This window comes from Lolium perenne, chromosome 5 (assembly GCF_019359855.2).
Source record: "Lolium perenne isolate Kyuss_39 chromosome 5, Kyuss_2.0, whole genome shotgun sequence".
Lineage (NCBI taxonomy): Eukaryota > Viridiplantae > Streptophyta > Magnoliopsida > Poales > Poaceae > Lolium > Lolium perenne.
The window spans coordinates 88,535,087-88,606,994 of record NC_067248.2 but is presented as its reverse complement, the minus strand read 5'-3'; the positions used below and the strand labels follow the sequence as shown (position 1 = coordinate 88,606,994).

Below are 71,908 nucleotides of genomic sequence, written 5' to 3'. Positions count from 1 at the left end.
TAGAGACATATTCAAACTAGCTAGACAAATCATGTATCTACCCCCTAATTAAAACCCCTAAACTCTGTCTTATGACGAAGTCAAGCATGAAGATAAGTGGTTTTAGGTTTCAAACATGGAAATTTCAAAAACCTCCCAAAATTCAGCTTCATTTTAGAGCGACTAAGAAGGATCGATGCTTTTACCTTTTCATTTCCATGTTTTAAACTTATTTAAATCTTGGTCAAACCTAGGATTTGACCAAGATTCAAATGGGCATAAAAATTCAGACAAAAAATCTAAAGAATGAAAAACCAAAGCACATAGCCTTCTTAATTATGTCATATAGTAAACACTCAAGTTGATAAATAAGGTCTAGACATATTCAAACCAGAAAAATCATGTGTATATCTACCCCTAACCCTAAACTCTGTATTATGAAGTCAATCTCTAGGATTTGACCAAGATTCAAATGGGCATAAAATAAAAAAAACATAAAAATGAAAAACCAAAGCGCACATAGTCTTCTTATATGTCATATAGTAAGCATTAAAGTTGATAAACAAGGTCTGGACATATTCAAACTAGCTAGACAAATCATGTATCTACCCCCAACCCCTAAACTCTGTCTTATGACGAAGTCAAGCATGAAGATAAGTGGTTTTGGGTTTCAAACATGGAAATTTCAAAAACCTCCCAAAAACTTCATTTTAGGGTGACTAAGAAGGATACAGGCTTCCATTTTCATTTCCATGTTCTATACTTTTTTAAATATTGGTCAAACCTAGGATTTGACCAAGATTCAAATGTGCATCAAAATTCCAAAAAAAATCAGAAAAATGAAAAACCAAAGCACATAGTTTTCTTATGTCACATACATATATATAGTAAGCATTCAAAAGTTCATAAACAAGGTCTAGACATATTCAAACCAGACAAATCATGTACCCCCTAACCCTAAACTTTGTCTTAATTATATATGAAGTCAAGCATGAAGCAGAGAAGTGTGGTTTTGGGTTTCAAACATGGAAATTTCAAAAACCTCCCAAAAAGCTTCATTTTAATTAGACTGGCTGGTTAATTAAGAAGGATCCATGATTAATTACCTTTTCATTGTCATGTTTTAAACTTGTTTAAATCTTGGTCGAACCTAGGATTTGACCAAGATTCAAATGGGCATAAAAATTGAGAAAAAATGAAATAATGAAAGACCAAAGCACATAGCCTTCTTATGTCATATAGTAAGCATTCAAGTTGATAAACATGGTCTAGACATATTCAAACAAGACAAATCATGTATCTACCCCCTATCGACCCTAAACTTCGTCTTATGAAGTCAAGCATGAAGAGAAGTGGTTTTGGGTTTCAAAAAAGATCCAGACTTAATTACCTTATCATTTTCACATGTTAAACTTGTTTAAATCTTGCTCAACAAACCTAGGATTTTACCAAGATTCTCAAATGGGCATAAAAATCAAAAAATGAAATACCAATGCACATAGTCCTCTTATGTCATATAGCTAGTAAGCATTCAAGTTGATAAACAAGGTCTAGACATATTCAAACAAGACAAATCATGTATCTACCCCCTATCGACCCTAAACTTCGTCTTATGAAGTCAAGCATGAAGAGAAGTGGTTTTGGGTTTCAAAAACATGGAAATTTCAAAAACCTCCCAAAATTCAGCTTCATTTTAGAGCGACTAAGAAGGATCGATGCTTACCTTTTCATTTCCATGTTTTAAACTTGTTTAAATCTTGGTCAAATCTAGGATTTGACCAAGATTCAAATGGGCATAAAATAAAAAAACCGAAAAATGAAAAACCAAAGCGCACATAGTCTTCTTATATGTCATATAGTAAGCATTAAAGTTGATAATCAAGGTCTAGACATATTCAAACTAGCTAGACAAATCATGTATCTACCCCTAAAACCCCTAAACTCTGTCTTATGACGAAGTCAAGCATGAAGATAAGTGGTTTTAGGTTTCAAACATGCATGGGGTGACTAATTAAGAAGGATACATGCTTCCCTTTTCATTTTCATGTTCTATATATACTTGTTTAAATCTTGGTCAAACCTAGCTAGGATTTGACCAAGATTCAAATGTGCATCAAAATTCCAAAAAATATCAGAAAAATGAAAAACCAAAGCACATAGTTTTCTTATGTCATATAGTAGCATTAAAGTTGATAAACAAGGTCTAGACATATTCAAACAAGAAAAATCATGTATCTCTACTCCCTAACCCTAAACTTTGTCTTATGTAGTCAAGCATGAAGAGAAGTGGTTTTGGGTTTCAAATATGGAAATTTCAAAACCTACCAAAAGCTTCATTTTAGAGTGACTAAGAATGATCAATGCTTACCTTTTCATTTTCATATTTTAAACTTGTTAAAATCATTGTCAAACCAGGATTTGACCAAGATTTAAATGGGCATAAAATTTAAAAAATCAGAAAAATGAAAAACAAAAGCACATAGTCTTCTTATGTCACATATATATATAGTAAGAGCATTCAAAAGTTGACAAACAAGGTCTATACATATTCAAATAAGACAAATCATGTATCTACCCCTAACCCTAAACTCTGTCTTATGAAGTCAAGCATGAAGAGAAGTGGTTTTTGGTTTCAAACATGGAAATTTCAAAAACCTCCCAAAAGCTTCATTTTAGAGTGACTAAGAAGGATCCAGGCTTACCTTTTCATTTTCATGTTTTAAACTTGTTTAAATCTTGGTCAAACCTAGGATTTGACCAATATTAAAATGGGCATAAAATAAAAATGAAAAACCAAAGCACATAGTCTTCTTATGTCATATAGTAAGCATTCAAGTTCATAAACAAGGTCTAGACATATTCAAACCAGACAAATCATGTATCTACCCCCTATCGACCCTAAACTTCGTCTTATGAAGTCAAGCATGAAGAGAAGTGGTTTTGGGTTTCAAACATGGAAATTTCAAAAAACCAAAAGCTTCATTTTAGAGCGAGTAAGAAGGATCGATGCTTATCTTTTCATTTTCATGTTTTAAACTTATTTAAATCTTGGTCAAACCTAGGATTTGACCAAGATTCAAATGGGCATAAAAATTCAGACAAAAATCTAATTAAAGAATGAAAAACCAAAGCACGTACATAGCCTTCTTAATTATGTCATATAGTAAACATTCAAGTTGATAAACAAGGTCTAGACATATTCAAACCAGAAAAATCGTGTATCTACCCCTAACCCTAATTAAACTTTGTCTTATGAAGTCAAGCTTGAAGAAAAGTGGTTTTGAGTTTCAAGCATGCATGGAAATTTCGAGAACCTCCCAAAATAAAGCTTCATTTTAGAGTGACTACGAAGGATCCATGCTTACACCTTTTCATTTTCAAGTTTTAAACTTGTTTAAAACCTCGTCAAACCTGGGATTTGACCAAGATTCAAATGGGCATAAAATTCAAAAAAATAGATAAATGAAAAACCATAGCACATAGTCTTCTTATGTCATATAGTAAGCATTCAAGTGGATAAACAAGCTCTAGACATACTGAAACCAGACAAATCATGTATCTACCCCTATCCCTAAACTATGTCTTATGAAGTCTAGCATGAAAAGAAGTGGTTTTGGGTTTCAAACATGGAAATTTCAAAAAACCTCCCAAAAGCTTCATTTTGGATTGACTAAGGAGGATCCAGGCTTACTTTTTCATTTTCATATTTTAAACTTGTTTAAATCTAGGTCAAACCTAGGATTTGACCAAGATTCAAATGGACATAAAAAATCAACAGCTTTACAACAAAGACACAAAATAAACATGAAATTACATCTAAATCCCTAACTTTTACATGGAGGACCCCAGTGAAAGCAAGAAATGCGATCGGGTCTTGAATCTTGATGCGTCTTCTCTTGACAAAGAAGATTGCTGGGAGTTTGCGTACGTACATCACGTCACTTGTGCTCACTGAAGTGTGGGACATGACGCATGCATGGGCAACACACGTAAGTGACATGGATTCAAGGGTAGGGAAGCCAAGAGAAAAAACGAGAATTTGGACAAAAATAACCCAATCTTGCTAGTATGTCGAAAGTTTGTTTTTCCCAATCTTTTCGACTTTGGGTTATTTCTGTCTATTTTGCCGAAAAAACGAGGACAGAGACTGGAAACGGTGATGCATCTAGCTTCAGAGTACGCCACATTAAGACTTCATGAGCAACACTAGTCTGACGTAAGTACAAAGCAGTATACAGACAAGACAGGGACTAGACATTGCTACCCACGTCCCTCTCGCGCCCCTTCAAAGAAATCATACTCCGTACTAGAATCTCGAAACGTAGGAATTAGTCTGACACGATTTCTGATTGTTTAATTCATAGGATTGCAATTTTCAGAATTCATTGACAATACATTTTTATACAAAAACAAAAAATCCTTCATTGTGTAACCGTATGTTACTACTAGTATTTCTTTTGGTTTTCACACGCAATCAAATGTTATTGGATCCAAATACCGTTGTTTCTCAATCCTATATATTTGGAGATGATCATCACTCTCTAATCATACAATTTTCATATTCCCGCACTTTGAAAATCTTGCGAATAATCAAAGCAGCCAAAATCTATGGTGTGTATTGTATATGTTTATGCCATGCTTAGTTTCATCGAATATTGTTTGGTTGCATCGCGGGAAACCGCGTGAATTTAGATTAATTGTTGCATGTTTGTTTGTGGTGTGACCAATCGCTTTTGCAACGAAACAACCCCCCCACCATGTACGCATTGTTTGGGTCGCATGCATGATGTGTACATAATGTTAAAATAGAAATAATGTAGGAATTGAATATGATTGCATGTTGAATTAATCCTATATGAGAGAAATCACACAAATTTGAATTGCATGTTCTTTGGTTGTAGTGCTACACAAAAAACACGTGAATTAGTATGAATTATCATGTATTCAAGAATCAAAGGAGCCACTGAGATTTGAATCCCACAAAATTTCTATGAATTTTCTTCGAACCAAACAAGCCCAACAAGATTCCAAAGGAATATAATACAACGAATCAAACAACTTCCGTTGTTGGAATATTTCCTTAGGACATCAATCCAATAGAAACTATATGATCCAGTTTCAGCGACAATCTGGTCGGTGTAGGCTCGAGGAGGCCAATTGTATATATATGTTTGGACCCGGTTGGTTGAGTGATCATGCTCGTGACATCCAGCCTGAAAGGTAAAATTCGGGCAAGGCCAGCGTGACGCCACAATACTTTTGAAATATTCAAAAGCGCGTAATATTTGTGAAATTTTAATAATAGCTACTACTTATGTGAATTTTTTTCGTTCATACGCTTATTGGGGGGTAGGCTAACCCTAATGGCCTCCTCAAGATCCCTACCTCTACCAAGGTTTCCCGAGTTCATCCACCTCGATGGGTTCCTTGCCACTTTCGACCATGTTGTGGGCATCATTTCGGGTTCCCGTACCACGGCCAGTCCTTTTCAGGAGTCCCGAACCCGATGCCATAATATTTGTTTGAAAAAAATTCAAGACCGCACAATATTTGTTGAAATAAATGAATAAGCATTTTTAAATAGCTAAATAAAAGAAGTATGAATTTTGAAAAATTTATTTTTTCTAAAACATTAATTGGAGCATTGACATGTTGAACCCACTTGTCGATTTTGCTATCAACATGACTAACTAGCTGATTAGATAACCAAGTGGTGAAATTTGCAACATATTAGACCACCACATGGTGGAAACTGCAAAAAAAATGTCCAAGTGGTGGTTTGTGCAACATATAGAGCAGTACAGTATATGGTAGTACAAGATGAAGAGGCCTCCAAGATGAATGTGCACTGCCGTGGGCCCGTGGTAATATATCATGATGATGGCAAAGGATCTTTTCTCTGCTGAAACTGTCCAGAGCTGATTTGATGAGACAAAATACAGCTCCACGGCGTGCAAGGACAGTATACAGTACATTAGCTTCTTCTCGGGTCACACGCCTTCACGACAGGTGCAGTAGTGCAGCAGAGACCAGAGAGAGAAGGCACGCCCGTAGTACTCGTATTATTGATTTCAATTCAAATTGTTTTTTTTTGCCTGCTTCTCCGTCTTCTTCATCTCCATCTTCTCTGGCGACCCCGCCTACACCAGCAGCCCCTGCACCACCGCCGCCATGCCTTTTTCGGATCATCTCGAGCCACCTGTTTGATGGTACTAGTAGGAGTTGTTGACTTTTATCCATATCGCTCTACCAGCTGCCGCACTTGTCCTCCAATACCTCATACCCAAACGCCAGACGTCCCACTACCACACCCCCACACCCACTTGACCGCATCCTTCCAATGGCGAGATCGATCAATGAGAGTGGCAGTTCTTGGGTGTTTCGATGGCCCCTTGAAGAAATCGCATCCCGATGCGATGTCATCACCGCCGCGAGCCTCGTCGGTTCATGCAAGTTTTATCATGATTCAGCAACACAAAGTGTAGCTCTGCCTGCATCTCAGCCGTTTGGCATGCCCTGTGTTCTTCATACTCACCAAACTGAGGTACCGCCCGCGCACAATCCCTTCTACCGCGTCCACAAGTTCAAGCAGGAGGGTGCGCAGAAGGACAAGCAGCATGATGCAAAAGATCGCAAGGGTACCTTGTGCCAACTGACGCCGCTGGACAGGATCTCTTCCGATGCCGTGATTCCAGATGGTGGTACGGGCATGTGGGCAGGCGCGAATGGAGATTGGATCGCCCTTCTTGGCTTCCCCTGGAATTGGGAGCTTGTCAATGTGTACACTGGTCGCCGGATTCCTCTACCACCAATAAGTGAGTTTAAATCCACCCCGGATAAACTTGTGTTCGAGTCTAATGATCAACATCTTCAACTGCTGAAGATAGCTATTTGCCGAGTTCCAACAGCTGCTTCAAATTATACTAGTTTCTCTGTTCTTGCCATCTTCAACGCGGCAATTGCATTCCTTCACCGTGCTTCTAGCAGATGGACAAGCTTCTTGACAACCAGTTCTTAGCGTACGGCTACTCCGATGCAATCATCCACAAGGGTATTGTATTTGCTTGTAACTCAGAAAGCGAAGTTTATGCATGGAATCAACTTTCTTGGGGTAATTTTTCTCATCTCATATGATGTGTTTTCGCTATTACCTCGCTAGTTTCAGATTTAGCTTTAGCCTTTTTCTTTTTGTTGTGCAGTTTTCGTGTCATGCCTGTACCTTTTCCCCTCTATATTCAATCAAAATCAGCAGCGATATGCCTTTGAGTCAAAATAAAGTACTCCCTCCGATCCAAATCAAATTGACTCAGCTTTGTCTAGCCAGTGCATCTAGCTAGACAAACTTGAGTCAATTAATTTGTGCATATCTAGCTAGACACATCCAGTTGAGTCAATTAATTTGGATCGGAGGCAGTATTTTAGCTACATCATTATTCATGTATGTAATGAACTAATCAAGTTTTGTTGAACCGACTTCAAGCTGTGCTTTCCTTTGCAAGGTCCTTTGTTGATCAGCACGGCACCTATTCCGCCAGAACTTGATGAACAAGGTCGGTACAATCTTGGCTCTGGTGGTTAGCACGATCTCCGATGGTTCTAGACTTTTTCTCGGTCCATACCGGGCGTTATCGACGGGCGGGATTATACTCGGACTGGTTCGGATTTTACTGCCGCCGCTACCTCGAGGGTCGTCATGGTCGCACTATTCGCGGGTATGGTAAGGGTTTACTTGGCTGCGAGGTGTACGGCATGGACACCGATCAGTTGATGCCACCGAGGCCATGGAGGAGGATTATTTCCCTTGGATCATATTCTCTCTTCCTTGGAGTGAACTATCCGATTATCATTCCAAGAGAAGACGGGGCAGAACATGACCGTCCAAATATGGCGAGAAGCAACTCGTTTACACATCGCACCATGCGTAGGCCTTGCATATCCTCCTTCTCCGTAAATTTGCCGCTTCGGTTTGAATTCTCGAAGACTGCATCGTTGGTTTCCAAACCAACATTAGATGGACATGGCGGCAGGTTCCGTTGTGGCTCATCCCAAGCTTCGCCAACGCCTCGCAATGGAACCTGCCTTCGCGTCACGTGTCCGTAAAGAAGGGCTGATGTACTTTATGTAATACTCGTGTTGTAATGCAAGATTTGTATCTCGTTGAACTATTTCATTTGCATGTTTATCTCTACCTAGGCTACTCCCTTTCCGTAGTTGTGTTGTACTATCTCGTTGAACTATTTCCTTTGCATGTTATCTCTACCTAGGCTACTCCTCCGTAGTTGTTAAATTGATGTAATGCTCCTACAATGCACGCTACACCGGGCGTGTGGCCCGTAATGTTATCAAACACCTTTTGTACTCGTTCTAGTAAGCATTTCACACTATAGCTCACATAATTAAAGTACTCCTACAACGTATTAGTTGAAAGATATCTCTCATAAGTAAGTACCCCTCTTTGAGCTTATGCGAAACATAAATGACTATTTTAGAAATATATACTCTCGACACAAGATTATATTAAAAACAATGGTACATAGTTCTATTAGAAAAAGAAAGTGTGAATAGTAGAATGATGGAGAAGTGTTTTTTGAGGTCCGTGCATAGCTAGTGTTCATGGTGCAAAAGCACTTAGACTAGTCACAATGGGAAGTATACTAGTCTATGATACAACACCTTCAATGCATAGTATCATGAATTAGTATCATGCAATGTTGCGAAAAACCAATTATTCATTTCTTTCCAAATAGACTAGCTTTGCGAGGATGACAAAACATTTCTTTATTGCCCTCTCGTATGAATCTCCTCCATACATCACCTCTCATACCGATTGAAAGCCATTCCAAATCGTTGGTTCAAGACCATGAATACCAAGCCAATTTTGTTAGCTAGTTGGACCACCCTCGGATTGAGAACCAACGGTTGAAAGAAAGGTGGGCGCCAACTCATATTTTTTCTCGAGAGTCCGACACTTGATGTTGATTGCAAAGTTCACAAAGGCCAAAATTTTGACATCCTCTTTGTGCAAGTCTTGCCACCATCCAAACTCGGTTTTGAAGTACCAACCAAGAAAAAAAGCTTGCACTTTGGAGGACCCCATGGACCATGAAAATTTTGAAAAACTTCCAAGAATCATGCATATTTCGATTTATATTTTGGTGAAGTTTCATTCGATTTGAATCATAGGTTTGTGAGCAAATATATATTTAGTTTAAACTAGTGCACGAGTACGTAAGAATCTATTTAATCACAAGCTAGTCATCCGAATGGGATGAAATATTCAAAGTTTTAAAAAAAAGTAATCTACATATTCTTGGATTTTTTTCAAAATTTTCTGAATAGTTTTTCCTTTTTAGCTTCGAAATAAGAGATAGTTTGGAACGTTGGATCTCAAATGGATGGTAGATGGTGGGACACAAATCACAATGTATCTTGGAAGCATCAAGTCACTGAAGCTCTGTCCGGTTTCCAAACCAAGCTAGGAAAGGCATTGAAAATGAAGTTCTGCTCTAAAACATTTCTCATTCCATTTTGGTGCTCGCGCGGTTGCATGCTGCCCACGTGTTAAGGTACGTGTCTCTGGCATGTAGAGAACTACGAGTATTGGCGAAAAATATATCGAAATGGAAACTGTAAAAAAAGCCCTCTCTGGTCAACCCGATGTGACGAGACATCACCGCACCAAACGTCGTCGCAAATTTATAGATGGGTGGCGTGCTAGTCTACCAACAGTCAAATCGGCGCCCGATCGCAGCAGCCTAGAGTACTACCTAGTTTTTGCCCCTTGCATGTCTATCATCTTCTTCTTCACCCCGTTACAAAAAACTCTTCTTCACCCTCCCAGAATCACGCGCACGCGCAGGATCTCGATCCCCACCACGCCGCATCACTAGTACTACTCCGTATACCTTTCTCTCCTTACCCCGGCCGGCCGCGCGCCGCATCGTTCCTTCCATAGCGCTCGCCCTCTCCTCCGAAACCCCAAGCGCAGCTTGCATCCGCCATCCACCTAAATCCATCTTCACGTGATGGATTATTCTAGGCTTTGCCGGGCGGCGGGGACGGCCACTTGGAGGCTCTCACCGGCGACAACATCAACCTCATCGCTGCGCATCCGGACGTTACCTACACCGTCCGACTTGCTGCATGTTCCAGGGAGCTCTACGACATGATCGGCAAGGATGAAGGTAAGATGCACCATTGGGATGAACCCCGCTCGCCGATGCCTCCGCCTGCTTATTGGTTCGATGAACACTGGGACGTGGCGAGAACATCTCGTCTGCATGATACCGTGTACGACCTGGTGCCCCTCGACCATCCTCGCCGTTCTGTCGCCCTGCCGTTCATGCACGACAGAAAATGGCTTGGCGCGAACGGTGACTGGATCGCCGCCGCCGCTCATCATGAGTGGTGCCTCGTGAACGTCTACACCGAGCGACATATCCCCCTTCCATCCCTACGATTCGAAGATCGATCATAGTAGTTTTTCATATCAACTCGCATACTCTTTTAACCGGGGTCCAAAGAATTGATTTGTTGAAGATTGTAATCCGCCAAGTGCCCACAAAAGGTGGGAGGTACGCAGATTACAAGCTCATCGCCTTGTTCGACAAAACGATTTTCTACCTTGAAGGGGGTGGCGGCGGAGAATGCTGGAGGCCCTTACACCCGCACTGATTATCCAAATTCTTGTGATGCCATTGAACTCCGTGGCCACGTTTTTTGCGGTGGACGAAACCGACGGCTCCACGTACTTTCCGGGACACCGCAAATGGTATTTTTTCAGTCCTTATGTTGCATTGCATGATACAATCGCCTTAACCAATGAAGTTATTCATGAACTAGCTTGTTTATATTTTACCTTTATTATATGACTTAATGATCACACCCCCTTTTGCTGTATATGAATGAACCGTTGCTTGCAATGAATTAGTAGTACTAATTAGTCACCAACAAACATAGTATGCTCGGTATGTGATTGCATTCCTGAATTAGTAACTCTACGCCATCGAGAATATGGGTGTAATTAACCAGTATCTCAAAAGATAACGTGGCACTATGAAGGCACCCTTTTTGATAACCTTTTACACCCATTGTTTCATATATAACTAATTGATTTTGCTCTCCAAAAGGAGGACGGAGACCTCGCCATCTCGCATCAGAGAGATGCATAAGGACTTTCATAAGTATATGACTTAACGATCACATCCTTTATCTGAATATGAATGAACCGTTGCTTGCAATGAATTAGTACTAGTCAGTCATCAGCAAACATAGTATACTCCGTATGTGAATGCATTACTGAATTAGTAACTCTATGCAACTGCAGAATATGGATGTAATTAACAAGTATCTCAAATGTTAACGTAGAAACAGAAAAATAGAAGAAAATCGTTTGTAATTACATGCGTAGCTTATATTTTCTAGAGATCGGGGAAAAAGCCTTGATTGGATGTACCTACATGCAGATCAAACAGTTCTTTGTTTATATCGGTGAACAATCTGCAGAATGGTATAATTAATTTTGTTTTTGATACATTTTTTCTCCCATTTTCTTGAATAGATTTCAGTTTCCCACAATTATCTTTCATTAGTGATTGTGACGTCCCCTCATTCAAAATAACTCAGGTTATCTTTTTCCTAATTCAGTGATATTTAAGTTTGAGTAAGTTTACGATTAATATCTACAACCTCATATATATATAAGATTTAGCACTGCAGCCTAACAAAGTTAGCTGCCTCTAGTCCCCTGTATAGTTCTTTCTTTTTGCTTTCTCAGTTTTTCGTAGCCTTGCTACAACCCTGTATGCTCTAATATATAATGATGCACGACTAGGCATGTGTTCGAGAAAAGAAAATCTAAATATCTTTTGTAATATATGAACCTATATTGATGTTTTAGATGTTGGTAGTATAATTTTCGATAAACTTGAACAGACTTAAATCAGTTTAACTTAGCACAACCATATAGCGTACCTTTTTTAGAACGCGAAAATGAGGTAAACAAATACCATGTGTACCCTTTACTATCAATAGTAGAGAAGAGATTATGAACCTTCAACTCTAAAATGCAAATTCTTCTACTGAATGGATAGCTGCATCTAATACCTATTTTGCAAATGTTACCAGACTTGGGGTTAGCTATAAAGAGCATTTCTTTCTTGTCAAGCTTCATGCACTACCAACACAACCAAAAGTCCGAACTGATCGCAAGGGCGGCAATCCACTTATACAATTCAACACCCCCCGTCACATGTGATGGGAGACAAGTCAACATGTGGAAAGACTCAGAGGTATAGCTCAAGAGGCATATAAGTGGACTCCGAGGGGGCAACAACAATTTTAGGATAAATTGCGAAAGCCAGGACTCGAACTCGAGACCCTGGCTCTGACACCATGTCAAGCTTCATGGACTAGCCAACGCAACCAAAAGTCCGAACTGATGGAAAGGTCTAGGCAATCCACTTATACAGTTAAACATTTCTTACCCTTCGGGTGGTCACAGGGAAGCTCTCTAATAGATCACTTAAGACAAAGGGAATTAACTACAGCACAGGACTTAAACTTAAGATGATATATATTTGTCAAAATTTGAATGTATCTATATGCTTTCACTGTCTAGATACATCTGAATTTGGACAAATCTCAGACACTTTCGGTGGGACAGAGGTAGTATATAATCGTGTATACACTAACTAGTGTCTAGTTTTGGCGAAGTTTAGACTAGTTTCGTGGGATGGATGCGTATAACCGATATATTGGACACTTGATTTGAACACATGAATGACCAATGTCCTTAGCTTACATAGTCGTATTTATACCGTGAGCATGAACGATGAACAATGTCGCTGTTTGAATATGGTTGCCAGTAACACCCTATTCGTCTCCATTTCTAATATTGCGTAAAACCCGATGCTCCCGTTTGTAATCCCGCCACCGGTGGTGGATGATCAGCAAGACGCATGGTTCCTCGCTCCATCCGCCGATGGCAAGCGATTGATGATCATCCTTACAGAAACAAGATTGGGATTGCCAATGCTGAAGTACCTCCCGACATTCCCTATGCCGCTAATGGGCTTCGGCTACGGCGATATCCTCTGTTGCCACCTACGTCTTTGAGCTGGATCCCTTATCTACCGCACGTGTGGACTTTCTTTGGAGGCAGGTTAACACCTCGGCGACCACTCTCTGTTCCTCGGACTCAATTACCCAATCATTGCCAACCCGAAGAAGCGTGAATCCAAAGCTCCCGATGGCACATTGGTTCCATTCATGAGGAAAACTGCGTCTACACAAAGCATACCGGAATATTCGTTAGAATCAAGACACTTCAATTTTGCGCGGCACCCTCCTGCCAGATGAAGGAGAGACTGTGGGAGTGATCAGGCTTCCCTATGATGGTTGGGATAGTGTCCGACAAGGGGCTATGTGGTTTAAGGCTGCTTTAAACATTGCCCGTTCGGTGTTACCTTTAAAAACAGTGACACTTTTTTATTATGCTTGAAGTGTTGAGAAGTAGTACACTTGTTTTTAGTATGTACTAGTTTGAATCGCTTTATTTGAACACCGCCCGCTTTTGTATTTCGTGTTGCCTTCATATTATAACCCATGCATGGCTGTTTTAGGATTGACTTTATTTCAGCACTATAATTTTTTCGATAAAGGATGCTTTATTACTTTTGGAAAGCAATTACATCCAGCCTCTGCATAACCAGGATGCACACAAACTGTTCAAAGAGTCTCAGAACCAACAATGTAAAGAAAAAAACTAGGCGAAATACATATCGGAACGATGAATCATAAATCGCCTATGGTGTGGGTGGTGCTGCAATCCGTAGACTATGCTGCCACCCATGTAGGGAAAAAGTATCCCTCGCCGTTCAAAGCACTATAATTACAATGTGTGTACGTCCTTTATAATATAGCCACCTCTTGTTGATCATAGTCATGAGAGGACCATTCCTATTTTTTTCGCCGCTAAAGGGTAAAGTACATCCACTGGCACGGGGGTGTGTTGGGTTCCACCCCATCCCCAAACCGAACATGCATCAACTACGAGCAAGGAAGTAGATGTGCGACCTAGGTGACTGTGCGGACCCCACATGTGAACCAAAGAAAAAAACATGTCAATACGGAATCGATGTACATACGACAACTCCTATATGATATGCGTATGTACGATTGAGCATCCGGAGGTGTGCTGCCACCTGCTTCCTCACACGAAGGGTTGGATCTTGTGTTTCGCATACGATCGGACTGAAATTGTCGTGTGCATAGCAAGGTTCATGTCAATAAGGCTGAGTTTGGCATCTAAGTCTAGGCAACAAATACTTTTGGGTTCCAACGGCCATCTACAAGGTATTTGCTATAGGCCTACTTGCTCCTACTGTCGAAGCCCAATAACTACAAATGGGCCTTTCGCTCATGCAATGTTGGCCCTTTTCTAAAGAACCACAGATCCTATGATTGGCAAAAAACAAAAACACGGAGATTCTACATAAAAGTTGTTTGTATTTATTTTGAATTATTGGGTTGCAATTTTTGAAACTGCTCATGGCCAATATGAAAATCCTTGATCGCTCCATACCCACATAGATCACGGTATTTTCAAAAATTCATAAAGTGGATTTGAAATTTAAAACATATCCTAATAATTCCATGATTTATTCTATTAACTTGCAAGATCTTGGAGCGAAAGAGCTTGTATTAGTCTGCGAAAATAATACTGATAAACCTGTCGTTAACAAGAAATGAAGGTTTATCGTTCAGAGAGGATGCCATGTGGGACCCATGAGACAGTAGCGTCCTCAACGTTTCAAAGAAAAAGGCAAGTAGCCCGAAAATAGGGGTAAAAAATAAATCCTACAAAGGAAACATTTATAGTTCATAGAGGCCGACATGTGGGACCGATCACCACCGCATCCTCATCATTTCGAAGTCGGCAGGGATCGAAGAAAAAGGCAAATAGCCAGAAATTAGGGGTAAAAATAAATCCAAAAAGGAAACTTTTATTCTTAATAGAGGATGACATGTGGGACCGACTGCCACAGCGTCCTCATCGTTTCAAAGGCCGCAGGATCAAAAGAAAAAGGCAAATAGCCGTAAATTAGGGTAAAAATAAATCCAACAAAGGAAAGGTTTATTGTTCATAGAGGCTGACATGTGGGACCCATGAGCCATGGCGACCTCAATTTCAAAGGCGGCATATGATCGAAAAAGAAAAAGGCAAGTTAGCAAAAATCGGTGGGTAAAAAAATCTAAGAAATGAAACTTTATTGTACGGTCCAGGTGTGTAAAAAAAAGGCAAATAGCCAGAAATTAGGGGTAAAAAATAAATCCAACAAAGGAAAGGTTTGTTGTCCATAGAGGCTGACATGTGGGACCCATGAGCCGGCGACCTCAATTTCAAAGGCGGCATATGATCGAAAAGAAAAAGGCAAGTTAGCAAAAATCGGGGGTAAAAAAATCTAAGAAAAGAAACTTTATTGTACATAGAGGATGACATGCGGGTCCCATGAGCCAGCACCTTACTCAACGTTTCGAGGCGGCATGAGATCAAAAGAAAAAGGAAACCGACCAAATATCAGGAGCAAAAAATAATCCAAGAAAAGTAACTTTTATTGTACATAGAGGATGACATATGGGTCCCACTTATACAAGCTCTTTCGCTCCAAGATCTTGCAAGTTGATTGTACATAGAGGATGATATGCGGGCCCCATGTGTCAATGACTTAATCAATGTTTCCAAGGCGCCAGGGGATCAAAAGAAAAAAGGAAATAGCCACAAATAAGCCGGTTACAACCATCCAAGAAAAGAAACTTTTATAGTATAGAGGATGACATGTGGGTCCCATGAGCCAGCTGCTTCCTCAACGTTTCAGAGGCTGCATGAGATCGAAAGAAAAAGGCAAGTGACCAAAAATAAGAGGGAAAAAAAATCCAAGAAAAGAGACTTGATTGTACATAGAGGATGACATGCGGGTCCCATCAGTCAGCAGCTTACTCAACGTTTCCAAGGCGGCAGGGGATCAAAAGAAAATGGAAATAGCTAAAGATCAGAGGGTGTACTTATCGTAGTAAAGACCCGTTTATTGTAGATCGAGGATGACATGCGGGTCCCATGAGCCAATAGTTCCGCAACATTTTCAAAGGCGGCATGAGATCGAAAGAAAAAGGCAAGTGACCAAAAATCAGAGGGTGAAAAATAATCGAAGAAAAGAAACTTTTATTGTACATAGAGGATGACATCTTTGTCCCATTTTGCAGCAGAGGTCCCAACTTTTCAAATGCGGCTTGAGATCAAAAGAAAAAGAAAGTAGCCAGAAATTAGGGGATAAAAAAAACTCGAAGAAAAGAAAGTTGATTGTACATAGAGGATGACATGCGGGACCCACGAGTTAGCAGCTTACTCAACGTTTCCAAGCCGGCAGGGGATCAAAAGAAAAAGGAAATAGCCAAAAATCAGAGAGTGAAAAAAAACCCTAGAAAATAAACTTTTGTAGTACATAGAGGATGACATGCGGGTCCCATGAGCCAGCAGGTTCCTCAACGTTTCAAACGTGGCATGGGATCGAAGGAAAAAGGCAAGTGACCAAATATCAGGAGCCAAAAATAATCCAAGAAAAGAAACTTGATTGTACATAGAGGATGACGTGCGGGTCCCATTTTGCAGCAGCGGTCCCAACGTTTCAATTGCGGCTTGAGATCAAAAGAAAAAGAAAGTAGCCAGAAATTAGGGGGTCAAAAAAAAAAACTCCAAGAAAGGAAAGCTTTATCGTTCATACATGCTGACATGTGGGACCTATGAGCCAGCAGCTTACTCAACGTTTCAAAGGCGGCAGGGGATCAAAAGAAAAAGGAAATAGCCAAAAATCAGAGGGTGAAAAAAAATCCAAGAAATCAAACTTTTATTGTACATAGAGGATGACATGCGGGTCCCATGAGCCAGCAGATTCCTCAACGTTTCAAACGTGGCATGAGATCGAAAGAAAAAGGCAAGTGACCAAATATCAGGAGCCAAAAATAATCCAAGAAAAGAAACTTTATTGTACATAGAGGATGACATGCGGGTCCCATTTTGCAGCAGCGGTCTGAACGTTTCCAAAAGGCGGCACAGGACCAAAAGAAAAATGAAGTAGCCAGAAATCAGGGGGTGAAAAAAATCCAAGAAAAGAAAGATTTCAATTGGGCTGCATCTAGACATCTGGGCCTTCGAACTATCCTTCTGGGCCTTTTGACACGTACAATTTCAGCCCACTCCAGAACATGATAGTTCGGATTTTTCTCAAAAAAAAAAAACAGGAAAGTCCTATGCTTCGCCAAAACAAAAAACAAGGAGATTCAAGATATATGTTGTAAAAATAAAGATTTAATTTATCCGTTTGCAATAGCTCAGAGCGCAATACACTGTTTATTGTCTGCAAAATAATCAAGATATCACATGTTTCTTGTACGGGGAGGCTGACATCGTGGACCCATGATGCTTAAGCTTCGTTTTAAAGGCGGCAGGGGATGGAAAGAAAAAATAAACCAAAAATCTGTTGGTAAAAAATCCAAGAAAAGAAACATTTTCGTTCTGAGAGGATGACATGCGGGACCCATGAGGCAGCAGCGTCCTCAGCGCTTATTGTTCATAGAGGCTGACATGTGGGACCCGTGAGCCAGCAGCGTCCTCAACGTTTTAAAGGCGGCAGGATATCGAAAGAAAAAATAATCCAAAAATCATTTGGTAAACAATATCCAAGAAAAGAAACATTTACCGTTCTGAGAGGATGACATGCGGGACCCATGAGGCAGCAGCATCCTCAACGATTCCAAGGCGGCAGGGGATCAAAGAAAAAAGAAGGAAATATCCAGAAATTAATTAGGGGTTCAAAAAATCCATCAAAGGAAACTTTTATTGTTCATAGAGGATGACTTGTGGGACCGACACCAACATGACGTCCTCATCGTTTCAAAGGGGCAGGAGATCCAAAGAAAAAGGCAAATAGCCAGAAATTAGGGGTCAAAAATAACTCCAAGAAAGGAAACTTTTATTGTTCGTAGAGGATGACATGCGGGACCCATGAGCCACAGCCTTACTCAACGTTTCAAAGGCGGCATGAGATCGAAAGAAAAAGGCAAGTGACAAAATATCGGGAACAAAAGATAATCCAAGAAAAGAAACTTTATTGTACATAGAGGATGACATGTGGGTCCCATTTTGCAAGCGGTCTCAATGTTTGTAATGCGGCTTGAGATCAAAAGAAAAAGAAAGTAGCTAGTAATTAGGGGGTGAAAAAAATCCAAGAAAGGAAAGTTGATGGACATAGAGGATGACATGCGGGTCCCTTGAGCCAACAGCTTACTCAACGTTTCAAAGGGGGCAGGGGATCAAAAGAAAAAGGCAAGCCAAAAATCAGAGGGTGAAAAAAAATCCAACAAAGGAAACTTTTATAGCACATAGAGGATGACATGCGGGTACCAAGACCCAGCAGTTTCCTCAACGTTTCAAACGTGGCATGAGATCGAAAGAAAAAGGCAAGTGCCCAAATATGAGGAGCCAAAATAATTCAAGAAAAGAAAGTTTTATAGTACATAGAGGATGACATGCGGGTCCCATTTAGCAAAGCGGTATCGGCGTTTGAGAGGTGGCGGGGGATCAAAAGAAAAAAAGAAATTGCCAAAAATCGATGGTGAAAAAAAACCAAGAAAAAGAACTTTTATAGAACATAGAGGATGACATGCGGGTCCCATGATGCAGCAGCTTGCTCAACGTTTCAAACGAGGCATGGGATCCAAAGAAAAAGGCAAGTGAAAAAATATCGAGCCAAAAATAATTCAAGAAAAGAAAGTTTTATAGTACATAGAGGATGACATGCGGGTCCCATTTAGCAAAGAAATGTGTCAGCGTTTGAGAGGTGGCAGGGGATCAAAAGAAAAAAAGAAATTGCCAAAAATCAGATGGTGAAAAAAAACCTAGAAAAAGAACTTTTATAGTACATAGAGGATGACATGCGGGTCCCATGAGCCTGCAGGTTCCTCAACGTTTCAAACGTGGCATGAGATCGAAAGAAAAAGGCAAGTGAAAAAATATCAGGAGCCAAAAATAATTTAAGAAAAGAAAGTTTTATAGTACATAGAGGATGACATGCGGGTCCCATTTAGCAGCAGCGGTATCACTGTTTGAGAGGCAGCAGGGGATCGAAAGAAAAAGGCAAGTGACGAAATATGAGGAGCCAAAAAAAATCCAAGAAAAGAAAGTTTTATAGTACATAGAGGATGACATGCGGGTCCCATTTAGCAGCAGCGGTATCACTGTTTGAGAGGCGGCAGGGGATCGAAAGAAAAAGGTAAGTGACCAAATATGAGGTGCCAAAAATAATTCAAGAAAAGAAAGTTTATAGTACATAGAGGATGACATGCGGGTCCCAGTTAGCAGCAGCGGTATCACCGTTTGAGAGGCGGCAGGGGATCGAAAGAAAAAGGCAAGTGACCAAATTTGAGGTGCCAAAAATAATCCAGGAAAAGAAAGTTTTATAGTACATAGAGGATGACATGCGGGTCCCATTTAGCAGCAGCGGTATCACCGTTTGAGAGGCGGCAGGGGATCGAAAGAAAAAGGCAAGTGAAAAAATATGAGGAGCCAAAAATAATTCAGGAAAAGAAAGTTTTATAGTACATAGAGGATGACATGCGGGTCCCAGTTAGCAGCAGCGGTATCACCGTTTGAGAGGCGGCAGGGGATCGAAAGAAAAAGGCAAGTGACCAAATTTGAGGTGCCAAAAATAATCCATGAAAAGAAAGTTTTATAGTACATAGAGGATGACATGCGGGTCCCAGTTAGCAGCAGCGGTATCACCGTTTGAGAGGCGGCAGGGGATCGAAAGAAAAAGGCAAGTGACCAAATTTGAGGTGCCAAAAATAATCCATGAAAAGAAAGTTTTATAGTACATAGAGGATGACATGCGGGTCCCAGTTAGCAGCAGCGGTATCACCGTTTGAGAGGCGGCAGGGGATCGAAAGAAAAAGGCAAGTGACCAAATTTGAGGTGCCAAAAAAAACTCCAAGAAAAGAAAGTTGATTGCACATAGAGGATGACATGCGGGTCCCATTTAGCAGCAGCGGTCTCAACGTTTCCAAGGCGGCAAGGGATCAAAAGAAAAAGGAAGTAGCCGTAAATCGGGGGTCAAAAAATCCAAGAATAGAAAGAATTTTGGTTCATAGAGGATGACATGCGGGACCCATGATCCTGCATCGTAAACGGCTCGTTGAACGAGATGGCGCGATGTAGAAAAAAAACAATGCCAGAGAGGCTGCCATCTGGGCCCTACATCCCTCGGCGGTGCGGATTTGCGTTGACTCGGCCGGCGAACCCGAGATTTCGAGATGCACCACGTCCCGGGCCACCATACGCCACGTTTTGGCCGCTTTCGTCGGGCTAGGTGGCCTCAAAAACGAGAAAAAAAAAAGTTTTGACATGCACCACGGAGGGACCAAAATCGTCGGCCATGGTACACCAGCAACCACGGCGCGACTTCAACTTCGTCGGCCATGGCAACTTTTCTTGTAGTGATTGGGTGCAGTCTTTTCAGCACGGGAAGTATTAGCTTTGGAGGCGCCAGAGTCGATAGCTTCATCCCTTTTCCTTTTGCCCTTTGGAGAAGCAGCAGGGAGAGATGAGCGTGTCGACGAAGAAACCTCTGTTTTATTCTCTTTTTCAAGTGAACTCGCGGATTTCTGGGAACCCCCGACTCCACTTTCAGGGCGAGAAGTACCCTGGTTGTCGTCGGTGACAACAGCCCGTTCTTCGACTTCCCCACCCTCGGGAAGGGGAGGAAGAGAAGATAGAACAAGGTGACCCTATGGAATATAAAGAATCGACAAAACAGTTATATGTCGTCATCAATAAAATAATCGACAGAAAAATCTGGCAAGACAAAATAGTAGTCGCAAAAATTAATTACCTCAGGAAGAGGATTGGCGCTACAAAACGGCGTAACCTTGCAAGAAGATGGAAAGGTGTCCTTCTTGCTAAGCTTGGAGATTCTTCGGATTAGCTTCTCCAAATCTTTTGCAGAAAGATCTGTGGAGAGCCTCCCGACGTCTTCATCACCAGCATACATCCAAAAGGGATTTTTTCGATCTTGCAGAGGCTGCATTCTAATCCTAAGGAAGTAGGCTGTGATTTGGATACCCGATAGCTCCTTGCCACGGGTATTCTGAAGTTCACGTATGCGAGTCATCAGCGCCTCTGTCGCCAATTTCTCTTCTTCGGAAGCTTCAGCATCCCAGGAGCGGCGGCGAAGAATTTTGGCCTTTCCGTCAAAAGGGGCGATGTTGTACTCCATTGAATCAGAGCTTTCCTCGTGCACATACAGCCACCTCTTGCGCCAGCCTTGGACAGAATCAGGAAATTTGACATCGAAATAATCGACGTCAGATCGAACACAGATGATGACGCCGCCAATATTATAGGCGACGCCGTGGGAGCCATTACGGCGGAGGCAGAAGATGCGTTTCCACAGAGCCCAGTTAGGTTGGACTTCGAGAAAGCATCCGCACAATGTGATAAAGATCGACACGTGCAAGATAGAATTGGGCGTCAGCTGGTGAAGCTAAAGCCCATAAACAAAAAGAAGACCGCGTAGAAACTCATGGATAGGGGGGGAAATACCGCGGATGAGATGGTCAACGAAACTAACCCGGTACTCCATTGGAGGCTTTGGGTAGCTCTCCTCGTGGGGGAAGCGCAGTGAATCCTTTTTCTTGGTGAACCCCAACCTCTTCAGCAGGTTCATATCCTGGTTGGAGATCTTGGATCTCTCCCACTCCAGATCCTCGGTGGCCATTGGGGATTGTTGGAGTGCTGAGCTGAGTGTGTCGCGAGGAGGATGATGTCCACTTGAATGGAGTAGAACAGCACGAGCTCGGAGGAGCGCACGAAGCAATGGGCGCAATGGGGAATTTTTTGGCAGAAGCGCAGATGGGCGGCGTAAGCGAAAGTGACAGAGGAAGAAGAAGACGGAATTAAATAGAGGTGCGGCGAATCGACGCAACCGTTAGATAGAAAAATTGTGGCGCAGATGGATTACACGTGGACAAGGGGTAAAAATGGATTTTCACTGAGAAAAGAAACGACAGAGGGTACAGTGCGTGCGCCAGAAAAAGTGGAGGACGTGTGTCCCCCACTTGCACGACGTGTCAGTCAGATGAGGAATTTGGACCCACAAGGCAGTGAGAGGAGCGGTTTTCGCATGTTTCCAATACAGAAATCGTGGCTATCATCAGCAATGACGTCATTATGGTAAGAGAAAAACTCGACTAAAAAGCCGGGCGAGAATATTTCGAGAGCCTTTGATCAAATACAAGTTTTTGCCCAAACGCTCGGGGGCTACTTTGGAAAAATAGAAAACTTCGAATATGACAAGATAGAAATGGCGAGAGCCTATGACCAAATGCAAGCATTTGTTCATAGCCTCAGGGGCTACTCCCATCGGGAGCGCTCGTCGCGCACCCGATAGATATAAAAATATATCGAGAAGGATTACAAATATAGCGGCAGAGGATATTAATTTGTGGAGCCTACACCCAAGCACAAGTTCTTGGCTGTAGCCTCGGGGGCTACTCCCATCGGGAACGCTGTTCACGTGCCCGACGAATTTTGATCAAAATAAAGAAGCAGAAGTGAGTATATTCCGAGTTACACAGATAACTCTACATATACTCCCATCGGGAAGATAAAATAAGTCATCAAATATGACTCGATAAAATGTGCTATTCCAACAGCCGAAAAGCACTCGACAATATATTCTCAGAGCGCTAAAAGTCGCGAATAAATCTCTGAATGCCGCAAAACTTTGCGAAGGTAAGACCCCAGATCCGTTCTGAGCGGCTGATACGTCTCCAACGTATCGATAATTTCTTATGTTCCATGCTACATTATTGATGATATCTACATGTTTTATGCACATTATATGTCGTATTTACGCATTTTCTGGAACTAACCTATTAACAAGATGCCGAAGAGCCGATTCTTGTTTTCTCATTGTTTTTGGTTTCAGAAATCCTAGTAAGGAAATATTCTCGGAATTGGACGAAATCAACGCCCAGGGTCCTATTTTTGCACGAAGCTTCCAGAAGACCGAAAGGATAACGAAGTGGGGCGACGAGGCGCCGCCACGCCAGGGCCGCGCGGCCAGGGCTGGGCCTGCGCCGCCCTGGTGTGTGGGGCCCTCGTGCCGCCCCTTGACCTACCCTTTCGCCTACTTAAAGCCTCCGTCGCGAAACCCCCAGTACCGAGAGCCACGATATGGAAAACCTTCCAGAGACGCCCCCGCCGCGAATCCCATCTCCGGGGATTCAGGAGATCGCCTCCGGCACCCTGCCGGAGAGGGGATTCATCTCCCGGAGGACTCTTCATCGCCATGATCGCCTCCGGAGTGATGAGTGAGTAGTTCACCCCTGGACTATGGGTCCATAGCAGTAGCTAGATGGTCGTCTTCTCTTAATTGTGCTTCATTGAAGGATCTTGTGAGCTGCCTAACATGATCAAGATCATCTATCTGTAATACTATATGTTGTGTTTGTCGGGATCCGATGAATAGAGAATACTATGTTATGGTGATTATCAATCTATTACTTATGTGTTGTTTATGATCTTGCATGCTCTCCGTTATTAGTAGAGGCTCTGGCCAAGTTTTTACTCTTAACTCCAAGAGGGAGTATTTATGCTCGATAGTGGGTTCATGCCTTCATTGATACAGGGACGGATGAGAAAGTTCTAAGGTTGTGTTGTGCTGTTGCCACTAGGGATAAAACATTGATTCTATGTCTAAGGATGTAGTTGTCGATTACATTACGCACCATACTTAATGCAATTGTCTGTTGCTTTGCAACTTAATACTGAAAGGGTTCGGATGATAACCTGAAGGTGGACTTTTTAGGCATAGATGCAGTTGGATGGCGGTCTATGTACTTTGTCGTAATGCCCAATTAAATCTCACTATATTTATCATATCATGTATATGCATTGTTATGCCCTTTTCTATTTGTCAATTGCCCGACTGTAATTTGTTCACCCAACATGCTTTTATCTTATGGGAGAGACACCACTAGTGAACTGTGGACCCCGGTCCTATTCTTTACATCGCATACAATCTACTGCAATACTTGTTTTACTGTTTTCTTGCAAACAATCATCTTCCACACAATACGGTTAATCCTTTGTTACTGACAAGCGGTGAGATTGACAACCTCACTTGTTTCGTTGGGGCAAAGTACTTTGGTTGTGTTGTGCGGGTTCCACGTTGGCGCCGGAATCCCTGGTGTTGCGCTCGCATCACATTTCGCCACCATCAACCTTCAACGTGCTTCTTGGCTCCTCCTGGTTCGATAAACCTTGGTTTCTTTACGAGGAAAACTTGCTGCTGTGCGCATCATACCTTCCTCTTGGGGTTCCCAACGAACGTGTGAGTTACACGCCATCAAGCTCTTTTTCTGGCGCCGTTGTCGGGGAGATCAAGACACGCTGCAAGGGGAGTCTCCACTTCTCAATCTCTTTACTTTGTTTTTGTCTTGCTTTATTTTATTTACTACTTTGTTTGCTGCACCTAAACAAAACACACAAAAAAATTAGTCACTTGTCTTTGCTTAGTTTACTTTTTTACTATTAAAATGAGTAATCCTGAACTTGAAGTTCGTTCTTTTAAGCAACAAGGGGGAGAAAGTTTTAAAGATGCTTGGTACAGAATTAGTAATGCTCATCATAGGTGCATTAAGAAACACTCCACCACCATCCTTCTTAGGAACTTTTATGTTGGTTTATCTAGTTGGAATAGGTATGTTCTTGATACTCTTTCGGGAGGTAATTTCCTAGGTACTCCCGCTTTAGAAGCTAGTTGCATCATTGAGAGTCTTGTCGGAATACCACCTGTTAATGAAGTTAAAATTGAAATCTCTCTTGAGGATGTTATGAAAAAATTGGAAACCATAGAGAAAATTTTTCCAAGTATTGAAACTAAATAGGAAATGTTATTGGATAAAACTGATGAACTTGATAAATCCCTAGGAGGAATTGATGAAAGAATTAGTGTCCTAGGAACTTGTGTTGTCCATGATAATCAAACCAATAGAATTGATGAACTTGAAAAAGCTATGGGAACCTTGGGTTCAACCTTTTCTTCTCTCAAGTATAATGAGAAAGCTTATGTGGGTAAAGAGCAAAAATTCATGTATGCCTCTAAAGTGCCTAAACAAAAGAATTACTATAGGCCTAAAGTTGCTAAAACCCCTAGCACCACCATAGAAAATTTAGATAATGGAGCACCTAAAGTACCCTCTGCAACAAGTTGTGTTTGCATGAAAAATAATAATGTTGATGTTTCTACTCTTGATGTTACTTGATTTGCACTTTCTGCGCCTAGCTGAAAGGCGTTAAAGAAAAGCGCTTATGGGAGACAACCCATGTTTTTACTACAGTAATTTGTTTTATATTTGAGTCTTGGAAGTTGTTTACTACTGTAGCAACATCTCCTTATCATGTTTTTGTGCCAAGTAAAGTTTCTATGTTAAAGTTGATGTTATATTTGGGATCGCTGCGCAGAAACAGCATTGCTGTCTGTCACGAATTCTGGCACAAGTCTCTGTAGAAAATTCGAAAAAATCTGCCAATTTACGAGCGTGATCCCCAGATATGTACGCAACTTTCATTAGTTTTGAGTTTTTCCATTTGAGCAAGTCTGGTGCCATTTTAAAATTCGTCTTTACGAACTATTCTGTTTTGACAGATTCTGCCTTTTATTTTGCATTGCCTCTTTTGCTATGTTGGATGAATTTCTTTGATCCATTAATGTCCAGTAGCTTTATGCAATGTCCAGAAGTGTAAAGAATGATTGTGCCACCTCTGAACATGTAAACTTTTATTGTGCACTAACCCTCTAATGAGTTTGCTTGAAGTTTGGTGTGAAGGAAGTTTTCAAGGGTCAAGAGAGGAGTATGATATACTATGATCAAGAGGAGTGAAAGCTCTAAGCTTGGGGATGCCCCCGTGGTTCACCCCTGCATATTCTAAGAAGACTCAAGCGTCTAAGCTTGGGGATGCCCAAGGCATCCCCTTCTTCATCGACAACATCATCAGGTTCCTCCCCTGAAACTATATTTTTATTCAGTCACATCTTATGTTCTTTACTTGGAGCGTCGGTTTGTTTTTGTTTTTGTTTTGTTTGAATAAAGTTGGATCCTAGCATTCTTTGTGTGGGAGAGAGACACGCTCCGCTGTTGCATATGGACAAATATGTCCTTAGGCTTTTACTCATAATATTCATGGCGAAGTTTCTTCTTCGTTAAATTGTTATATGGTTGGAATTGGGAAATGCTACATGTAGTAATTCTAAAATGTCTTGGATAATGTGATACTTGGCAATTGTTGTGCTCATGTTTAAGCTCTTGCATCATATACTTTGCACCCATTAATGAAGAAATACATAGAGCTTGCTAAAATTTGGTTTGCATATTTGGTCTCTCTGAGGTCTAGATAATATCTAGTATTGAGTTTTGAACAACAAGGAAGACGGTGTAGAGTCTTATAATGTTTACAATATGTCTTTTATGTGAGTTTTGCTGCACCGGTTCATCCTTGAGTTTGCTTCAAATAACCTTGCTAGCCTAAACCTTGTATCGAGAGGGAATACTTCTCATGCATCCAAAATCCTTGAGCCAACCACTATGCCATTTGTGTCCACCATACCTACCTACTACATGGTATTTCTCCGCCATTCCAAAGTAAATTGCTTGAGTGCTTCCTTTTAAAATTCCATCATTCATCTTTGCAATATATAGCTCATGGGACAAAATAGCCTTAAAAACTATTGTAGTATTGAATATGTACTTATGCACTTTATCTCTTATTAAGTTGCTTGTTGTGCAATAACCATGCTTCTGGGGACGCCATCAACTATTCTTTGTTGAATATCATGTGAGTTGCTATGCATGTCCGTCTTGTCTGAAGTAAGAGGGATCTACCACCTTAATGGTTGGAGCATGCATATTGTTAGAGAAGAACATTGGGCCGCTAACTAAAGCCATGAATCATGGTGGAAGTTTCAGTTTGGACATATATCCTCAATCTCATATGAGAATAATAATTGTTGCTACATGCTTATGCATTAAAGAGGAGTCCATTATCTGTTGTCCATGTTGTCCCGGTATGGATGTCTAAGTTGAGAATAATCAAAAGCGAGAAATCCAAAATGCGAGCTTTCTCCTTAGACCTTTGTACAGGCGGCATGGAGGTACCCCTTTGTGACACTTGGTTGAAACATGTGTATTGCGATGATCCGGTAGTCCAAGCTAAGTAGGACAAGGTGCGGGCACTATTAGTATACTATGCATGAGGCTTGCAACTTGTAAGATATAATTTACATAACTCATATGCTTTATTACTACCGTTGACAAAATTGTTTCATGTTTTCAAAATAAAAGCTCTAGCACAAATATAGCAATCGATGCTTTCCTCTTTGAAGGACCTTTCTTTTACTTTTTATTGTTGAGTCAGTTTACCTATCTCTCTCCACCTTAAGAAGCAAACACTTGTGTGAACTGTGCATTGATTCCTACATACTTGCATATTGCACTTGTTATATTACTCTATGTTGACACTATCCATGAGATATACATGTTATAAGTTGAAAGCAACCGCTGAAACTTAATCTTCGTTTGTGTTGCTTCAATACCTTTACCTCGATTTATTGCTTTATGAGTTAACTCTTATGCAAGACTTATTGATGCTTGTCTAGAAGTACTATTCATGAAAAGTCTTTGCTTTATGATTCACTTGTTTACTCATGTCATTACCATTGTTTTGATCGCTGCATTCATTACATATGTTTACAAATAGTATGATCAAGATTATGATGGCATGTCACTTCAGAAATTATCTTTGTTATCGTTTTACCTGCTCGGGACGAGCAGAACTAAGCTTGGGGATGCTGATTCGTCTCCAACGTATCGATAATTTCTTATGTTCCATGCTACATTATTGATGATATCTACATGTTTTATGCACATTATATGTCGTATTTACGCATTTTCTGGAACTAACCTATTAACAAGATGTCGAAGAGCCAGTTGCTGTTTTCTGCTGTTTTTGGTTTCAGAAATCCTAGTAAGGAAATATTCTCGGAATTGGACGAAATCAACGTCCAGGGACCTATTTTTGCACGAAGCTTCCAGAAGACCGAAAGGATAACGAAGTGGGGCGACGAGGCGCCGCCACGCCAGGGCCGCGCGGCCAGGGCTGGGCCCGCGCCGCCCTGGTGTGTGGGGCCCTCGTGCCGCCCCTTGACCTACCCTTTCGCCTACTTAAAGCCTCCGTCGCGAAACCCCCAGTACCGAGAGACACGATACGGAAAACCTTCCAGAGACGCCGCCGCCGCGAATCCCATCTCGGGGGATTCAGGAGATCGCCTCCGGCACCCTGCCGGAGAGGGGATTCATCTCCCGGAGGACTCTTCATCGTCATGATCGCCTCCGGAGTGATGAGTGAGTAGTTCAGCCCTGGACTATGGGTCCATAGCAGTAGCTAGATGGTCGTCTTCTCTTAATTGTGCTTCATTGTCGGATCTTGTGAGCTGCCTAACATGATCAAGATCATCTATCTGTAATACTATATGTTGTGTTTGTCGGGATCCGATGAATAGAGAATACTATGTTATGGTGATTATCAATCTATTACTTATGTGTTGTTTATGATCTTGCATGCTCTCCGTTATTAGTAGAGGCTCTGGCCAAGTTTTTACTCTTAACTCCAAGAGGGAGTATTTATGCTCGATAGTGGGTTCATGCCTTCATTGATACAGGACAAAGGTGAGAAAGTTCTAAGGTTGTGTTGTGCTGTTGCCACTAGGGATAAAACATTGATTCTATGTCTAAGGATGTAGTTGTCGATTACATTACGTACCATACTTAATGCAATTGTCTGTTGCTTTGCAACTTAATACTGAAAGGGGTTCGGATGATAACCTGAAGGTGGACTTTTTAGGCATAGATGCAGTTGGATGGCGGTCTATGTACTTTGTCGTAATGCCCAATTAAATCTCACTATATTTATCATATCATGTATATGCATTGTTATGCCCTTTTCTATTTGTCAATTGCCCGACTGTAATTTGTTCACCCAACATGCTTTTATCTTATGGGAGAGACACCACTAGTGAACTGTGGACCCCGGTCCTATTCTTTACATCGCATACAATCTACTGCAATACTTGTTTTACTGTTTTCTTGCAAACAATCATCTTCCACACAATACGGTTAATCCTTTGTTACAGCAAGCCGGTGAGATTGACAACCTCACTGTTTCGTTGGGGCAAAGTACTTTGGTTGTGTTGTGCAGGTTCCACGTTGGCGCCGGAATCCCTGGTGTTGCGCCGCATCACATTTCGCCACCATCAACCTTCAACGTGCTTCTTGGCTCCTCCTGGTTCGATAAACCTTGGTTTCTTTCTGAGGGAAAACTTGCTGCTGTGCGCATCATACCTTCTTCTTGGGGTTCCCAACGAACGTGTGAGTTACACGCCATCAGCGGCGTGGCACCATCTCTGACGGCGGATTGCTACTTTTTCCCGTATCAACGGATACGAAGAAAAATCCTAACGGACGCGTTAGGTACCCGATAAAATATGACTGGGACTCGACAGAATGGTAAGACCTTAAGCGGCACCTGTCGACGTTTACACCAGTATCCCGAGATCATGTCCAGGGACGTGATCTTGAAGTAGGTTTTTGCGGATTGCCACTAGAGCAGTTAACTAGTACCTGATCCGTCAGATGAACTAGCCCCAACTACCGATATCCCTGTACAAAATAATATTAGCATGTCGAAAGATTATGTAATGAGTAAAATTGGAGATTTTCCTTGATTCTTCGATTCAAGAAAAATCTCGGGGGCTACTGACATAGGCATCCCCAATGGGCCTGCCAAAGATGGTACCCGGGGTTTACGTACTAAAGGCCCAGGACTCGAAGAATAAGAAGACTCGAAAGCCCATTTAGTATTAAGGAAAGATAACTTGTATTAGGAAAGATAGAGATTTGTAATCTTACGGGTTGGGTACGAAACCCTCCCGAACTCTGTAACTTGTGTATTACGAAACCCTCGGCTCCACCCTCTATATAAGGAGGAGTCGAGGGACGAAGAAAGGATCGAATCTACTGTCAACAGAACCCTAGTTTTCATAATCAGCGAGTACTTTTCGGCTGAAACCTTCGAGATCTACTTGCCCTCTACTTCTAACAAAACCCTAGTCTACAATCTGTAGGCATTGACAAATTAATCCTTTGTCAATGGGCATCAGCATCATCAGTACTAACACCAGAAAATTGCTCTCTCATAAAAAGATTTAGTAAAGCAGGTTTAATTTCATAAAATTCTGCTGTAGAACCAGGTGGAGCAATAGGAGTGCATATGAAATCATTATTATTTGTGCTAGTGAAGTCACACAACTTAGTGTTCTCAGGAGTACTCATTTTAGCAATAATAAAAATAAATAAAGCAAAACCGAATTAAATAAAGTAAAACAAGTAACTATTTTTTTGTCTTTTTGATATAAAGAAAGCAAACAAGACAGAAAATAAAATAAAGCAAGACAATAAACAAAGTAAAGAGATTGGGTGTGAGAGACTCTCCTTGCAGCGTGTCTTGATCTCCCCGGCAACGGCGCCAGAAAAGTAGCTGCTTGTGACGGTAAAGCACACGTCCGTTGGGAACCCCAAGAGGAAGGTATGATGAGTACAACAGCGAGTTTTCCCTCAGTAAGAAACCAAGGTTATCGAACCAGTAGGAGATGAAGATCACGTGAAGGTTGTTGGTGAAGGAGTGTAGTGCGGCGCAACACCAAGGATTTCGGTGCCAACGTGGAACCTGCACAACACAATCAAACTACTTTGCCCCAACTTAACAGTGAGGTTGTCAATCTCACCGGCTTGCTGAAAACAAAGGATTAAACGTATGGTGTGGAAAATGATGTTTGCTTGCAGAAAACAAAAGAGAACAATGATTGCAGTAGGTTGTATTTCAGATGTAAAAGAATGGACCAGGGTCCACAGTTCACTAGTGGTGTCTCTCCAATAAGATAAATAACATGTTGGGTAAACAAATTACAGTTGGGCAATTGACAAATAGAGAGGGCATAACAATGCACATACATATCAAGATGACTACTATGAGATTTACTTAGGGCATTACGACAAAGAACATAGACCGCCATCCAGCATGCATCTATGCCTAAAAAGTCCACCTTCGGGTTTGCATCCACACCCCTTCCAGTATTAAGTTGCAAGCAACAGACAATTGCATTAAGTACTGTGCGTAATGTAAACAATACAAATATCCTTAGACAAAGCATTGATGTTTTATCCCTAGTGGCAACAACACATCCACAACCTTAGGGGTTGCTGCCACTCCCCCAGATTCAATGGAGACATGAACCCACTATCTAGCATAAATACCCCTCTTGGAGTCACAAGTATCAACTTGGCCAGAGCCTCTACTAGCAACGGAGAGCATGCAAGATCATAAACAACACATATATGATAGATCAATAATCAACTTGACATAGTATTCCATATTTATCGGATCCCAACAAACACAACATGTAGCATTACAAATAGATGAGCTTGATCATGATAGGCAGCTCACAAGATCTAAACATGATGGCACAATAGGAGAAGACAACCATCTAGCTACTGCTATGGACCCGTAGTCTAAGGATGAACTACTCACGCATCAGTCCGGAGGCGGGCATGGTGATGTAGAGCCCTCCGGTGATGATTCCCCTCTCCGGCAGGGTGCCGGAGGAGATCTTCTGAACCCCCCGAGTTAGGGTTGACGGCGGCGGCGTCTCTGGAACTATTCTGGTATTTTGGCTCTCGGTACTAGGGTTTTCGGGGACGAAGGAATAAATAGGCGAAGGGGCAGCGTCGGGGGAGCCAGGGGGCTCCCTCCCCACGTCACGGCGCGGCAGTGGGCCCCCCCGCGCCGCCATATGGGGAGGGCCCCCTGCTGGCCTTCCTCGACTCCTCTTCAGTGTTCTGGAACACTCTGTGGAAAATAGGGACGTGGGCTTTTGTTTCGTCCAATTCCGAGAATATTTGTAAAACTACTTTTCTGAAATAAAAAACAGCAGAAAACAGGAACTGGCACTGTGGCATCTTGTTAATAGGTTAGTCCCAGAAAATGCATAAAAACATTATAAAGTGTGAATAAAACATGTATGTATTTCTCCTATAAATGATGCTAGAGTACCCGGCCAACCAGGCCATCTGAGAGGGGCACTTTAATCTGGTTCGTCCATTTCACCTACTACAGTGATTTTTACATCCCACTTTCTACCTCAGCCGTTGGATGCAGTTAAAACTTTTCTCACTCGTTTGGCAGTGAAAGAGTCCATGACGCGTGGGACCTCCTACGTGCAGGACCCAGGGGTAAGAGGCAGACAGGCTAGCTCGTTCGGTCGCCTGGTCACCTATCCGCCAGAGGTGAGAGAATCTAGATCGAACGACGTCCCCAATCCTGGCCTCGCTCCTCGCTCCCCAATCCCCACCTCCTCCTCTCCTCTCCAATGTCAGCCTCCTCTCCTCCCCCATTTTCGTTTCTCCTCTCTCCCCCTCGACTGGATGCGGGAGCCAGCGGCGGCATGTAGAGCGTGTCGAGGCGGCTGGAGGCAGGGAGCACGCGCCTAGCGGCGGCGATGGCGGCTGGAGGCGGTGTTCAGCGCGTCGAGGATGGCCGCCTCCGAGGACAGAGCGGCAGAACCTTTCGTGGGCGGCGACCACGACCAGGCCGGCGAGCCTCATGCGAGGAGCGCGCCTAGCGGTTGGACGGCGGCGGCCTCTGCGGAGATCGGAGCCGAGGGGATCCCCACTCTCCCTCGTTCATATCCTCGGCGCCGGCTTCCTTGAGGTACGTTTCAGCCTCCGATTCTCTCGTGTGCCGCGTCCTCTTCTCCCCACATGAACAACAGCTGTAGATGGCTGCTCAGATCAAGCGCTGAAGGCGTCCATCGTCATCGTCCTGGTCGATGACTGAATAAGATACTTTCGTTTAGTAGCGATGACTGAATATTGCCTTCTACACCTATTTTAGTTGTAAATGAGCTCAGACATGGCTCTTCTTCTAGGGGTACCGTTTTATGCTATTTTATATAAACCTCGGTACCATGATATTAATTGTTTGGTTGTTCATTGGAAGTTCTTTACCCTGAGATTATAATATGCTCGTAATCCAAGCATCCTTTAATTTCTGTTGTTTTCAGATGAGGTTGAGGATCATTCAGCATATGCATTTCACGGGCATACAGGTACGACCTCATTGAACAAACTAACTTACGATGTCTTGTGGCTATGATTATATGTTTGCACCAATAAGTTTGATACACCATGTCCCGGAGTACCTTTGCACTGGAAAACACTTATATTAACAGCTGATCTTGATATGTTGGGTACAGATGAGGTATTTGCTGCTGCGTGCAGTCCTGTAGACGCATCGCTTGTTGTTTCTGGAGGTAAAGATGACAGAGGTTTTCTTTGGAGGATTGGATCTGCAGAGGATGTTCAAGAGTTGTCTGGTATTGTCGACTCATCTTCTTAGTCTAATTGGGAATTCCTTAGTCGACTTTTTCTATGTCAATGTTACCCGGACTATCTCTATGCTTCGTCACTATTACAATATTAGTTCTTAAATGTGTGTATTCTATTTATTTTATCTAAAACTCCAAAAGTATTCTAGATATATTGCAGCAAGTCTTTTTCATTATTTTTTGTTTGGGAATATCTTCATCTTTATGTTCGTGTTGCATCAATTTATATACCTTAATTGTTTTGATGGATGCCTAGATTTTTCTATGAAGCTTACATAATATCTGTTACCGATACAGGACATAGGGATACTGTCTGCACTGTGGATTTCAGTTCAGATGGAAAATTGGTGGCTTCTGGAGGTATGGATGGACAGATAAATGTATGGAATACAGCTACACGAACACTTCAGGGAACCCTTGAGGGCTCTGAATCAGGCTTTGAGGTGAGATGATGCTGTGGTCACTTTCATCCATTTAGTTGAACATATTCCATAACTCCTTGTTTCGTGCTCTTAAGCTGTATCTAGGTACTCGTTTATTAATTACATGTTATGGTTTTGTAGTGGCTTAAATGGCATCCGCGATGTCACTTGATAATTGCCGGATCAGAAGACTGTAATATATGGGTGTGGAATGCCGACCACAATGCCTTTCCGAGTATATTTGCTGGCCACAGTAGCACAGTGACATGTGGTGACTTTACCCCTGATGGTAGTGAGCTCTTCTGTTGTTTAGTTATATATGTATGTTAAAGGATCAAGCTGCCTCTTAATATGGTATACAATACATCACCCCAATGTGGACTTTATTGAGTCCTGTTCTTTGGAATGCCTCACATGCAATTTTTCACCTGTATGTAGCAATTTTTTTGGTTATCAATTCAGAGCTTCTTCATTATCAATTCATATTTCAGAGAAACATATGGATCATGGTACTTATATTTCTGCTACTAAGTTGTGTTGTAAGTTAATTTCAGTGAAACTAGAAGTTGATGATAAAAATAATAAAGGGAAAATAGCAGAATGGCTTCTGTGATGCTTTAACATCTTATATCTTTTTCACCTGTTTACTTTAGAAGTTTAGATCCCAGATGTATCATACCCATTTTAGCTAATTCAGGTGTTTTTGTATGAAGGTAAGCTTATTTGTAGCGGATCAGATGATGCAACATTGAGGATATGGGACCTTGAAAGTGCACAATGCAGACATGTTGTTCGGGGTAAATTACTGTCTATGTTGTAATTACCATATGTTCATATGGTTGTTTTTGTGCATTCTCTGTCAACCCTGAACTTCATTGTCCAATCTTTTTACCTCAATCTAGGTCATGGCTATCACACTCAAGGATTGACATGTTTAGCTATTACATGGGACTCCCAGTCCATTGTTAGTGGCTCTCAGGACAATTCCGTGTGCATTGTGAATATAAACTCAGGCCAGGTGGGTGTATGTCATGATTTTGCACTATTAATTTAGCAAAAAGGTCGATGAATCACTCCCATCCATGCTGAATGAGCTTTGTATCCTTCTCTTCCAAGTTGGCTTATAATATTAAGTATTTGATGCAGTGTGTGGTTCTAACTATTGTTTGCATGGTAGATAATGTAAAAATAATATAATTATGGATTTCCTTATTTTTGCTTGTAGGGATTTCTGCAGTTTTGTTTGTAAGATATACTGCAGGATTTGTTTTCTTAGGAAAGTCGCATGTACTCTGTTGATAGTTTTTAAACTTTGGAACATGTGCCATGGAAGGTAAGATAAGCTCTGATTTGTGTGTAACAAGTGTTGTTGGTTCTTTTTGCAGGTTGTTGGTTCATTAGTGGGCCACACTAACTCGGTCGAGTGCATGGGCATCTCACCAAGGTACTTTTTCGTGATACATTTCTTGGATTGTTGGACTCTGTATGGTAACATTGCCTTCATATTGACCTAGCTAACCATGCCCCTGTTTTCTGCAGGTATAACTGGGTGGCCACAGGGAGCATTGATCAGACTCTCATTATCTGGGACCTCACTCATCAAGCAATTCGATCCACTTGCGAGCATGATGTGGGTGTAGAAATCAATGGACCTTTTCTATTTCTCTTGTATTTTCATGTCATCATGAACTTACTGCTGGTGGTGGTGTTTGATAAGCAGGAGGGCGTGACGTGCCTGGCGTGGCTGGGTTCGTCGAAGTATGTAGCATCAGGATGCGTCGATGGCATGGTGCTCATCTAGGACAGCCTCTCTGGTGAGTTGGCTCGTGTGTTCAGCGGGCACCGCGAAGCCGTGCAGTCTCTGGCCATCTCCGCGGACGGCAACTCTCCCATCTCTGTCTCCTCTGATAAGTCTGCCCGCGTTTTTGACATTTCCATGTTCAAGTAAAGATATATGTATCAGCAAGCCAAGCAAGACTGGCTTCCTCAGCTTGGATGGTCAGGATATGTACTTGTATGGGAGTGGGACCTCTGAACTTGGAACTGGCCTTTGAGATGTAGTCAGCAGTGCAAGCCTGCGATGCTCTTACGCTCTTTATTGATCTCTGCCGCTGAAGAATGATCCTTAGTTTCATTAGCTATATTGATGTCTTCTTTTTGAGGGTATGTTTGGAGCTTGCGTCAAATTTTATTTCTATTTGCTGTTGTCTTTGGATTTCTGTTTCTATTTTCAGCAAAATTGCGAATCTTTGTGCTCTTTGCTTAGCTTCCAGTCTAAGCTCTCATAGCTGCACTGCCTTCTGGCATTGAAATGTCTGGTACATCACAAGCTATATTTGAGCTCTTGACATAAGTGCATTAGTCTCTCGTGAATAGAGTCAAGCTTTGTGTCTGCCTTCTTGTGTTACTATTGTTCAAATGTAGGCATGAGTTGCCATACTTGATAAGGAAGAGAATATATGAAGCTAGGCCAAAGCTAGGGTGAATTTTTTTATTTCTCTGGTTGAACTTTCCTGGCTTATTTGGTTCTTCCCGATGTGTCGCCCAGGTTGAAATTTTTTCCTATCGTGCACTCATTCTTATTTCTTAAGACCGGCAGTGCTGCCAACTCGTGTGGGGCGGGCTAGAAGCCAAACTAGACGGTGTATGCTTATAAGGTAGACCAGCGGTGAGTGCACCTATCTTGTGCACCTATCTTGTGATGTTGCCAGCGGCAAGGGTTGGTGTCTCCCGTTTTCTCCGACTAATGAAGAATCTGAGAATGCTCTCAACAATATTCTTCTGTTATACACTCATAATCTCTTGTTACCTACTGCATTTCCAGTGAGCCATGCTGCTGAAGGTTGATGGACATCCAAGCCTTTAGCTTTGTGCTGATCATAAGCCACTGCATTTCCAGTGGGCCATGCTGCTGAAGCTTTAGCCCTCAAAAGAAGATTCAAAGAGGCTGCACATGTTCAATGTCAGGTACATCTCTCAAATCTGCACTATAGATTCTACACTTTTATACTTTCAATATGCCATTGGTTTAATATTTTTCAGATTAAACCTGATGTGCTGGTTATTAAACTAAGCAGCAATATATCTACTACACATGTTGTTGGCAGTGTGATGTCGTATTTTTTTTAGAAAGAATAGTCATTGGTATCCCTTTTTGTCCATGATGAAGAATTGGCAGCTTTTGCTGCGTGTGCTTCCAACCAGGCTGAGCTGGTACCTCTCCCTCCCCATATTTTCTTTTCATTTTTTTGGGTATAGGTTGTATGATGTTGTGCGGAACTACAGCTCTTGTTATATGAGAGAAGAAACATAATGTGAGTAGATCTAAAATGGCAGCTCCCCGCTGGCTGCTCCAAGGCTACCATCTCTCATGGCACGCTCGTAGCATGTAAGCCGCGATGTACATGATTGGAGCAATGATACCTACCACATGGAATCCAGAGCTCGAAGCAGCTCATGTTGCAGAGCATCAAGGTCGGCTCCGATGACTTTCTGTGGATGCGCTTCGCCCGGAAGCTGTCATTGTCACCGAGGCTGCAAGACGTCATGCTGGTGGACTGGTGGTGGCGCTTGACCTGGTGTTGATCAGAAAAGAGGAGGAGAGGTGTGTATGTGTGTGCGGTCGTGTGTCGTTCAAATTCATGATTCATACATGATCCTTATCTCTAAATAAGCAGCTGCTGTTGCAGAGCATCGAGGTCCTGGTGGTGGTGCTTGACCTGGTGGCTGTTGTCGCCTAGGCTGCAGACATCCTCCCGGTAGACATGGTGGTGCTGCTTGCCCTGGTGGTGATCAGAAGAGAGGAGGAGAGATGTGTATGTGCATGGAAGAGAGGTATAATACATAAACCATCGTCTCTAAATCTTGCGAATTGATATTCCTTCAGCCCAGCTATTTTCTACCAATTTCGACTGGAGCACACCTTTTAGTGTCACGGTAACAACTGAATGTGCGGCTACCTAAATAATGTATGCGTGTTCTCTTTTTTTTACCTCTCCTCTTTGTATACTGAATTAGTATGCCCTTTATGAATTTTTAGCAATTGATGGAGCGACAATCCGGGAGCAAATGGATGGTGATAACCATATTGCAACGTTGATGGTTGAGCTTTCCCGTTGTCAAGACTATGAAAATGGGGATGGTACCACTGTTGTGGTGGTCTTGGTTGGATATATTTTTTGGGCAGGTTTGCGTCTGTGTGTGTGTGACTATTTTGTCCGTTTTATTTCTTTTTTTATTTTGGTTAACTTGGAATTGAGGTCAGTTGCCCAGTTGTTGTCTCTCTTTCCTGGTGAAGGTGTAGCAATCTTCCTGTTGATCATGTTTTATCTTGACACACTGCTACATATCTTGAAATAGCAAGGTAATTCTATAATTATGAATTTCTGGTCGTCATCTCCCTTCCATAGATTCTTGAGTGGTTTGCTCATCAGGGTTTGAACTTCGAAGTACTTTGAAACCAATATCACTTCAAATGATTTCTGATGATTTATCATTTGTTCTTCCATTCCGTTGGTTGCTGCAGATCGGCGCTGAAATCCAAATAACGGGACAACCGGACAATGTATTTTTTCTCACTCAGCTCATATGTCATCTAATGTTTATTAAGTTTCATTTGATTGTTCCAATTTTGGTTAATGGCTTACTGTATATTGAAGGATAATTTTTCTCACCTTTGCTGCATACAACATCAATATTAAAAAAAAACAATCGTCCACCTGCAATATTTAGGATTTATTTAGCATAGACCAGTTGTAGCATTGCAATCCTTTTAACAATATTTAGGTGGTAACTTGGGTTGAGGATTTTGGTTTAGGCTGATGCGAAGACAACAAAGTGTACGTGCAGATGACGCTGCGGCCACTGAACCCGGTAAGGCAGCATAGAGATTCATAATTCCTTTCCTTTTGCACTATGGATTTTTGGTCTGTAGTTGCTAATTACAGGTGGTATTGTGTGGTTTGTAGGATTTCACATAGAAGCCTCCTTCTCAGGAGGTAATTGCACAGGATATCCGTGCTTAACTCTCTTTGCTTCCTGTTGGGGTGTTGCGCTTTTACTCCCAAAGTAAGTTATGTGTGCCTGTTTTTGATATGGTTCATGGTTGATACTGTATGTTCGTGTCTTTGTGGATCGGACCATATTTTTTGTTTAGTTTTTACAGTCGTCTGCTCATAGGTACCGAGCTGGGTGATGAAGCACTTAAGGCACCAGAACCATTAAAGAGCACTTGGGAGATATCTGCAAACAAATGTAAGAGCCACGAACAACATTAAAAGAAGTCTGAACTGAATACAAGAATTGAGGGAAGAAAGGGTTATAGTGCTAAGGGAAAATTAATCAAGAGCGAAATTCTAGCTAGAGGGCACCTTTGCTGGAGAAAAGGAGGAGGAAAGAATCTGGACGATGGTACACGATGCAGAGCATATAATATAGGCGGTGTATAAGAAGCTAAATTGATCCAACTTTATGCTGCTCCTTGTGAGGTGTGTTTCAGGTGTTTTATGTAGGCTCTAAGTTGTTATTGTAAGTATTCAAGTGATTATTCTGTTTATTTTTTATATTTATTTTGGTAGACATGAGTTATGAATTGATCTCAGAAACAGAACCTATACAAAATCATGGCAACTATGAGTTTCAATCTAAGAAGATCTCAGATATTTAGTTGGGCCAAATTACATTGACTTGTGCTCACAGCTTACACAGGTGCCATTTTTGACTCGGTATTGTGATCTTTAGGGAAAAATAGAATTTTTTTCAGAAATGTTGCTGATCAAGCATGTTGTCTGAATCGTATTTTCTTACTTGCCTTGCTTCTATTTAGTGAGTGATTTTTCTTGATTGAATTATCTATTTATGTATTGATTCAAGTCTTCTGGGAAAATTTAGTGCCATATTTAGTACCAAAAAACGGCCATCATGCCATCATTATGCCATTATGATTTGGTTAGGGTCGTACGTGTCTCCTTTTTGTTTGATGTTAACTTGGTTGTGATTTAATGGATTGTCTTTAAGGAATGTGATGAGGCGCTGAAATGATTTTTGGACTATACATTTCATTATGAGAATAGTAGTCAGGTACTGCAGACAGGCAAGTTGTACATTTGCCACCATGATAAGTCAGGTGTTTTGTCGTTTAAGGCTGAATTTTTGGCGAATGTGACAGTCTTGGTGAACTGGAGCAAGTAGCAGTACCAGATGTGGTACTTATGCTTCAGTTTTTTTTACATTTCAATACTAGGTTTACATCCTCTAGAAATGTACTTTTATTTAAGATGTTGCTTGCATTCAGCTACTTTCATGCTTGGATTTCCATTTGGGTATTTATTCGGATAGTGTCCTTTTTGTGCCCTTCGTTCACTTTTCGATGATAGGCTGGAAAGTGACTTGCATGAATCCTTCTATAGGATTGATGGTGATGTTTCGATGTGGTGATTCTCGCTGGGTATTATTGATTCTATCATTCAAGAAATCAAGGTAGTCACTTGTCTGATGTGTTTGCAGACACTGTTTGTACATAAGGTAATGTCTACACGGTCTCCTCCTTTTCTAAGTGCCTCTGTTGCAATGGTTCTGCCTCTCCTAATTACCAATGTGTATGCAATTTGCTGCTGATTTGCAGTATTTCATTCTCTGTGCCTTTCTTTTCTTTCGCGTATCTCATTAGTTTCGGATATGGCAGTCAATTTCTTATCTTCAGCGTTGGTACACTATACTTATTCTTTGTCCTTTTCTATGATTACCAGGCCCTTTTCTGCTGCTCCTTGTATCGACTGACGCTGATAGTCAGTGTGCCTTATCAGTACATCGTTGAGTTAATCAACCGGGCTAATCGCCTTGACGTAAGCTTCTTCACTGGACATGTGGGTCGCTGATAGTTAGTGTGCCTTATCTGTACATCGTCGAGTTAATGAACCAGGCTAATCGCCTTGACGTAAGCTTCTTCACTGGACCTGCGGGTTCCGTGCTACGTTCTCAAGCTGATGTGATTCTTTTGCTATCTGTCTCCACATTGCCACGTAACTATATTGAACTATATTGTCTGTTGTAGTATCAACCTCATGTGCTAGCTGAGTAAATACCTATGTAGAGGCTATTTTGTGTAGGCGGCATTTCGAAAGACATCCTTTTGTAAGTAAATCCTCTGGCCGGTAGAGGAGATTAATATGACCATCTCTTGGCAAGGTCTTATGGCCAAGCTATGGGCTAAAACTTTATGTACCAGTATGCATGGTATAGACTATTGCCCAGACCTGAACTTTTATCTACTTCTATGAATGGCACGGATTATTGCCCACGACTATTTGTTTTTGCTGATGTATTTTACATATGTTTGCTTCAATGCTATAGCTGGTTTTTTAGTGACCATTATTTCATATACACCCTGAAGGAACATTCATTCAATGTATTAGCTATCATGGGTCTGAGAACAATAATAATATACCCTAGCCGATACCTTCCGTTCTTCCGACATGGGCGTGTGGTTGCTTCAAACAAAACCATAGTTAGTATGATCAATGCTTCAGTGCTGCGCACCCTGGTTACTTAGGACACTGCCTTATTTGAGGGGCAGTTCCAGCAAACACTCTGTCTCTCTGATAGGTGCAATTTGGTGTGTCAATCTACTATAATTGATGTCAATAAGATGAATCAACATCACCTCTCCAGAATAAATATGGCTGCCTCTGTAGCTTCTGCTTCACATACTTTTGACGCTTAACAAAGATCCTTCCAATATTACCAATCACGTCACCAGCTTTAGGCTGAATCTCATATGCACACATGGTTACCAAAACAGCAAGTAACGGTGGACTAAAATTTTCCCGTCCTAGAGAACTGCCACGAAATACCATAGTGCTCAGCTCGGGGCTTCATAAATCTATATTTAAATATCTATGCTCTTAGTCCATACAGGATGTTAAACGACTGTTTTATTTAAAAATTGCATCAGCAATCATTATGGACATGCACAATGAATCCGTTCTTTGCAAAATTATCACATGTACGGGGTATTATGTACAGTGGACAAAATAATACAGAATATGCTGAGTAGTTTAATACTCCCTTCGGTCCTATTTAATTGACTCAGATTTAGTATAAAGTTGTGTTAAATCCGAGTCAATTAAAAGAGACAGGAGAGAGTACTATAGTTTAAATTCTGTCCTAATTCTTCCATTTGCGCGATAGCGCAACAGGTCATCTAGTTGTCATAAAACTAGCATGGAACATAAGAAATTATAGATACGTTGGAGACGTATCAATCACTGAACCAGGAGTGGCAGACATGGTAGCTGAACGAGCCGTACAAGATGAGCTGCTCAAGAAACATTTGGCTGCAGCACAGAATCGAATGAAGATGTATGCAGATAGGCAACGCGCAGAGAAAACGTTCCAGGTGGGTGACAAGGTACTCCTCAAACTTCAGCCATATGCACAATCAACTGTGGTGAACAGGCCTTATCCCAAGCTGGCGCACAAGTTCTTTGGTCCTTATACCATACTGGAGCGCATCGGGCAGGTGGCGTACAAACTGGAGCTGCCGAGTGAATGTAGGGTGCACAATGTTTTTCACGTCTCCCAGCTGAAGGAGTACATGGCGGATTTTACACCAGTATTTTCCGAACTTCCTCCATTGCCACTGCTTGACTCCAAGGAAACAAAACCAGAGAGAGTACTGGACAGACGCCTCGTCAAGAAAGGGAATACTGCAATCGTGCAAGTGCAAGTGAAGTGGACAGGCATCCCAACAGAGGCGGCTACTTGGGAAGATTGGAACACGCTGAAGAATCAATTTCCAGCCGTTGGTGCTTGGGGACAAGCACAATTTCCAGGGGAGGAAGATGTCACGACCACGCCAGAGCCTTAGGCGTGCGTGCGCCATCAGGGACCTGTGGGTGTCCTTGTGATGGTGTGAGGGGTGTGCGTGTAAGTTAAGCGTGGGCCCATGGAGGTCAGGAGCGTGAGTCCGCAGTTTATAAGCAGAAGGTTGTAACCAGAACAAGGCAAGTAAGAAGAATAGAAACGGAAGCAAATTCTTCTCGTCGAGCTCTTTCTTCTTCTTCCGCACGGAATATCATTTCGTGTGCAATCTTACTTCCCTGGCAATCATACCAGGAAGGGGATATTACACCATAGATCAAGTTTTTTTTTTCTTTGACAGAATAGAATCAATAGATCCAAGTTATGCTGCTCGCTAGATGACCAGACGGTACGGCAAAGGTGTGCCCACTGCCCACGCGTCGCAAGCCGTAACGCCAGTACGGCGGCGGCGGAATACAGGGACCGGGAGCAGAACGGACTCCGTACCGGAGGCGCCGACGCTATCCTCTCACAGTCTCACAGTCTCACCGTCCACCTTAACCGGATCGGATTCAGCGCCGGTGGCTCGTCGGTTCCGCCCCCGTCGCTATATACGGCGATCACCGGTCTCCCCTCCCCGAGTTCAAGAAACGCGCCTAGCACTAGTTTGACACTTGAGAGGATTCTTGGTGAGCTATTCCTGCTGCTGCCCTGTCCGATCTACATATCGGTCGACGGACTTCACCGCGGATCGAGCGGAGAGGGCGATTAGCGGTAGGGTTTTCGTTTGGGACCCTAGGAAGAAACCCAAACCAAATCCGCGTCTTGGCTTGTCTCATCCCGGGGGAAGATCATGGCCGTGATAAAGATGCCAGTGAGCAGGCGCCGGAAGGCGAAGGGGGAACAGGGCAGCAACCCAAACAGGGCCGGCGGCGAGACGCCTGTTAAGAAGGTGAAGGTACCAGGAAAATTCACCTGATAGCTTGATCTGCTTGCTTGTTTTGTTTCTCTAGAGCTACACTATTCGGTTGCCTTACCGGTTGCTTCTCGTGGATTACTTCTGCGCTGCCGCGCAAGAAGAACACCCATCATTGTTGTGCACCTGCGCTTCAATTTTGCTCACCCGCCTGCCTTTTTTTTAAAAGTTCTCTTCCTCCTATTTAACTCGTTGACAAGATTTAATCCAGTAATACATTGCTAAGATGTCTATTTTCTTATGCAGAGGGGTGCCTGTGTACTGTGCGACGATGGTGGTGATTTAATCTGGTAGGTATACCCTTAACGGTGGATTCATCTCTAATAAATGGGCAGTTGCGGCCGCCAATTCACATTTTTTTCTTAAGAATTTGTTCTCCTCAATTTATATTCTTGACATGTACACAGCAAGTGATTGTGTGTTATTGTACGTAGTTAATATGTACTATTCTCTTAGCAATAGATTTCATGTTTTGTCAATTAAACTAACGGTACTAGAAGATTATACTGCATTTATCTACTTCGATAGCCGATTTTCTCATGATAGTTGCTTCCAGATAGAGATAGCACATTCACTATGCTCAGAAGTTCTTGGATTCAGTCCCACCAATATTCGATGATATATATATGGATTTTCAAGCTTGTCATCAAATGTGTTTTTAGCACCGCTTTTTTTTTTGTTACAGATGCAACATGTAGTGCCTCCTGAATTCCTAACGTCTCTGATGAATGTTGTTGAAATACCTGTTGCTTTGAATGTGTCATATACCGTGCTCTATCTCAGTGTTCCTTGTTCCCTTGTTTTTTTAGTTGTGATGGTGGATGTCAGAGGTCCTTTCACCCAACCGAAGAACATGGTGAAGACTCAATGTGCGCAACCCTTGGGATGCCTGAAGAACAGTGGCAAAAGCATGTAGCACAAGGGGTATATTTGATTAAGTTTCCTGGTTCTTTTTATTTATCACTTGTTTTCTTTATGTATAGAAGTTGACATCTGTTTCATATTTCTCGATGGTAATTCAGGATGCGGCCTTGTATACCTGCAAGAACTGCCAGTATAAGCAGCATCAGTGTTTTGCTTGTGGATTGTTGGGGTCTTCAGACTTGGCATCAGGACCTGAGGTATGAAGCATTTTTCTGTTGACCTCAGACTGCCAGAAGATATAGGATGTATCTTAAGATGCCTTTTTCTATTGCAGCATTTTCCTAGTAAAATTTAAGAAACTAGCACAATACCCCTGCTTTGCTGCTGATTAAAAAAGATGCTGTGTTAATTACTTTCTGACATCCATGCAAAATCAAAAATACACACATCCCATGTCACTTCAAGCGGTTAACTCAAATTAGGAAGTGGTGTAATCAAAGGTCGATGGACTGCCACCACAAATTGACATCTGAAAATACTTGATTCTCTGCCAACTTTTTCATGTATTTTCAGGTATTCCAATGTAAGCATCAAAAGTGTGGGCACTTTTACCACCCTAACTGTGTTGCTAAACTACTCAACCCTGATAGCAAAACCCGGGCCGTACTTCATGTGCAACATATTGCTGGTGGACTGGAATTTGAGTGTCCTGTGCATCAATGTAAGTCGTGTAAGGAAGCAGAGAACAAGGATTATAAAGAGATGCAATTTGCAGTTTGTAGGCGCTGTCCAACTGCATACCACCGGAAGTGCTTGCCAAGGTTTGCCTTTGCAATTGAGATTGGAGATGGATATGCCCTTGCTATTCTCCACCCTGTCTCATTTTGGTTATGCTTCATTGGTGTAAACAAGATTCTCTTCCTAACAGCTAATTGTTTTGCAGTGATATTTCCTTCGAAGAGTCTGAAGAAACGGGTAATCCACGGAGGGCGTGGGAGAAAATTCTACACAAACAAATTTTAATCTACTGCATGTGTGTAAATTCTCCTACTTTCTCGATCACACACTCAGCTCGTTGTCTCTCTTTCCTATCCAGACCTGATGAATTCTTAAAATATTTGCAGGAAGCATGAAATTCAACCAGATCTGGGAACTCCCATGAGGGATCATATTTTCTTTCCAGATGGGAGAAATCCTGTTGCATCAAAAAGGGCTAGAGGTACACCTCAGGAGCATGATATACTCGAAAAAGATGAGCAACTCGACCGCCCCTCGTCCTCCAAACCATCTCAGTCCCCTCAGCCGGCAGAAATTGGCCATCATCGGGTGAAGCCCATTGATTCATTTGCGCCAAAGCACTTGTTCCTGCGTCCTCAACCAGGCTCATGTGGCTGGCTTGACGAGTGACCAACATCATTTTTTTTGTCTCCAGCCTGTTGCTGAAGAGAAAACTAGCAGCAATAGCTTCCACCTGAAGGGCATGGTGAATACTGATACAAAATGTTCAGTTCCATTTGAGTGCGCAAGTTGGAAATGAACCTGAGAAGAAAAAATTAGACGGGACACAAATGTCCTTCCTTTTATCATTATTAAAAATGGATCCTAAACTCTTATCTGTGGAAAATAATATCTGAACATGAGCTCCAGTGAAATAGTGTTTGTTTGCTTGCTTGTTTACGTCAACAGAACATGTGTATATGCAATGCCAATTTAAGTTCCCCCACTTTCACGTCAACAGAACCTTGAAAAACAGATCTACTCGTAGATGCTTTGTCGCGTGCAGTGCGCGTGGAACCCATGTTGGGAGAAGTCCACTAATCATAGTTATCAATCGTCACAGGGCCGCTTATCACCCAAAAATCAGTTTACCCTTTTGCCAATATACTCTTAACAAGAGTAAAAAAATGTGAGCTTATGCTGATAACTGCAGGTAAGCCAGAGGGGTCAAGAGTCCAAGGCTGCCTTGAGCTCTTGATGACCGTAGAATCTGTTACACATAATCAATCAAGTCCTCGATCTAGAATTCACACGGGTTTCTTTAATTGAAACATGTCTAGAATCTTACTCCGGGAGTCTACTTGGAATCCCGATGAGCAAAGCTTAATGAGCAGCTCAAGTCAATTCACAATGCAGGGTTTAAACAATGCATAGGAATGCCAAGTTGGTATTAAGAATACAAGAGGTGCAGCATAAACAAGAACCGTAGCACCAAGAGTTTCTTGGAGACAGCTCGACTTAACTTGAGTCTTTGGATCGAGCAAAACCAGCCTTATTTTTTAGGCTGCATTTCGTACAATCCAAGCAGACGATTAGCACAGCACCCCAAGTAATATGATGTGTGTGTCTGAAGGAAGATTAGCTATGCGTTGCAGTTCCATGGAGTTCTAATTACGTTTTGATATTGACAGCCAAATGTAAACATTGTTTTGCACATTTCGGAAGTAGTTACAACAGAGTAGCTAGCTACAAAGAGACACAGATTTCTCTTAGAGAGATATACAGTATCAAGTAGTACGGAGGATCAAACTAGTCTGGCTACCACCCTAAAATATACGAGCGAGTTCAATATTATTATCATGGTTGCTGACTTGCCGTCAAATCTCTTTGCTATAATCAGGAGGGAGGGGGGGGGGGGGGGGGGGGAGACCCAAGAGGAGCTGAGTGACGATAATTTCAAATTTCTCAAATCCTTTAGAAATTTGAAGAAAAAAAACTTGAAAATTTTGTACTCACAACATAACTGCTCCCAGTCAAGCCTTCTGCCCCCACTGAATTTTTTTTTCTAGGTCTGCCAGTGGCGATAATCAGGAACAAGTTTACTTGAGCACGGTCTGAGCACCACGCACACTGATACACATAACAAAATAACTAAATTGCGAGTAAGAAGTATCCCCATTTGTTAAGAGTTGGTCAATCTTGGATGCATATGCATACCAACTACTATAGCATACCAACTACTCCTAGTTTGCACCAAGATCACACAATGCGTACCTGGAGTATATATAACAAGTAATCCTGAAATAGTGTTGTACATGAGGAACTAGAATATATCATCAGACACTGTAATTCCATCAGTTAAGAGGGAGGGAAAGGTCAAACTTGGATGCATAGCGCTTACTACTCTAGTTAATTATTAGTACTTGGTATGGTTCACCAATCCCCTACTAAACCCCTCAGCTTGCTAGCCAGATGCGTGCTGCCCACCTCCTCATCGAGCTGCTGCCAGGCTAGCTAGGCAGCCATGGAGGCTCACTACCCCAAGTACGTCCTCTACGGCCTCCTCATCCTCGGCTCATGGCTCATTTCCTGCCTTCTCCACTTCCAGTTCGTCCACCTCTCCCTCTTCTCCTCTAGAGCCCAAGGCTCCCGGGCGTCGCCCATCGTCCTGCCACTATCGGTCCCCAACGGGCTCGACACCAGCATCCAGCATCCAGCTTCCTCTGTCGTCGCCGATCAGGATGGCGCGCTGCGCCGGCTTTCATCGGCCGCATCGCCGTCGTGCGAGGGGAGGTACGTGTACATGGTGGATGTGCCGTCGCGATTCGATGTTCTGAGGGACTGCGTCGAGGGTTCCCCTGTGTTTCAGGATGAGTACCATATGTGCTCCCTGATGGCCAATGCCGGCATGGGCCCTGCGTTCCCTCCCGCCACCGGCAACGGCAGCGACGGTGACACCGGCGTCATCCCCAACACCGGGACCGGGTGGTAAACTCCTAGTCCTAGATCGTAGTACAAGTCAAGTATTCGTATGATATATATGGTGCTTACGAGCTAGCTGCGGACGTACAGGTACAACACGGACCAGTACGCCCTGGAGGTGATTGTCCACAACCGGATGCGTCGGTACGAGTGCCTCACCGACGACCCGGCTGCAGCCACGGCCGTGTACGTGCCCTACTACCCGGCGCTGGAGATCGAGCAGCACCGCTGCGGCTTCAACGCCTCGGTGCGCAACGGTCCCTCCTCCGAGTTCCTCCGGTGGCTGTCGTCGCGGCCGCAGTGGGCAGCCTTCGGGGGCCGCGACCACTTCATGGTCGCCGCCAAGACTACCTGGATGTTCCGGCACCTTGAGGGCGACGGCAACGCCACCAACAGGGTGTGCGGAAACAACTTCCTCGAGCACCCGGAGTCCGGGAACATGACGGTGCTCACCTACGAGTCACACATCTGGGAGCGCCGGGACTTCGCCGTGCCGTACCCGAGCTACTTCCACCCGACGTCCGCGAACGCGGTGGCCGCGTGGCAGGCGCGCGCCCGCGCCGCGGACAGGCCTCGGCTCTTCGCCTTCGCCGGTGCGCGGCGCGCCAACGGGATACTGCCCATCCGCGACCGCATCATCGATTCGTGCGCTTCATCGAGCCGGTGCGGGCTCGTCGACTGCAGCCACGGCCTCCAGGGCTTCCTCACCTGCCGGTCGCCGCGGAGGCTTGTCTCCGCCTTCGCCTCGTCCCGCTTCTGCCTGCAGCCGCATGGGGACTCCTTCATGCGCCGCTCCTCGGTGGACTCCATCATGGCCGGATGCATCCCCGTCTTCTTCCACGAGGAGTCCACATTCAAGAAGCAGTACCGGTGGCACCACCCGGACCCGGACAGAAGCAACGGCGACGAACGCCGGTACTGGGTGCTCATCGACCCCGACCAAGTCCTCCAAGGGAAAGTGGACATCGAGGAGGTGCTGGCCAAGTACACAGACGAGGAGGTGGCCGCCATGAGGGAGGAGGTCATTAACATGATCCCCAGGTTTCTGTACAAGAACCCCAGGGAGAGATTCCAGGGGGACATGAGGGATGCGTTCGACGTAGCCTTTGATGAGGTGATGGCGAGGATGACAAGGATCAAGAAGGGGGAGGATTTGGGATGGCCTGTTGACCATGATACCCTGGCCGCCAAAGACTCGTGACATCAAATTATTATGTGCAACTTTTGTGTTGATCTTTTAGTAGGAGTAGTTTTGTTGTTCGAACATAAAGTTAAAGTAGTGGCTATTTCCATTTTATCGATGGCTGGTCAGTTCTGGATAGTCGACACAGGGGTGTTTCTGTTTTCTCAGCATCACGTCGAAGAAGATGGAATCTTATCAACTCCAAGTTCACGAATGAGGAAGAAGAAAGAGTTCTTTTCTAGAACTTGCAACTGCGAGCCTATTTTTTCTTAAAAGGACGGAGTCAAAAACTTTGCCTCATTTATTAAATAAGAAAAGTGTTTTCGGACAAAAATCTACAACAACATGGTCAAGCCCACACAAACAGTTGTTGGGTCCTTCAGCAGAAAACAAAAAAAATTTAACTATACGTGAACCATAATACGCTCAAGATCTATCCATGTAGTAATGCAGTACCGAAGGTGATATCGGTGACGTACCCTCGTAGATCGATAGCGGTTAACGTCCTCTAGAAAGTGGATGATGTAGTCGAACAGTCTGCGCCGACCTTGAGGTTGCGAAGAAGTCCTCTCCCCGACGTCAAGTGCCGCAAGTGCAGCACCTCGTAGTTTCGCACACGTACGGTGCTCAGCGACACTCCCGGCTTCGATCCAGCGAAGTTGCGGAAGTAGATCTTCTAGATCCAGATCCCGGCATCGCTCGGGGCATAATAAAATTTGGGAGCCCTTTTTAATTAAATAAAAAATCATATTTATATTAAATTAAATATATTTCAATATATTAATTCTAATCAACATATTAAATATATCCTTTAATTTCCATTAGTCCGAGACACCCCCGAACTATTCCGAACATCTTTCGGATTTCACCGGAACCCTATTCCAGATATATCTCTCAACTTCAATGAATCCAAAACCATCTGTAGTTTCGTTGAACCCTTAAGTTTGTTACTCTACGGTTCGGGAATAACATAGCTATGAAACAGGACTAGGTCACAAACCATATGATCACTAGGGGGGTCTAGGGAACCATTGCGATCACTATAAATTTCACGAAGATATGATCATCGTTTGAACCTATGCAAATAGTCGTAATCCTTTTGTTTATTCGACATCGGCACTTGTCTAAGACATGATCATCAGTATCTTGATACCTAGTTCGATCTTGTTACCGACAAGGCTATTTAGCTCGTTCAGATGCGATTATATCCCCATGACCTAGTCATATGCTCTGCAGCTTTCATGGATATAATCTCACCGAGTGGACCCTTACAAAGTATCCCCGCTCTTGATAACGTAGGCCTCAACCATTCCATCGGTATACCTAACTACACTTTTATGATCCCCCTACTACGTTGTGACGGTTGATGAGCTAAGGAAACCTCAGGAGATGGTGATTAATACGATCTCATGGTCTAAGGATTAAGTTACTATGCACTTGTTATAAACATTGTAACATTGAGCTCAATATAGCATGATCGTGTTACAATACTTATATTGCCCACTTATAATCCTCATATTCATATGTTCTTTGCAAATTCATATTGTCACCTTGTTTGACATTATTTTATCAAAGTGAGGATTATGAAATGCCTAAAGAACATATGAATCTGAGAATTCATGACACTAAAACAACCTGCTCCACAAATTAGCATGATCATAAGCTCATAAGAGTATGGTGTTATGATGAGTGACAAATATGACTCGATTATTTTTGCTCTAGTGCAAGTGGGAGACTGTTGGAGATAGTTCTCTAGCGACAAATAATAATAGTTATTCATTATATGTCAATTATTCATAATTAGTTTCATGCCATGCTCTAACTGTATATATTATGAGGAAAACATTAATACATGTGTGGTATTGTAAATAACCAAAAGTCCCTATTAAGCACACAAGTGCATGAGTGTTTCATTGAGGTCAATAGTTGGTTGAGGTTTTCCCGATCATGGACACACACGTCACTGACATTGAGGTCGTCATGTTATTGGATGAATGATATAGTAGATAATTCATAATCCTCAGATTCATATGTTCTTTGCAAATTCATAATGTCACCTTGTTTGACATTATTTTATCAAAATGATAAATCTATTATAAACTTGTGGATCCTTAAGTGAGACTTTCCTTTCTTTTATCACATGAAGTTTGGTTTAGTCAAAGTGACGTTTACTTTATTTGTCATGAATACAAGGAAACACACTTTAGCAAAAATCCAATTTTCTTAGCCTTCTTATCAATGTAGATCTTGATGATGATGCTTTAGATGCTCATCCATCTTCCATTCCTCCTTTAGATGTGGTATCCTCAATCTCCTAGAAATTTGAGGATTACCTTGTTCAACATTTTTCTCAGAAATTACTTCGGAACATATTCTTCTAATAAGAACTAGGATCATCTTTTGTCATTTTATAAATCATGGCTCAATGATAGAACCCCATGTCTAAACATAGGTGATGTAGCACATCTCTCTTCTATCAATTAGTTATGTTTTGTAATACCGCAAACATCGACATGTTTTCCCATAACTCATATAATATAAAAATCTCGAATTTTGTACTTTATTATATTTTACAAGCCAGAATACTATTTTCTTTGTTCGTCTTATCTTGAACTCCTTCAGAATCATGTTCTTAGGACGGTAACTTTGACATTTATAATTAAAACATTTTCTTCATCTATCTCAATAATCGTGTAGTGTTTTAACAATTTCAACTTCAGTTATTATTTTACGTAGTTTATGCTTTCTATATGTCTCTTATATATCAATCCATTTCATTCAAAATATCCACTCACATGTGTCAACACGCGTGATGGAATTTCTCATGAGGCTACCACTCAAAATATGTCATCACATATTAATGTGGAATTTCATATATAGCTCCCACTCAAAATCTGTCATCACATATTAGGATAGCTATTATAAGCTCCCGCTCAGTTTAATGCAATTGTAGGCCTTTTCTTTATTTTGGATAATTCCAAAATCCTTTTTATCATAGTATCAAAATTGAGAATTCCACTCACAATGTTCTAGCATTGATCTGATTTACAGAATCGGCCGGTTGTCTTACTGCAACCTTGTTCCACTTTCCAAAATGGTCCACTTTTGTTAATCCTCACATCAATTCTTATACTTGTTATGATTGCCAGTACAACGCCTAAGGACACAAGCAATACCACATATTTTTAGTTGGTTCTATGATCTTTGCCAAAACATGTTTTGTGACAGATCAAAGAATTGCTTTGTCTTTATTGAATTTAATTTTTTCTTCGGATGAAGACTCAAGTATTTTGCCATACTTGATAAGATCAAATTTCTCAATACTTCATAATCTTAAATGATATTCAATTTAGGATTTCATGACTGTTTAGGCATTTCTTTTATTATAGTCTATCAATGCTTCTTTCGTAATTTGTAGGCATGTCTTTTCCTTAAGACAATTGAATCAGAAATATTATTCCGCTCCGTGAGGTAAAAAAATTCCTTGAATCCCACTTAAGTTTTAGTAAAACTTTGACTATAGGATTTCATGATCTTTATAATTTTTCCAGCTCTTCATTCCGAGCTTTGATACGGACAAATCCACTGCGCAACTCTGATATATTGAGGTCAGGTACAATTACCTTTGTTTAGTTTTACTTAATTCCACTTTGTATTTTAATGAGAACATGATTTCTCCATAAAACACGCACCAAATTCTTAGCAAGACTAGTTTTATTCGCAATTCACAATTCAGAGAACACATTACAAAGAGCTTTATTCATTTCAGTCTAGGAATTATCTCGTAATTCAAAACTTAATAAATCATTTTGACAACTTCTTTTATCAGTGAGTGTTTGCTATATTCATTTTGAATGTGTGTGCTATGTAGTGATATATCTTACTAGGAGATGTTATGCAATACTTTTTAAACAACAACATATTGTCATGTTGTGTATCACACTTTTGCAAAACGGACCTTTCGCAAATTTTCTAACGCAGAAATGTAACTCAAAACTTTTATCACTTTGATCCAATCGCATAGACTTGGTTTTCCTTGTTAACTTTATATCCTTATTTTATTTCTGAATAACCCTTGATCCTGTCAAGTTATTTCAGATCTTTTGTTTTGTTTAGTGAATACATATATTTACCAAATGGACATCAATCTTACAAAACAATGATATCCACTATTGTTTGTCAAATAATACATCCTTATGCATTTTATTCAACAATCTTTTGTTCATTCAAATTAATGAACTTGGTGTTTTATTCATGCGGCATATGCAAATAATTGTCATAAGATTATTCATCTAGTGACTTCGGCATTTCATCGAATATGAACAAATGGGATGCCAATATGAACTAAACTATAGTGTCATTCTGCAATGATGTAATTATTATGTAGGATATTTTCGGCATTATAATATGACTCATAAATGTTAATTTATATAGACACGATCAAAATAATACTAATTAATCGAAATATGTGAACCTAAAGATTTTATTCATAAAAGCAGACAATGAGCTTGTCTTTACCACAAATGAATAACTTGTCTCGCGAAATGCAAGACACTCTAAGAAAAGTTCACTAATAAGGATTACAGCTTTTATTCAAATTGAAATAACTAAGGGTGTCGATGATAAATGTAGTGTGAGAGTGTCGTCGCCCATCAACATCTTGTATGTGATACGGGGCGACCTTCGGTCTTCACCGCATCATGTGCTTCATCGCCAAGACGGCACACCAAGGTGAATCTTCTCCTTTACGCGTGCCTCGAATCGCCCATTTGGGACGATATACTACTTCATACTCCGTCATGTCTTGATGATAGGAACTCGACGACAAGTACGGAGGGAAGAGAGGATGCCATGGAAACCCGAGGACGCAAGGCCGATGTCACGGAAGCATGGAAGAGAAGGAGAAAGAGGAGCTGGACGCTCCAGGCCGGAACTTCCGCCCCTGGTGGCCGGAACTTCCGTCCCACCGGAACTTCCACCCCCAAGGACCGGAACTTCCGCCCAGATGCCGCCAAGATGCCTTCCAGCGCCCAGAGAAATGGATCAGGCCGGAACTTCCGCCCCGAGGGGCCGGAACTTCCGACCACTCGGAACTTCCGCCCAAGTTCCGCCCAAGTTCCGAAATTACGCCAAAACAACACTGGATGTTACTGCAAGGAAATTGGCCATATTCGGAACTTGGCCGAAACTTGACCGGAACTTCCGGCCCCGAAGACCGGAACTTCCGCCCATGACCGGAACTTCCGCCCAAGATGGCCGGAACTTCCGCCCTATCGAAATTCAGCACAACAACACTTTTCAGCGTGTAACTTATCCCTTCGCCCCCACCTATAAATAGTCGTGTTGGCTCAGATCTGAGATTAGACTTGATTTGAAAGAAAACCTGAGCTTAGCTCACCCTTGTGGGAACCCTACCTAGATCTATGATCTTGTATCCCCACCCGGACTCCTTATCGACTCGTGAAGATCTCTTTGGCGACTTCTACCGTTTGTTTGATCTTTTGCTTGCACTTCTACCTATTTGGTCTTTTGCTTGCACTTCTATCAAACCTTCCGGTCTTTTCGCCCTTCTAGATCTCCCGAGCTTCGATTTGTCGATCTCTTTGCTGGACTTCTACCGGAAGGTCTTTTCCTGCAACCTCTATCGAGTTGGTGTTTCGAGCCAACGAGGGAAAACTCGAATTGTGTGCGTGTGTGTGTTGTATCCCCGCGTTTCCCCCACGTGTTCATCGCGTTCATCCACCTACCCCCACGAATCCCTTCAAATCCGTGAAGATCGGGCACATCCCTGGGCTTAGCCCTCACCAGTATGCCTTCAAACACGTGCGTCACCTTCTCTCTCCACGGCGGCTCCTCAAGTGACCGGTCCTATTTTCAAACAAAACATTACAAGTATCAAATACTTTGTAATTTGCAATAAGCGTTGGTAAGGATAACATTTATGATGCATATATAATAAATATATTTACCATCATCATCTATGACGTATGCTGGATTTGGTGCTTCGTCGAACGTCCTTAACTTCCTATGATCTCATAGAAGGTGAATAGTTCTCCTTTCATGACAGTCTTCCTGACATTATCCTTGTAGCTGGGTGGAAGCGAACACAACACCCCAGCCACCGCGATATCATCGGGCATGAAGTAGTCCCATAGATTCACAAGATTTGAGTATGCTTACGCATCCTCTGTATGTGATCCTCTAGACATGTGGTCTCCTCCATCTTAATAGACAAGTACTCTTCCAAATACTTGTACCTCATGAGCCTGACTTTCCCAAAGAACATCAACTTGAGTCTAATGATCATATTTATTGGACTAGAGTGCCTGAAGCGCACTATCAGCTCAGGATCCATGGTACTCCGCATAAAACGCTCGACATAGTTGAACAAATCACGACATTGCAGGTAGAAATTCTTATCCTCCACGCATGTGATATTATTAAGTGTATCTCCCAGCAATTCGTTTAGAACATAGAGCACATTATTCTGCCACAACATATTTCTGAGGCAGAAGTACCAATCTATGAAGTTTGACCCATCACTCTTAAGGCTTTCGCATGGGTGGAAGTACCAATCTATGAAGTTTGACTCATCACTAGTCCATGTTTCCTTTCAATATTTTCTTTATCCAATCGCTATTACCTGCTGGTAGTATGTAGAATTCGGGGGTCCCTAACTTTGTTTGGCCATGTGAAATCTCCCACATTGCCCATGCCAAGATATGGGCCTGATCACATCATTTGATCTTTCCATCATATTGTGTTCTCGAGGCTGTGTCTGCACATGCTAGGCTCGCCAAATTACTCTTTAGTTTTGTGCGTGTGCAGCATCTCTAACACCCTCGGTACACGAATGCCGTTAATGTACAACGCCCGATCGTCACAGTCCGCTTCATTAGGGTACCAATCTATTGTGGTTCACTACTAAGGATGAACATTAATTTGATGTTTTAACCGGGGATCATCTTATTTAGAGCTTTGTTAATGTGAATAATAGGCATTAGCAACTAAACAAGATTCTATGTCGGTATCTACATCAAATGTATTACTTGACATGTCATGGGTGAATCATCTACGCATTAGATCTTCATCATATGCTCTGGCGTGGCGCCCACTTTGTGATGCCTCCAGTTGATTGATCACCATGGTGATGGGCTCTTGATACGTCTCCAACGTATCGATAATTTCTTATGTTCCATGCTACATTATTGATGATATCTACATGTTTTATACACATTATATGTCGTATTTACGCATTTTTTGGAACTAACCTATTAACAAGATGCCGAAGAGCCAGTTGATGTTTTCTGCTGTTTTTGGTTTCAGAAATCCTAGTAAGGAAATATTCTCGGAATTGGACGAAATCAACGCCCAGGGTCCTATTTTTGCACGAAGCTTCCAGAAGACCGAAGAGGGAAGGAAGTGGGGCCACGAGGCGCCGCCACACTAGGGCGGCGCGGCCCAGCCCTTGGCCGCGCGGCCCTAGCGTGTGGGGCCCTCGTGTGGCCCCCCGCGTTGCCCTTCCGCCTACTTAAAGCCTCCGTCGCGAAAACCCCAGTACCGAGAGCCACGATACGGAAAACCTTCCAGAGACGCCGCCGCCGCGAATCCCATCTCGGGGGATTCAGGAGATCGCCTCCGGCACCCTGCCGGAGAGGGGAATCATCTCCCGGAGGACTCTTCATCGCCATGATCGCCTCCGGAGTGATGAGTGAGTAGTTCACCCCTGGACTATGGGTCCATAGCAGTAGCTAGATGGTCGTCTTCTCCTTATGTGCTTCATTGTTGGATCTTGTGAGCTGCCTAACATGATCAAGATCATCTATCTGTAATACTATATGTTGTGTTTGTCGGGATCCGATGGATAGAGAATACTATGTTATGGTGATTATCAATCTATTATTTATGTGTTGTTTATGATCTTGCATGCTCTCCGTTATTAGTAGAGGCTCTGGCCAAGTTTTTGCTCTTAACTCCAAGAGGGAGTATTTATGCTCGATAGTGGGTTCATGCCTCCATTGGGACAGTGACAGAAAGTTCTAAGGTTGTGGATGTGCTGTTGCCACTAGGGATAAAACATTGATGCTATGTCTAAGGATGTAGTTGTTGATTACATTACGCACCATACTTAATGCAATTGTCTGTTGCTTGCAACTTAATACTGAAAGGGGTTCGGATGATAACCTGAAGGTGGACTTTTTAGGCATAGATGCATGCTGGATGGCGGTCTATGTACTTTGTCGTAATGCCCTGATTAAATCTCACTATATTTATCATATCATGTATATGCATTGCTATGCCCTTTTCTATTTGTCAATTGCCCGACTGTAATTTGTTCACCCAACATGCTTTAATCTTATGGGAGAGACACCTCTAGTGAACTGTGGACCCCGGTCCTATTCTTTACATCACATACAATCTACTGCAATACTTGTTTTACTGTTTTCTTCGCAAACAATCATCTTCCACACAATACGGTTAATCCTTTGTTACAGCAAGTCGGTGAGATTGACAACCTCACTGTTTCGTTGGGGCAAAGTACTTTGGTTGTGTTGTGCAGGTTCCACGTTGGCGCCGGAATCCCTGGTGTTGCGCCGCATCATATTTCGCCACCATCAACCTTCAACGTGCTTCTTGACTCCTACTGGTCCGATTAAACCTTGGTTTCTTACTGAGGGAAACTTGCCACTGTGCGCATCATACCTTCCTCTTGGGGTTCCCAACGGACGTGTACATCTACGCGCATCAAGCAAATTTCTGGCGCCGTTGCCGGGGAGATCAAGACACGCTACAAGGGGAGTCTCCACTTCCCAATCTCTTTACTTTGTTTTTGTCTTGCTTTATTTTATTTACTACTTTGCTTGCTGCACCTAAACAAAACACAAAAAAATTAGTTGCTAGTTTTACTTTACTTACTGTCTTGCTCTCTATATCAAAAACACACAAAAAATTAGTCACTTGTTTTTGCTTAGTTTACTTTATTACTATTAAAATGAGTAATCCTGAAGTTGAAGTTCGTTCTTTTAAGCAACAAGGTGGAGAAAGTTTTAAAGATGCTTGGTACAGAATTAGTAATGCTCATCATAGGTGCATTAAGAAACACTCCACCACTATCCTTCTTAGGAATTTTTATGTTGGTTTATCTAGTTGGAATAGGTATGTTCTTGATACTCTTTCGGGAGGTAATTTCCTAGGTACTCCCGCTTTAGAAGCTAGTTGCATCATTGAGAGTCTAGTTGGAATACCACCTGTTAATGAAGTTAAAATTGAAATCTCTCTTGAGGATGTTATGAAAAAATTGGAAACCATAGAGAAAATTTTTCCAAGTATTGAAACTAAATTGGAAATGGTATTGGATAAAACTGATGAACTTGATAAATCCCTAGGAGGAATTGATGAAAGAATTAGTGTCCTAGGAACTTGTGTTGTCCATGATAATCAAACCAGTAGGATTGATGAACTTGAAAAAGCTATGGGAACCTTAGGTTCAACCTTTTCTTCTCTCAAGTATAATGAGAGAGCTTATGTGGGTAAAGAGCAAAAATTCATGTATGCCTCTAAAGTGCCTAAACAAAAGAATTATTATAGGCCTAAAATTGCTAAAACCCCTAGCACCACCATAGAAAATTTAGATAATGGAGCACCTAAAGTACCCTCTGCAACAAGTTGTGTTTGCATGAAAAATAATAATGTTGATGCTTCTACTCTTGATGTTACTTGATTTGCACTTTCTGCGCCTAGCTGAAAGGCGTTAAAGAAAAGCGCTTATGGGAGACAACCCATATTTTTACTACAGTACTTTGTTTTATATTTGAGTCTTGGAAGTTGTTTACTACTGTAGCAACCTCTCCTTATCGTGTTTTTGTGCCAAGTAAAGTTTCTATGTTAAAGTTGATGTTATATTTGGGATCGCTGCGCAGAAACAGCATTGCTGTCTGTCACGAATTCTGACACAAGTATCTGTAGAAAATTCGAAAAAATCTGCAAAATTACGAGCGTGATCCTCAGATATGTACGCAACTTTCATTAGTTTTGAGTTTTTCCATTTGAGCAAGTCTAGTGCACCTTTCAGGTTCGTCTTTACGGACTGTTCTGTTTTTGACAGATTCTGCCTTTTATTTCGCATTGCCGTATTTGCTATGTTGGATGAATTTCTTTGATCCACTAATGTCCAGTAGCTTTGTGCAATGTCCAGAAGTGTTAAGAATGATTGTGTCACCTCTGAATATGTGAATTTTTAATTGTGCACTAACCCTCTAATGAGTTTGCTTGAAGTTTGGTGTGAAGGAAGTTTTCAAGGGTCAAGAGAGGAGTATGATATACTATGATCAAGAGGAGTGAAAGCTCTAAGCTTGGGGATGCCCCCGTGGTTCATCCCTGCATATTTTAAGAAGACTCAAGCGTCTAAGCTTGGGGATGCCCAAGGCATCCCCTTCTTCATCGACAACATCATCAGGTTCCTCCCCTGAAACTATATTTTTATTCAGTCACATCTTGTGTTCTTTACTTGGAGCGTCGATTTGTTTTGTTTTTGTTTTTGTTTGAATAAAATGGATCCTAGCATTCACTGTGTGGGAGAGAGACACGCTCCGCTGTTGCATATGGACAAATATGTCCTTAGGCTTTACTCATAATATTCAAGGCGAAGGTTGAAACTTCTTCGTTAAATTGTTATATGGTTGGAATTGGGAAATGCTACATGTAGTAATTCTAAAATGTTTTGGATAATGTGATACTTTGCAATTGTTGTGCTCATGTTTAAGCTCTTGCATCATATACTTTGCACCCATTAATGAAGAAATACATAGAGCTTGCTAAAATTTGATTTGCATATTTGGTCTCTCTAAGGTCTAGATAATTTCTAGTATTGAGTTTTGAACAACAAGGAAGACGCTGTAGAGTCTTATAATGTTTACAATATGTCTTTTATGTGAGTTTTGCTGCACCGGTTCATCCTTGAGTTTGCTTCAAATAACCTTGCTAGCCTAAACCTTGTATCGAGAGGAAATACTTCTCATGCATCCAAAATCCTTGAGCCAACCACTATGCCATTTGTGTCCACCATACCTACCTACTACATGGTATTTCTCCGCCATTCCAAAGTAAATTGCTTGAGTGCTACCTTTAAAATTCCATCATTCGCCTTTGCAATATATAGCTCATGGGACAAAATAGCTTTAAAAACTATTGTGGTATTGAATATGTACTTATGCACTTTATCTCTTATTAAGTTGCTTGTTGTGCGATAACCATGCTTCTGGGGACGCCATCAACTACTCTTTGTTGAATATCATGTGAGTTTCTATGCATGTCCGTCTTGTCTGAAGTAAGGGAGATCTACCACCTTAATGGTTGGAGCATGCATATTGTTAGAGAAGAACATTGGGCCGCTAACTAAAGCCATGAATCATGGTGGAAGTTTCAGTTTGGACATATATCCTCAATCTCATATGATAATAATAATTGTTGCTACATGCTTATGCATTAAAGAGGAGTCCATTATCTGTTGTCCATGTTGTCCCGGTATGGATGTCTAAGTTGAGAATAATCAAAAGCGAGAAATCCAAAATGCGAGCTTTCTCCTTAGACCTTTGTACAGGCGGCATGGAGGTACCCCTTTGTGACACTTGGTTGAAACATGTGTATTGCGATGATCCGGTAGTCCAAGCTAAGTAGGACAAGGTGCGGGCACTATTAGTATACTATGCATGAGGCTTGCAACTTGTAAGATATAATTTACATAACTCATATGCTTTATTACTACCGTTGACAAAATTGTTTCATGTTTTCAAAATAAAAGCTCTAGCACAAATATAGCAATCGATGCTTTCCTCTTTGAAGGACCTTTCTTTTACTTTTTATTGTTGAGTCAGTTCACCTATCTCTCTCCACCTTAAGAAGCAAACACTTGTGTGAACTGTGCATTGATTCCTACATACTTGCATATTGCACTTGTTATATTACTTTACATTGACACTATCCATGAGATATACATGTTATAAGTTGGAAGCAACCGCTGAAACTTAATCTTCCTTTGTGTTGCTTCAATACCTTTACTTTGATTTATTGCTTTATGAGTTAACTCTTATGCAAGACTTATTGATGCTTGTCTTGAAGTACTATTCATGAAAAGTCTTTGCTTTATGATTCATTTGTTTACTCATGTCATTACCATTGTTTTGATCGCTGCATTCATTACATATGTTTACAATAGTATGATCAAGATTATGATGGCATGTCACTCCAGAAATTATCCTTGTTATCGTTTGCCTGCTCGGGACGAGCAGAACTAAGCTTGGGGATGCTGATACGTCTCCAACGTATCGATAATTTCTTATGTTCCATGCTACATTATTGATGATATCTACATGTTTTATACACATTATATGTCGTATTTACGCATTTTCTGGAACTAACCTATTAACAAGATGCCGAAGAGCCGATTCTTTGTTTTTCTGCTGTTTTTGGTTTCAGAAATCCTAGTAAGGAAATATTCTCGGAATTGGACGAAATCAACGCCCAGGGTCCTATTTTTGCACGAAGCTTCTAGAAGACCGAAGAGGGAAGGAAGTGGGGCCACGAGGCGCCGCCACACTAGGGCGGCGCGGCCCAGCCCTTGGCCGCGCGGCCCTAGCGTGTGGGGCCCTCGTGTGGCCCCCCGCGTTGCCCTTCCGCCTACTTAAAGCCTCCGTCGCGAAAACCCCAGTACCGAGAGCCACGATACGGAAAACCTTCCAGAGACGCTGCCGCCGCGAATCCCATCTCGGCGGATTCAGGAGATCGCCTCCGGCACCCTGCCGGAGAGGGGAATCATCTCCCGGAGGACTCTTCATCGCCATGATCGCCTCCGGAGTGATGAGTGAGTAGTTCACCCCTGGACTATGGGTCCATAGCAGTAGCTAGATGGTCGTCTTCTCCTTATGTGCTTCATTGTTGGATCTTGTGAGCTGCCTAACATGATCAAGATCATCTATCTGTAATACTATATGTTGTGTTTGTCGGGATCCGATGGATAGAGAATACTATGTTATGGTGATTATCAATCTATTATTTGTGTGTTGTTTATGATCTTGCATGCTCTCCGTTATTAGTAGAGGCTCTGGCCAAGTTTTTGCTCTTAACTCCAAGAGGGAGTATTTATGCTCGATAGTGGGTTCATGCCTCCATTAAATCTGGGACAGTGACAGAAAGTTCTAAGGTTGTGGATGTGCTATTGCCACTAGGGATAAAACATTGATGCTATGTCTAAGGATGTAGTTGTTGATTACATTACGCACCATACTTAATGCAATTGTCTGTTGCTTGCAACTTAATACTGAAAGGGGTTCGGATGATAACCTGAAGGTGGACTTTTTAGGCATAGATGCATGCTGGATGGCGGTCTATGTACTTTGTCGTAATGCCCTGATTAAATCTCACTATATTTATCATATCATGTATATGCATTGTTATGTCCTTTTCTATTTGTCAATTGCCCGACTGTAATTTGTTCACCCAACATGCTTTAATCTTATGGGAGAGACACCTCTAGTGAACTGTGGACCCCGGTCCTATTCTTTACATCGCATACAATCTACTGCAATACTTGTTTTACTGTTTTCTTCGCAAACAATCATCTTCCACACAATACGGTTAATCCTTTGTTACAGCAAGCCGGTGAGATTGACAACCTCACTGTTTCGTTGGGGCAAAGTACTTTGGTTGTGTTGTGCAGGTTCCACGTTGGCGCCGGAATCCCTGGTGTTGCGCCGCATCATATTTCGCCACCATCAACCTTCAACGTGCTTCTTGACTCCTACTGGTCCGATTAAACCTTGGTTTCTTACTGAGGGAAACTTGCCACTGTGCGCATCATACCTTCCTCTTGGGGTTCCCAACGGACGTGTACATCTACGCGCATCAGCTCTCACTATAACTTAGTAACAACTAGTAGGAAACTACAACACACCATGACCATAACATATAACAAACCCCCTTGCAACAAAGATTGACGCTTCTACTTTATTAGTTACAATTTTTGCGTGGTTGTCTGGGCTTATGCAAGAAGAACGGTTCATAACCTACGAGCATACAACCACAACACTGATTAGATAATTGTCTATACACCCCTGTTGGGGCCCCTCGTTGCAAATGCTACACCGCTAAAGTAAGAAAGACAGACACCCCCTAACCGCGTACATGGTAAAAGCCATGTGTCAAGTGCTGAACCGGTTGGTCTCGTGTAAGTGCACGCGCTAGATTAGTCGGGGGCCGCTTCATCAAACAATGCCGCAGTAGTGGACAAGTACACGCGGAAGGGTAACAATTATAGAATCGATGCCCGCATGTAGCACATTCCTTCTATCCGTACAAGCATACTACGCATAGAACGACTTTGATACCACTGTTGGGTCTCGAGCAGAAAACAAAAAGTTTCTAACTATACGCGAACAATAATACGCCCATGTAGTAATGCAGCAACGAAGGTGATATAGGTGATGTATCCTCATAGACCGATAGCGGCTAACATCCGCTAGAACGTGGATGATATAGTCAAACAGTTGACGTCGACCCCAGGGTCGTGAAGAAGTCCTCTCCTAGACGTCTAGTGCGGCAAGTGCAACACCTCGTAGTTTCGCACGCGTGCGGTGCTCAACGACACTCCCGGCTCCGAACCAACGAAGTTGTGGAAGTAGATCTTCTGGATCCGGATCTCAGCAGTGCTCCCGCGTACTGGCTGGAGTTCTCTCCACCCTATGCAGTTCTTCGGGGAACCACACGGAGTCAGAAACTAGAGAGAGATATTTGTAACGACGCCGGGAAATACCCCTATTAATTTTTGCTTGTTGTTTTTCTTTAATGCATCATCATGTCATCATGTATCATATCTTCCATGTTTTTAACAAAATAAAATTATTTTTTAAACCCTCCCTTGTCTTTTCCTTTAAACTAGCGTGGTGACTTGCGCTTTTGCGCGACTAGATTTTATATGTGTTATGTTAAACCAATTTATAGCAAAAATAGCCGATGCAAAAACTCATAGTGCACTCCTTTCAACCTGGTTTTTTGCGCAATGTATATTTATATATAGTTTGAGGACATAATCTTATTTATAATTTTCCGCAAATAATAGGCAAAAATGTACAATATATTTACATAATGAAAAATAATAATAATCTAAGGTTAACTTCTTACATTGGATGTATTTGGTTTTTAATAATGGTTTTGGTATTTGACAACCTAGTACCTGATTTTGTATTTGATGACACAAAACTGGAGCATCGGAGTGTGTGCCAAACTATGGAGTTCCGTACATTTCTCTCTTTCATTTATAATTTAGTGTATATCCTTTTTTCCACAACTTCTTAGAAAGACAAATAAAAATTAAGTCTAACCTTTATGTTTAATGACAAAAACGTGTGCTCTCCTTTTCTACCCGCCTCATGTATTATCGCTGTTGTCTTCTGCAGTACAATATTCAGGTAAAGAGATGGTACCGCACATGTCTTCTGCAGTACAATATTGTCTTTCATCCTCCATGTCCGACCTCGGTGCCCCACTTGCTTAGTTTGTTTCAGAAAGAACTCGAAGATGTGCTCATTTGTTTTTACATTTTATTTTGTCATCGTTGAAGATAGCTCATGATATTATTTTGTCATCTTGAAGATAGCTCATGATATTATTTGTTCAAAAAAAAAAACAGACTACCTTCACTTAAATTGATTTCCGAAAAACTCATGTGTGGCACTCCCGGCCGTACGTTCAGTGGCGGGCATGGCCGTGGCGACATGCTCACGATGGAGTGAAATCCGACGACATCATTTGGCTGCTGGACATGGACTTTCTCCATTATATACCTCTCGAAGTTTTCGGGCTGATCCTGCACTCAAACACCCGCTCGTGGTCGCCTGTGCTCCCAACGCCATGACATAAGAGCATCTCCAGCCGCGTCTTCCAAAATGTTCTCCAAAGGGATTTGGGGGATGTCGGTCAAAAAAAAGGTCACAGTCGCATGCCTTAAAGGCCGCTTAGGTCCGGACGTGACCTAAATATTGTCCGGCGTCCCTAGCCCATCCCCTGTGTATAGAGGCTCTACCAGAAACGCCGAACACGGCTTTTGCACTTGCTTTTTGTTTGGAGGTCGCGTTTGGGGACGTGGCTAGGAAAGGGACCTCCTCCAAACGCAAATTTTGTCCGGACGTCCCCCAAATGACCAATCCGGCGCTTTTGCCGGACGTTTGGGGGATGCGACTGGAGATGCTCTAAAACCTCGCTATTGGAAGCATTAGGCAATCACGTGCATATATAGATTTTTTTCTTTGTTTATCTGCCTCGTGGATCGTACTTGGGGATCGAGGATTTCTGAGATTCCAATAAGACAACACTCAGTCAACACAATTTGAGCTTGACGAATAGTACGTGAGATTGACGTTTCCTAAACACACGTGGAGAGGGAGACAATATTACCAAAGTTGACGTGTTGTTGTAGGAATCATTGGATCCATTGGGCGTTCTTCTCGTCGCGTGCAGGTTCAACCTGTGCTCAAGCGCCGTGGGCGAGTACACACTACTGTCGATTCGGCGGGCATGTAGTCCTTTCACGTTCTGATTAGGGCGTCAAGGTGTCGTACGTCTGGTTAGATGTGGTTCTAGAGGATGGACGACCTGGAAGCTCGCGGTATATCCTTGTGTTCTTGTAGATGCATCTTCTTGCCGTGGAAATAAATCAGGTGATGGATTCGCATTGTGCAGTTTTGTATGCATCTTCGATCAATCTGATCAAGTTGTCATTCGTTACGTGCTGTCGATCGACGCGATAATAGGTCCGGTAGGTAAACCAAAATGATACGCCTTATCTCTCCTGGAGTAACCTACTTGAGATTTTCTACTTCAAACGTGGATCTTTTATCTCGTTGCCTATCTATATATAGCTGCGAATGTCTATTCCTATCTCGTGTCTCTCTTCTCTTAAAATCTGGGACGTTCTTTTGTGTTGCTCAATCCAACCCCTTGGTTGTCTTCTGCTTTAATTATATAACCGACGGCATCATTTGGCTGCTGCACATGGCCTTTCTCCATTATTCACCTCTCGAAGTCTTCGGGCTGATCCTGCACTCAAACACCCGCTCGTGGTCGCCTGTGCTCCCAATGGCATGACATGTCTAAGAGCATCTCCAGCCGCGTCTTCGAAAGGATTCCCCAAAGGGATTTGGGGGATATCAGCCAAAAAAACGTCACAGTCGCATGCCTCAAAGGCCGCTTCGGTCCGGACGTGACCTAAATATTGTCCGGCGTCCCTAGCACATCCCCTGTGTACAGAGGCTCTACCAGAAACGCCGAACACGACTTTTACACTTGCTTTTTGTTTGGAGGTCGCGTTTGGGACGTGGCTAGGAAAGGGACCTCCTCCAAACGCAAATTTGGTCCGGACTCTCCCAAACGACCAATCCGGCGCTTTTGCCGGACGTCGTTTCGGGGATGCGACTGGAAATGCTCTAAAGCCCTCGCTATTGGAAACATTAGGCGATCACGTGAATATATAGATTTTTTCTTTGTTTATCTGCCTCGTGGATCGTACTTGAGGATCGAGGATTTCTGAGATTCCACTAAGACAACACTCAGTCAACACAATTTGAGCTTGATGAATAGTACGTGAGATCTGGAGGACGTTTCCTAAACACACATGGAGAGGGAGACAATATTACCAAAATTGACGTGTTGTTGTAGGAATCATTGGATCCATTGGACGTTCTTCCATCGTGCGCAGGTTCAACATGTGCTCAAGCGTCGTGGGCGAGTACGCACTGTTGTCGATTCAGCGAGCATGTAGTCCTTTCGCGTTCCGATTAGGGCGTCAGGGTGTCGTACGTCTGGTTAGATGTGGTTCTAGAGGATGGACGACCTGGAAGCTCGCGGTATATCCTTGTGTTCTTGTAGATGCATCTTCTTGCCGTGGAAATAAATCAGGTGATAGATTCGCATTGTGCAATTTTGTATGCATCTCCGATCAATCTGGTCAAGTTGTCATTCGTTACGTGCTGTCGATCGACGCGAAAGGTGAGCCTAATGCAAACTAGGTGAGGCACCCTATATGATGATGCAAGTAACTCAAGCACGAAGGCTCTCACGGGCAGTTATATCACAAGTAAGGATTTCGGTTAGAGATAACCGGTAGCACGCGGAGACAAGGGTTTATTCCCGTGTTCCCTTCCTTTGCAAGAACGTACGTCGCGTTTGGAGGGGTGGAGGTCCCACGAAGGATTTCCCAACGCCACGAAGGCTCACCCTATTCTCCGGAGCCTATCCCACGAAGGAATAGCTCACTCACTTGTGGTAGACTTTGAGGCAGCCTCCAAACCTTCAGAATCTTGTTAGGAGCAAATCCACAGCCCGGATGCTTCCAGACCTCTCTTGCCCACCTAGGGTTTCCAAGGAACCCTAGAGAGCAAGTTTCTTGATGAATATAAGGGGGAACAAGATTTAGCTCGGTGGAACGGTAGATCAGGCCCTCCTATAACTTATCCCTGGAGGGATTTGAGTTTGGGTGGAGGAAGAGGGAGATTTGAGGATTTTGGTGTTTCTAGCAATGGAGTATGAGAGAGAGAGCTCAAGAACAGCTTGTAGTGTAGTGCCTAACTGTTCAGAGGTAGGAGAAGGGCCTTTTATAGTGTCACTTGAAATATGGCCGTTGCAACTTGACACCTCAGCAATTTCCTCGAGGAGGCCGGTCAACCAGAGCTGGGGCCGGACCATCCGGTTCTGACCGGGCCAGGCGTCGGACCGAGACTGGAGCTGGAATTGTCGTGCAGTACATTGCCTTCGGATGTCACCGGAGCAGCTCCCGGTTTGTGTCGGGGCATGATGCGCGTAGATGTACACGTCCGTTGGGAACCCCAAGAGGAAGGTATGATGCGCACAGTGGCAAGTTTCCCTCAGTAAGAAACCAAGGTTTAATCGGACCAGTAGGAGTCAAGAAGCACGTTGAAGGTTGATGGTGGCGAAATGTGATGCGGCGCAACACCAGGGATTCCAGCGCCAACGTGGAACCTGCACAACACAACCAAAGTACTTTGCCCCAACGAAACAGTGATGTTGTCAATCTCACCGGCTTGCTGTAACAAAGGATTAACCGTATTGTGTGGAAGATGATTGTTTGCGAAGAAAACAGTAAAACAAGTATTGCAGTAGATTGTATGCGATGTAAAGAATATGACCGGGGTCCACAGTTCACTAGAGGTGTCTCTCCCATAAGACAAAAGCATGTTGGGTGAACAAATTACAGTCGGGCAATTGACAAATAGAAAAGGGCATAACAATGCATATACATGATATGATAAATATAGTGAGATTTAATTGGGCATTACGACAAAGTACATAGACCGCCATCCAGCATGCATCTATGCCTAAAAAGTCCACCTTCAGGTTATCATCCGAACCCCTTCCAGTATTAAGTTGCAAGCAACAGATAATTGCATTAAGTATGGTGCGTAATGTAATCAACAACTACATCCTTAGACATAGCATCAATGTTTTATCCCTAGTGGCAACAGCACAACCACAACCTTAGAACTTTCTGTCACTGTCCCAGGTATCAATGGAGGCATGAACCCACTATCGAGCATAAATACTCCCTCTTGGAGTTAAGAGCAAAAACTTGGCCAGAGCCTCTACTAATAACGGAGAGCATGCAAGATCATAAACAACACATAGGTAATAGATTGATAATCACCATAACATAGTATTCTCTATCCATCGGATCCCGACAAACACAACATATAGTATTACAGATAGATGATCTTGATCATGTTAGGCAGCTCACAAGATCCAACAATGAAGCACAATTAGGAGAAGACGACCATCTAGCTACTGCTATGGACCCATAGTCCAGGGGTGAACTACTCACTCATCACTCCGGAGGCGATCATGGCGATGAAGAGTCCTCCGGGAGATGATTCCCCTCTCCGACAGGGTGCCGGAGGCGATCTCCTGAATCCCCCGAGATGGGATTCGCGGCGGCGGCGTATCTGGAAGGTTTTCCGTATCGTGGCTCTCGGTACTGGGGGTTTCGCGACGGAGGCTTTAAGTAGGCGGAAGGGCAACGCGGGGGGCCACACGAGGGCCCCACACGCTAGGGTCGCGCGGCCAGGGCCAGGGCCGCGCCGCCCTAGTGTGGCGGAGCCTCGTGGCCCCACTTCCTTTCCCCTTCGCGCTTCTGGAAGCTTCGTGCAAAAATAGGACCCTGGGCGTTGATTTCGTCCAATTCCGAGAATATTTCCTTACTAGGATTTCTGAAACCAAAAACAGCAGAAAACAAAGAATCGGCTCTTCGGCATCTTGTTAATAGGTTAGTTCCAGAAAATGCGTAAATACGACATATAATGTGTATAAAACATGTAGATATCATCAATAATGTAGCATGTAACATAAGAAATTATCGATACGTCGGAGACGTATCAGCATCCCCAAGCTTAGTTCTGCTCGTCCCGAGCAGGCAAACGATAACAAGGATAATTTCTGGAGTGACATGCCATCATAATCTTGATCATACTATTGTAAACATATGTAATGAATGCAGCGATCAAAACAATGGTAATGACATGAGTAAACAAATGAATCATAAAGCAAAGACTTTTCATGAATAGTACTTCAAGACAAGCATCAATAAGTCTTGCATAAGAGTTAACTCATAAAGCAATAAATCAAAGTAAAGGTATTGAAGCAACACAAAGGAAGATTAAGTTTCAGCGGTTGCTTTCAACTTATAACATGTATATCTCATGGATAGTGTCAATGTAAAGTAATATAACAAGTGCAATATGCAAGTATGTAGGAATCAATGCACAGTTCACACAAGTGTTTGCTTCTTGAGGTGGAGAGAGATAGGTAAACTGACTCAACAATAAAAGTAAAAGAAAGGTCCTTCAAAGAGGAAAGCATCGATTGCTATATTTGTGCTAGAGCTTTTATTTTGAAAACATGAAACAATTTTGTCAACGGTAGTAATAAAGCATATGAGTTATGTAAATTATATCTTACAAGTTGCAAGCCTCATGCATAGTATACTAATAGTGCCCGCACCTTGTCCTACTTAGCTTGGACTACCGGATCATCGCAATACACATGTTTCAACCAAGTGTCACAAAGGGGTACCTCCATGCCGCCTGTACAAAGGTCTAAGGAGAAAGCTCGCATTTTGGATTTCTCGCTTTTGATTATTCTCAACTTAGACATCCATACCGGGACAACATGGACAACAGATAATGGACTCCTCTTTAATGCTTAAGCATGTAGCAACAATTATTATTCTCATATGAGATTGAGGATATATGTCCAAACTGAAACTTCCACCATGATTCATGGCTTTAGTTAGCGGCCCAATGTTCTTCTCTAACAATATGCATGCTCCAACCATTAAGGTGGTAGATCTCTCTTACTTCAGACAAGACGGACATGCATAGCAACTCACATGATATTCAACAAAGAGTAGTTGATGGCGTCCCCAGAAGCATGGTTATCGCACAACAAGCAACTTAATAAGAGATAAAGTGCATAAGTACATATTCAATACCACAATAGTTTTTAAGGCTATTTTGTCCCATGAGCTATATATTGCAAAGGCGAATGGAAATTTTAAAGGTAGCACTCAAGCAATTTACTTTGGAATGGCGGAGAAATACCATGTAGTAGGTAGGTATGGTGGACACAAATGGCATAGTGGTTGGCTCAAGGATTTTGGATGCATGAGAAGTATTCCCTCTCGATACAAGGTTTAGGCTAGCAAGGTTATTTGAAGCAAACTCAAGGATGAACCGGTGCAGCAAAACTCACATAAAAGACATATTGTAACCATTATAAGACTCTACACCGTCTTCCTTGTTGTTCAAAACTCAATACTAGAAATTATCTAGACCTTAGAGAGACCAAATATGCAAACCAAATTTTAGCAAGCTCTATGTATTTCTTCATTAATGGGTGCAAAGTATATGATGCAAGAGCTTAAACATGAGCACAACAATTGCAAAGTATCACATTATCCAAGACATTTTAGAATTACTACATGTAGCATTTCCCAATTCCAACCATATAACAATTTAACGAAGAAGTTTCAACCTTCGCCTTGAATATTATGAGTAAAGCCTAAGGACATATTTGTACATATGCAACAGCGGAGCGTGTCTCTCTCCCACACAGTGAATGCTAGGATCCATTTTATTCAAACAAAAACAAAAACAAAACAAACCGACGCTCCAAGTAAAGAACACAAGATGTGACTGAATAAAAATATAGTTTCAGGGGAGGAACCTGATGATGTTGTCAATGAAGAAGGGGATGCCTTGGGCATCCCCAAGCTTAGACGCTTGAGTCTTCTTAAAATATGCAGGGATGAACCACGGGG

General features: G+C 42.3%; 4 protein-coding genes across 5 annotated transcripts; all 4 read left to right on the top strand.

The window, feature by feature from the left end:
* Window positions 1–32,293: 32,293 nt before the first annotated feature.
* Window positions 32,294–41,309, top strand: LOC127303789 (uncharacterized). Its single transcript, XM_071819925.1, has 18 exons — window positions 32,294–32,914; window positions 33,267–33,311; window positions 33,459–33,578; window positions 33,888–34,033; window positions 34,154–34,301; window positions 34,726–34,809; window positions 34,915–35,030; window positions 35,398–35,456; window positions 35,552–35,642; window positions 35,733–36,979; window positions 37,182–37,616; window positions 37,702–37,846; window positions 38,052–38,576; window positions 38,829–38,884; window positions 38,980–39,079; window positions 39,191–39,498; window positions 40,420–40,534; window positions 40,759–41,309. The coding sequence occupies exons 4-10, from the start codon at window positions 33,953–33,955 to the stop codon at window positions 35,811–35,813; spliced, it is 660 nt and encodes a 219-aa protein (XP_071676026.1). The 5' UTR covers window positions 32,294–32,914; window positions 33,267–33,311; window positions 33,459–33,578; window positions 33,888–33,952; the 3' UTR covers window positions 35,814–36,979; window positions 37,182–37,616; window positions 37,702–37,846; window positions 38,052–38,576; window positions 38,829–38,884; window positions 38,980–39,079; window positions 39,191–39,498; window positions 40,420–40,534; window positions 40,759–41,309.
* Window positions 41,310–42,296: 987 nt separating this feature from the next.
* Window positions 42,297–42,878, top strand: LOC139831543 (uncharacterized). The gene has a single exon (XM_071820839.1). It carries the CDS (start codon window positions 42,297–42,299, stop codon window positions 42,876–42,878), a length of 582 nt encoding a protein of 193 aa, XP_071676940.1.
* Window positions 42,879–43,224: 346 nt separating this feature from the next.
* LOC127300753 (protein ENHANCED DOWNY MILDEW 2) lies at window positions 43,225–46,228 on the top strand. 2 transcript variants are annotated; one of them, XM_051330917.2, is made up of 7 exons: window positions 43,225–43,763; window positions 44,034–44,077; window positions 44,597–44,711; window positions 44,810–44,908; window positions 45,225–45,472; window positions 45,595–45,684; window positions 45,776–46,228. In XM_051330917.2, the coding sequence occupies exons 1-7, from the start codon at window positions 43,665–43,667 to the stop codon at window positions 46,056–46,058; spliced, it is 978 nt and encodes a 325-aa protein (XP_051186877.1). In that variant the 5' UTR covers window positions 43,225–43,664; the 3' UTR covers window positions 46,059–46,228. The 2 variants fall into 2 exon arrangements, with proteins under 2 accessions (XP_051186877.1, XP_051186876.1); XM_051330916.2 differs by having other exon boundaries at window positions 43,225–43,769.
* A 1,568-nt stretch (window positions 46,229–47,796) lies between these two features.
* Window positions 47,797–49,647, top strand: LOC127298029 (xyloglucan galactosyltransferase KATAMARI1 homolog). The gene is made up of 2 exons (XM_051328028.2): window positions 47,797–48,356; window positions 48,441–49,647. Exons 1-2 carry the CDS (start codon window positions 47,893–47,895, stop codon window positions 49,549–49,551), a joined length of 1,575 nt encoding a protein of 524 aa, XP_051183988.1. The 5' UTR covers window positions 47,797–47,892; the 3' UTR covers window positions 49,552–49,647.
* The last annotated feature ends 22,261 nt before the right edge of the window (window positions 49,648–71,908 follow it).

What these genes read in the sequence shown, in the direction of transcription:
- LOC127303789 (XM_071819925.1), top strand. Translation starts at nt 33,953, where the DNA reads ATGGATGGACAGATAAATGTATGGAATACAGCTACACGAACACTTCAG. An exon ending in GCTCTGAATCAGGCTTTGAG is followed by an intron (nt 34,034 to 34,153) that starts GTGAGATGATGC and finishes ATGGTTTTGTAG; the next exon opens with TGGCTTAAATGGCATCCGCG. An exon ending in TGCATGGGCATCTCACCAAG is followed by an intron (nt 35,457 to 35,551) that starts GTACTTTTTCGT and finishes TGTTTTCTGCAG; the next exon opens with GTATAACTGGGTGGCCACAG.
- LOC139831543 (XM_071820839.1), top strand. Translation starts at nt 42,297, where the DNA reads ATGGTAGCTGAACGAGCCGTACAAGATGAGCTGCTCAAGAAACATTTG.
- LOC127300753 (XM_051330916.2), top strand. Translation starts at nt 43,665, where the DNA reads ATGGCCGTGATAAAGATGCCAGTGAGCAGGCGCCGGAAGGCGAAGGGG. An exon ending in ACTTGGCATCAGGACCTGAG is followed by an intron (nt 44,909 to 45,224) that starts GTATGAAGCATT and finishes ATGTATTTTCAG; the next exon opens with GTATTCCAATGTAAGCATCA. An exon ending in CAAATTTTAATCTACTGCAT is followed by an intron (nt 45,685 to 45,775) that starts GTGTGTAAATTC and finishes AAATATTTGCAG; the next exon opens with GAAGCATGAAATTCAACCAG.
- LOC127298029 (XM_051328028.2), top strand. Translation starts at nt 47,893, where the DNA reads ATGGAGGCTCACTACCCCAAGTACGTCCTCTACGGCCTCCTCATCCTC. An exon ending in CCCAACACCGGGACCGGGTG is followed by an intron (nt 48,357 to 48,440) that starts GTAAACTCCTAG and finishes GCGGACGTACAG; the next exon opens with GTACAACACGGACCAGTACG.